The sequence below is a fragment of the Cannabis sativa genome, chromosome 4 (assembly GCF_029168945.1).
Source record: "Cannabis sativa cultivar Pink pepper isolate KNU-18-1 chromosome 4, ASM2916894v1, whole genome shotgun sequence".
Taxonomy (NCBI): Eukaryota; Viridiplantae; Streptophyta; class Magnoliopsida; order Rosales; family Cannabaceae; genus Cannabis; species Cannabis sativa.
This window is the reverse complement of record NC_083604.1, coordinates 10260857-10332945: the sequence shown is the minus strand read 5'-3', so window position 1 is coordinate 10332945 and position 72089 is coordinate 10260857. Positions and strand designations below refer to the sequence as shown.

At 33.5% G+C, this 72089-nt stretch overlaps 3 protein-coding genes across 16 annotated transcripts; 1 reads left to right on the top strand and 2 right to left on the bottom strand.

Moving 5' to 3' along the window:
- The first annotated feature begins 26565 nt into the window (after positions 1–26565).
- LOC115712188 (uncharacterized) lies at positions 26566–38859 on the top strand. Its single transcript, XM_030640437.2, has 4 exons — positions 26566–28400; positions 28497–28547; positions 28633–28705; positions 38578–38859. Exons 1-4 carry the CDS (start codon positions 27283–27285, stop codon positions 38734–38736), a joined length of 1401 nt encoding a protein of 466 aa, XP_030496297.2. The 5' UTR covers positions 26566–27282; the 3' UTR covers positions 38737–38859.
- A 2351-nt stretch (positions 38860–41210) lies between these two features.
- On the bottom strand, positions 41211–42430 carry LOC115714954 (uncharacterized). Its single transcript, XM_030643718.2, has one exon. It carries the CDS (start codon positions 42306–42308, stop codon positions 41478–41480), a length of 831 nt encoding a protein of 276 aa, XP_030499578.2. The 5' UTR covers positions 42309–42430; the 3' UTR covers positions 41211–41477.
- An 11202-nt stretch (positions 42431–53632) lies between these two features.
- Positions 53633–61237, bottom strand: LOC115712322 (U11/U12 small nuclear ribonucleoprotein 59 kDa protein). 14 transcript variants are annotated; one of them, XR_009687251.1, is made up of 16 exons: positions 60921–61237; positions 59961–60141; positions 59524–59854; positions 59323–59406; positions 59129–59194; positions 58933–59005; positions 58407–58768; positions 58280–58320; positions 57966–58061; positions 56839–56968; positions 56575–56696; positions 54678–54818; positions 54522–54586; positions 54274–54375; positions 54108–54170; positions 53633–54022 (listed from the first exon to the last, which is right to left on the bottom strand). XR_009687251.1 is itself a non-coding variant. In XM_061113259.1 (11 exons), the coding sequence occupies exons 2-10, from the start codon at positions 60110–60112 to the stop codon at positions 56794–56796; spliced, it is 1380 nt and encodes a 459-aa protein (XP_060969242.1). In that variant the 5' UTR covers positions 60113–60141; positions 60921–61237; the 3' UTR covers positions 56470–56714; positions 56769–56793. The 14 variants fall into 14 exon arrangements, 7 of the variants coding, with proteins under 7 accessions (XP_060969242.1, XP_060969244.1, XP_060969243.1 ...); XR_009687252.1 differs by having other exon boundaries at positions 54137–54170; XR_009687248.1 differs by having other exon boundaries at positions 54108–54375; positions 54678–54836.
- Between the last annotated feature and the right edge of the window lie 10852 nt (positions 61238–72089).

Below are 72089 nucleotides of genomic sequence, written 5' to 3'. Positions count from 1 at the left end.
CATGAGAAGCCACGATAAGGTATACTTACACCTTAGATAAGTTTCATGTCCTTTCTAGGGTATTGGTAAAGTTTACCAGTATCGGATGTATAGAGTATACATTGGAAGGGACTGATATTGATCTAGGTTAACATGTCATAAACTTACTGTTATATCTTTCTAAATCAATATCAATGGTTGATCTTAGGTCTATGGATCTTAGTCCTGATATAGTTAGGTTCAGCTTAGTTGTATATTTATATTCTTCAAGTTATTCGTGGATGCTAACCTATGATTCTGGCAGATATTTACATCTTGAGAACATGGTAGTTCAATTGAGTAGGAGCGCTGATCATAGATATGGAATTTATAGCTTCTATAAGTATTTAGAAGTGAAACGATGATTTTCTTCGAGCTTGGCTGAATAGAGATAAATGATTGAGATCTTATTTTAGTAATTATATTAGTTTACTGAAGTATCATTTATAGGTAGCTAAGTATTTTAAGGATAAAATACATTGAAGTGTACAACGGTAAATTTATCCCTATTTAGTGTAGATCATCTATAGAGGATTTTTGACTATTAGGATTGTAACAATGGATAATCATAATGTATCTATATCGTGGTACATATAGAGCGTTCTATATAATTGAGAGTGCTATTCAATTCCAAATCTATAGTGGCCCAAGGCGGAATTAATAAGATAGGAAATTTACTTTGTAAATTCTAGATCTACTTATTGAAAGCTTAGTTCTATAGGCCCATGGTCCCTTCAGTAGCTGAGATAATACTTTGTCATTTATGAATTTTCACTAAGCAAGGGCTTAATTGTGAAGAAAAGAGATTTCGGGGTCAATTTGCTAATTAAGAGTCTTTGTATGGTCTAATTAATAAATAATATAAATGAAAATTGTATTTGATAATTAATTATAATTATTAAACAAATAGTTTTGGCATTTATAGGAGATTGAATTGGAAAATATGGTATTATTGAAAGAATAATAAGTTGTTGAAATAAAGTGGCAAAACTGTAACTAGAGAATTGTCCTTTATGTGGTCGGCCCTAGTGTTATTTTTGCCCAATATTTTATTCTTTTTTAATCCATATAATTCAGCCCTAAGCCTTAGTTGAAATACTATAAAAGGAACATGATGCTCTCACTCATCCACTTTTTTGATAATTTAACTATTGCCTTCAATCTAGATGAGAGAGTTCCTTGCATAGTGATTTCAGCCTCCTTCATTGTTCTTCACCATATTCGAACCTTGAGTGAAAGAGTGCCATGCCCACATATAGCAAGTCAAGTTGTAAAGCCTGCTTAGTTAATTTGGAAATTATCAGTTGATTGTGATTAATTATGAAATTATTTATAGCTATTTAAATAATTTATTACTGTTATTTATGTTATTCAGTAGCTTGCATATTTTGCATTTCCGGTGTCCGGTATTTTGGAACTCGGCGTTTGGCTCAGTAGAAATCACAACTTAGTATGTTAGTAGTTTAGGGACGGGTTTTAGACATTGGGAATGTCGGGAATGGCCGGGAATTTAGAATTTCCCAAAAATACCCCTTTAGTATGATTTATGTGGTTTTAAGGTGGAGGGGCAAAATGGTCTTTTTGCCCCATTAGTATTTTGTCTTTTGTGAATTTATGAAATGGAAAATAAATGTTATTTGTTTATTTTAGTGGCTGAAATAAAATAGTTTAAGTGGCTTTATTCTTTTATTTTCTCTCATTTCACACTTAGTAAAAAATTAGAAAAACTTTGAAAAAGAGAATTTTCTCTCATTCTCTCTCTATTTTCGGCTGGTGCATGGGAATCAAAGGGCTGGGTTTTTCCATCAATTTCTAGCTAAATTCATCATCACTTTGGAACTCTTGTTTGTGGTAGGTGTTTCTTAATTTTCCTCTTTTGTTTTCTTGAGAAAAATGGTGAAAAGATGAGTAAAATGCATGCTTTTGTGGCTGTTATTATTGCTGTGTTTGGTTGTTGATTTCTGAGGCTTAAAGCATGTTTAATTGATGTTATTTGAGTTGTTTGAAGCATGCTAGTTGTGTTGTTCAAAGCTTTGAGTTTTCTATGCAAAAATGTGATTTTTTTTGGTGAAATTATTGTGAATCTGTTCTGTGATGTTGCTGTTGTTTTTAATTGTTTTTCAGAGGCTTAGATAAGCTTAATTAAGTTGAATTAAGCTAGTGAAATGCATGTTTAGGTGTTTTTGCTCAAGTTTGAGTTTAGAACTCAAAGCTTGAGCTCCAATGGCATTTTTCATGTTTGAGGTTTCTGGGTGGTTTTGATGCCTTGGATATGTTCTAGGGATGGTTTAGAACAGGTCTGGAAAGTTTGGAACCAATTGGGGTTGAATTGGTCGAGTTATGAAAAATTTGGTTTCTTGCTGCGAGGAACCGGAATTCGGTTGTGCATCCGGAATTCCGGATGAGGGTTTCGAATTTTCCGAACGGAATTCGGTTGGGCAAGCCGATCTCGGTTGGGGAAAATTCGGGGACCCTAGTTTTCCTCGTTTTTATGTTTTTAGGGGTATTGCCATGCTTTTTATCGATAGGGAAACTTTTAGTTCCTAGTTTTAGTCCGGGAAGTGATTTAGCGTGTCACTTATAGCGTTGTGATTTTTATGGTTTAGGAGCCGATGTCCGCCGCTCGGCTTCGGTTCGGTCGGGTTGGCCAAGCACACTGAAATCGGAATCCAGGTAAGATTAGTATAACAGTATGCATATGTAGATTACATGTTTAGCGTGCATGTAGGAAGCCTGCTAGATTACATTAGTTATGTATATAGGCTTCGAACCATCCAACCATGTCACGTCGGTACGGTGGAGTATGACCGGCGGCCGGAGTATGACCGGTTCGGACCGATCGGTGACATTTGGTTGGTGGTTCGATCTTATTGACCTATCCCGTCGGTACGAGCTGGAGTATGACCCAGCGGAGTATGACCTGGTTCGACCGATCGGGAGGATACTTGTCAATAGTACCGTCCCTATGAACGTTCGTAACTCGGTACCATGTTGGACATGGCGGTAGTGGCTCGGTACCATGTTGGACATGGCGGTAGCGGGACTCGGTATCGTGTTGGACACGGCGGTTAGAATTATGTATGATATTATTATGCTTTTCTTGCGAGTACGTCGACTCACGGTTTATGTTCATGTGTAGGTAAAGGCAAGGCTATAGCCGATGGACCGTGAGCGAGCTTATGAGATTGTACATGTCGGGGCGGTTAGGCACAGGAGCGTACGATCCTCGGGACGACAAGGCTGAATTTTGTAATCGGGTCGTTAGACGACTTTTATTATTATGTAATGGTTAAACAGTTAAACTTTTTTGTAAATGATTTTATAATCGGGATCCCGAGTCTTTTGTAATATGGTTTATAAGTTTAATGAAAAAGCAAAATTTTAATTAATCACGTTTTTCCATAAACCTCGTTGATTAGCAACGAGCTGCACAGTACGTTTAAAAATCACGTAATACGCCTAAGTTAGTTAGGGTGTTACAATTTGGTATCGAGAGCGCTGGGTTGTCTTAGAAGATCGTCACGACATGTACAATCATCATCAGCAGTTAGCTCGGTTCACGGTTCAGTAAGCCTTTATTGCTTTAGTAGTTTATTTTATTCAGTTATGAAAAAGAAAAGCCTGTTAGGAAGCATGTTAGTAGCCTGATTGTAGAATAGGCGCATGTTTCGTTTTTAATTTCCAAATTAAGCGGCATTAGTAAGCTCGCCTTGAATACGACCTGATATGCCAACTCTTGGTTTCACAGGCGGTTCTAATCAGATGGACGCCAGGCGGACTACCAGGAGTCAGGGCAACTCCGTAGGGTCGAACCAAGGACAGGGAGCTCAGTTTCCCCCACCTGCTAGGGGCCGAGGCAGAGGTCCCCGAGGCAGGGCTCGTGGCCGGGGTGATGAGAACCCGCCACAGCTGCCCGGGCTCCCCAACCGATCAGGGAGCCCCGAACTGGGAGTTGCGGTTTGCGGAAATGCAAGCCCGGATCGAAGAACAAGACCTCGAGATTCAGAGGTTGAGACAGCAGGGTGCTCCTGCAGTTCCTGTGCCCACAGTTCCAGTGGCACCTACCCCTGCTGCCCAGGCCGAGATAGTGGTGGCGGCCCATAGATTGGAACCATTGTATGAGCGGTTCCGGAAGCAAGCACCTCCGTATTCTGGGAGGTCCGGACGTATTGAAAGCCGAGCAATGGGCGACGGTGATCACCAAGATCTGCGAATTTCATGGGTGTCACCGTAACGATAGAGTGGTGTGCGCCACATTTCGGTTCCGGGAGGACGCCACGGTATGGTGGGACATGGTGTCTCGGATCCATGACGTCACCACCATGACACAGGAAAGGTTTCGGGAACTCTTTAATGCGAAATACTACAATGAGGCGGTCAGAAGCGCCAAGAGGAAAGAGTTCGTTCACCTGACCCAGCGGGAGAACATGAGCGTCACTGAGTATACTACTCAGTTTGATCGGTTGGCGAGGTTAGCCTCGGGAATTGTGCCGACCGACTTCAGCAAGAAGGAGAAGTATACGGACGGGTTGAACCCCAAGATCGGGCATGACACGATGATCACCACGGACGACGGCACCACCTATGCTCAAATGGTGGAGAAGGCCTTTGCGAGGCGAGGGCGCGGTGGGGTGCATGTCGGAATCGGCCCGGTACTCGGTGAGTGGCGGAGCTCCTACCCCTCTGCATCGGGCTATAGCGGGGAGTAGTGGTTCGGCCATTGATCGGAGGAAGAGAGCACCCATCGCTTCCGTGGCTCGAGTCGAACAAGAGGTTCGGGGGAACCGAACGAGAGGGAGTCGTCTGGTGGTGCGAGACCCGATTCTCCTATCCCGAGTGCAATAGGCTGCGAGAGGCACCATCGGGGCGAGTGCAAGGTCGGGGATGCTTCCATTGTGGCATGCCGGACACTACAAGAGGGAATGTCCCCGGCTCCGATCGAGAGGCACCGAGAGCTCCGGCGATACCCACTCCGGCCAGGGTGTTCGCTATCACGCAGGCTGATGTAGATGCCAGCCCATCAGTTGTCACAGGTCAGCTTTTTATTAACAACTCGCTATATTCAGTGCTGTTTGATTCTGGGGCTACGCATTCTTATGTGGCGGCCAGGGTCTTTAGTAAGTTGGGTAGACCCTTTGATAGATATGAATCAGGGTTTGGAACCACATTACACAGCGGAGAATTGGTTATCTCCAATAGGTGGATTAGGTCTATGCCGATCAGGATAGATGGTAGAGAGTTAAGCGCTGATCTGATAGAGATGAGCTTAGTCGAATTTGATATTATTTTAGGAATGGATTTCCTATCTAAATATTCGGCGAGCATTGATTGTAAAAGGAAGATGGTGGTCTTCCAACCGGAAAGTGAAGAACCGTTTGTATTTGTGGGTTCAGTTCAGGGATCTCGGATCCCGGTGATCTCGGCTATGTCAGCGAGAGAATTGTTGCACGGCGGCTGCTTAGGGTTTCTGGCCGTGGTGGTGGACACCACTCGGCCAGACACCATTCGGCCAGAGGACATCAGAGTGGTTCGGGAATTTTTGGACGTTTTTCCCGAAGAACTTCCAGGGTTACCACCTCAGCGGGAGATTGATTTCGTGATTGACTTGGCACCAGGGGTGGATCCGGTTTCCAAAGCCCCGTATAGGATGGCTCCAGCTGAACTTAAGGAATTAAAGATTCAGCTCCAAGGGTTGCTTGACATAGGGTTCATTCGGCCCAGTGTGTCACCACAGGGAGCCCGGTTTTGTTCGTCAAGAAGAAGGATGGATCTATGAGGATGTGCATCGACTACGGGGAGTTGAACAAGGCGACGATGAAGAATAAATATCCATTACCTAGGATCGATGACTTGTTCGATCAGCTTCAGGGGAAGACGGTCTTTTCTAAGATTGATCTCCGTTCGGGTTATCATCAGTTGAGAATCCGAGAGGAGGACATTCCAAAGACGGCTTTCCGCACTAGGTATGGACATTACGAGTTTCTGGTTATGTCATTCGGACTAACCAATGCTCCTGCAACATTCATGGACCTGATGAATAGAGTATTCAAGGATTTCCTCGATATCTGTGTGATTGTGTTTATCGACGACATCCTCGTGTACTCTCAATCAGAAGAGGAGCATGAGTTACATCTTCAGATGGTACTGCAACGACTTCGAGAACATAAGCTTTACGCCAAGTTCAAGAAATGTGAGTTCTGGTTGTCTCAGGTGTCCTTCCTAGGGCACATTGTGAGTAAAGATGGGATCAAGGCGGATCCCGGGAAGATTGAATCCGTCAGGGACTGGCCAAGACTGAAGACAGTGACAGAGATCAGAAGCTTCTTGGGATTAGCTGGGTACTACCGTAGGTTCGTGGAGGGGTTCTCTAAAATCTCAATGCCCCTAACCGAGCTTACAAAGAAAAATCAGAGATTTATTTGGTCAGATAAATGTGAAGCTAGCTTTCAGGAGCTGAAACAGAGATTGATTACTGCACCAGTACTAGCTTTGCCTTCGGACAAGGAGAAGTTCGTAGTTTACTGTGACGCATCCAAACAGGGTTTAGGGTGTGTGTTGATGCAAGCCGACCGGGTTATCGCTTATGCCTCTCGTCAGTTAAAGGATTATGAACAGCAATACCCGACTCATGATCTAGAATTGGCCGCAGTGGTTTTTGCACTGAAGATTTGGCGGCATTACCTTTACGGGGAGAAGTGTGAGATCTATACCGACCATAAAAGTCTCAAGTATTTCTTTACTCAGAAAGATTTGAACATGAGACAAAGGCGTTGGTTGGAATTAGTGAAGGATTATGATTGTGAGATCCTCTATCATCCCGGAAAAGCCAATGTAGTGGCTGATGCCCTGAGCAGAAAGGGTCCCAGGCAAGTAGCTAATATGATTCAGATCTCACCTCAGCTAGCTGAGGATATGGTTAGATCCAGCATTGAGTTTGTGGTAGGTCAGCTCCACAACTTGACGCTGCAATCTGATCTATTGGAAAGAATAAAAGTTGCTCAGATGAAAGATCCGGAGTTAGTGAAGATCCGAGATGAGGTATTGGCTGGTCAAGCCAAAGACTTTTCGGTGTCAGATAGTGGGATGCTTTTGTATAAAGCCAGGGTTTGTATTTCGAACAGCGTGGAACTGAGAAATGAGATCTTTGAGGAGGCTCATTCTACCCCGTATTCTCTGCATCCCGGCACCACCAAGATGTACCAAGATTTGAAACCGTACTTCTGGTGGAGCGGTATGAAGAAGAATTTGGTAGAATTCGTATCGAGATGCCTCACTTGTCAGCAGATTAAGGCTGAACATCAGAGACCAGCAGGATTGTTGCAGCCTCTAACCCTACCAGAATGGAAATGGGAGGATATTACGATGGATTTTGTGGTCGGGTTACCTAGGACCACGGGTTTGTATGATTCCATCTGGGTAGTGGTGGATCGATTTACGAAATCTGCTCATTTTCTGCCGGTCAGAACAACATTTTCAGTGGATCAGTTGGCAGAACTGTACGTCAGAGAGATAGTGAGACTTCACGGGGTACCGAAGTCTATAGTTTCGGACAAGGATCCGAAATTCACCTCCAAATTTTGGCAAAGTTTGCAACGGGCAATGGGTACAAAGCTGAAATTCAGTACAGCATTCCATCCTCAGACAGATGGTCAGTCCGAAAGGACAATTCAGATATTGGAGGATATGTTGAGAGCTTGTGTTATGGACTTTGAGGGCTCATGGAGTAAGTATCTACCGCTGATAGAATTTTCTTACAACAACAGTTATCAGAGTACGATAGGGATGGCTCCCTATGAACTGTTGTACGGTAGGAAATGCAGATCCCCTATCCACTGGGATGAGACTGGGGAGAGGAAATACCTAGGTCCGAGTCGGTTCGGCGGACCAATGAGGCGATAGAGAAGATAAAAGCTAGAATGCTTGCCTCACGGAGCGAGACGGAAGAGTTACGCGGTCCAGAAACGCAGAGATGTTGAGTTCCAAGTAGGGGAACATGTGTTTTTACGGGTATCTCCGATGAAGGGGATTAAACGTTTCGGGAAAAGAGGCAAGCTATGCCCTAGATTTACAGGACCTTTCGAGATTCTCGAGAAGATAGGTCAAGTGGCATATCGGTTAGCATTGCCTCCAGCCTTATCAGCAGTGCACAATGTATTCCGTGTCTCGATGTTGAGAAAATACGATTCAGACCCCTCTCATATACTCAGTTATGAGAGTCTGCAGCTACAGCCAGACATGACTTATGAGGAACAGCCAGTGCAGATCCTGGATAGAAAGGATAAAGTCCTTCGGAATAAGACCATAGCATTGGTCAAGGTTCTCTGGAGAAACAGTAAGGTGGAAGAAGCCACCTGGGAGCTAGAGTCGGATATGAGAGCTCAATATCCGAGTTATTCGGAGTTAGATTTCGGGGACGAAATCCTTTTAAGGGGGGGATAGTTGTAAAGCCCGCTTAGTTAATTTGGAAATTATCAGTTGATTGTGATTAATTATGAAATTATTTATAGCTATTTAAATAATTTATTACTGTTATTTATGTTATTCAGTAGCTTGCATATTTTGCATTTCCGGTGTCCGGTATTTTGGAACTCGGCGTTTGGCTCAGTAGAAATCACAACTTAGTATGTTAGTAGTTTGGGGACGGGTTTTAGACATTGGGAATGTCGGGAATGGCCGGGAATTTAGAATTTCCCAAAAATACCCCTTTAGTATGATTTATGTGGTTTTAAGGTGGAGGGGCAAAATGGTCTTTTTGCCCCATTAGTATTTTGTCTTTTGTGAATTTATGAAATGGAAAATAAATGTTATTTGTTTATTTTAGTGGCTGAAATAAAATAGTTTAAGTGGCTTTATTCTTTTATTTTCTCTCATTTCACACTTAGTAAAAAATTAGAAAAACTTTGAAAAAGAGAATTTTCTCTCATTCTCTCTCTATTTTCGGCTGGTGCATGGGAATCAAAGGGCTGGGTTTTTCCATCAATTTCTAACTAAATTCATCATCACTTTGGAACTCTTGTTTGTGGTAGGTGTTTCTTAATTTTCCTCTTTTGTTTTCTTGAGAAAAATGGTGAAAAGATGAGTAAAATGCATGCTTTTGTGGCTGTTATTATTGCTGTGTTTGGTTGTTGATTTCTGAGGCTTAAAGCATGTTTAATTGATGTTATTTGAGTTGTTTGAAGCATGCTAGTTGTGTTGTTCAAAGCTTTGAGTTTTCTATGCAAAAATGTGATTTTTTTGGTGAAATTATTGTGAATCTGTTCTGTGATGTTGCTGTTGTTTTTAATTGTTTTTCAGAGGCTTAGATAAGCTTGATTAAGTTGAATTAAGCTAGTGAAATGCATGTTTAGGTGTTTTTGCTCAAGTTTGAGTTTAGAACTCAAAGCTTGAGCTCCAATGGCATTTTTCATGTTTGAGGTTTCTGGGTGGTTTTGATGCCTTGGATATGTTCTAGGGATGGTTTAGAACAGGTCTGGAAAGTTTGGAACTAATTGGGGTTGAATTGGTCGAGTTATGAAAAATTTGGTTTGCTGCCTGCGAGGAACCGGAATTCCGGTTGTGCATCCGAGTCGGATGAGGGTTTCGAATTTTCCAGAACCGGAATTCCGGTTGGGCAACCGGTCTACCGGTTGGGGAAAATTCAGGGACCCTAGTTTTCCTCGTTTTTATGTTTTTAGGGGTATTGCCATGCTTTTTATCGATAGGGAAACTTTTAGTTCCTAGTTTTAGTCCCCGGGAAGTGATTTAGCGTGTCACTTATAGCGTTGTGATTTTTATGGTTTAGGAGCCGGTGTCCGCCGCTCGGCTTCGGATTCCGGTCGGGTTGGCCGGCACACCTGAAATCGGAATCCAGGTAAGATTAGTATAACAGTATGCATATGTAGATTACATGTTTAGCGTGCATGTAGGAAGCCTGCTAGATTACATTAGTTATGTATATAGGCTTCGAACCATCCAACCCTGTCACGTCGGTACAGCCGGAGTATGACCGGCGGCGGAGTATGGACCGGTTCGACCGATCAGTGACATTTGGTTGGTGGTTCGGTGCTATTGACCTATCCCGTCGGTACGGTGGAGTATGACCGGCGGCGGAGTATGACCGGTTCGACCGATCAGGAGGATACTTGTCAATAGTACCGTCCCTATGAACGTTCAGAACTCAGTACCATGTTGGACATGGCAGTAGTGGCTCAGTACCATGTTGGACATGGCAGTAGCGGGACTCAGTATCGTGTTGGACACGGCAGTTAGAATTATGTATGATATTATTATGCTTTTCTTACTGAGTCTGTCGACTCACAATTTATGTTCATGTGTAGGTAAAGGCAAGGCTATAGCTGATGGACCGTGAGCGAGCTTATGAGATTGTACATGTCGGGGCGGTTAGGCCTGGAGCGTACGATCCTCAGGACAGCAAGGCTAAATTTTTGTAACTGGTCGTTAGACGACTTTTATTTTTATGTAATGGTTAAACAGTTAAACTTTTTTGTAAATGATTTTATAATCGGGATCCCGAGTCTTTTGTAATATGGTTTATAAGTTTAATGAAAAAGCAAAATTTTAATTAATCACGTTTTTCCATAAACCTCGTTGATTAGCAACGAGCTGCACAGTACGTTTAAAAATCACGTAATACGCCTAAGTTAGTTAGGGTGTTACACAAGTACTCAATCATAGTAAGTAAGACGGTAGTAACCGAACCCGAAGGAGAGAAAGAGATCCAGGTTCAAATCTTGATAATGCTCTACGCTAGAAAGGAATCAAGGGCTAGAGATCTTGAACGAAAAGAGCCATTATATTCTGCTGCAACCAATGTAAGGTTTTCTTAAACTCTTATGTGTTTAGTTTCATTGTTTTAGATAATTCATATTTAGGATGTTAATTCAACATATATACTTGTTAGTAAATCTAGATCCTGGTAAAATATTCCCAACACCAATATCATCAACAAATGTCAGTAGTATAACCCAAACTCCTTAAATATTTGCTCTGGCTATTGTTCCTCCAGGGGGCACACTCACAACTCCACAATGTATGGACCTATTACCTCTAGACAAGCAATCACACATACAAGTTTCTCGAGCTTTGGGATGGCATAAACTGAATATAATGTTGCCCTTGGACAACCGAGCCAACAAATGGAAGTTTCATAATCAAACGTAAGTCATTCCAAGAACAAAAGAAGTGCAAAGGCTCGAGTCAGGGTGAAGTTCCAAAGAAGGAGAGGAGTCATGAACCAAAATATTTTGAGTATACTAGTTTGGTTGATACTCGGGAAAATATTTATAGAGCAACTTACAATATAGTCCATTACAAGAAACCTATGCCTATGTATAAAGGTGGAAGACACAAGAGGGATCACAAAAAGAAATGTGAATACCACAACGATGTTGGGGACACCACAAATGAGTGTGATTACTTGAAAGATGAAATTGAAGGATTGGTTAGCAGATGCCAAGCATGTGTATTTTCCTCATAATAATTTGTTGGTGATTGAAGCTCAAATTGCAAACAAAAGGGTGTTTAGAATTCTGGTGGACAACAAAATTTTGGTTAACATTCTTTTCAAAACCGCCCTCCATGCAATTGCGTTAGTGGAAACCAATCTAATGCCCTGCCCAATTTAATGTCAAGGTTTTAATGGAGACTCTTTACTGCCAATGGAAATCATTCAGCTTCCAATCACATTAAGTGGAGGTGTATCCAAAAGTAGCACAACATCCGCCTTCAAATACTACACATTTGTAGTAGTCGATTGTCCCATTGCCTAAAATGTTATCCTATGAAGACTAGTCTTAGTTGACTTTGGAGCTATAACTTCCATCTGGCACTTGTGCATGAAGTTCCCAACTGATAATGGAAGCATTTCAGTAGTAAAGGGTGACTAGAAAAGTACAAGGAAATGTTATAATGTTTCGGCCAAGATAGTACTCATGGTCCAAGAAGAGAATCAAGAAGATCTCAGAGCACCTGTCCAGCCAACATTGGGGGTAATCTAGGAAGAAGATGAGTTAGACCCCCATGTGGGGGTAAAAATAATAATCGAAACGATGGAGGAGGTGGAAGAAGTGTGCATCAACGAAGAAGATCGTACTAAGGTTATCAAAGTAGGAACAAATCTAGCTCCGACAAAAAAAGAAAAAAGTGTATACATAGTGAAGAAGAATCATGACGTGTTGGCGTGGAACCATTCTAAAATGAACGGGATCAGTCCCCACGTGATTTTCTATGCTCTAAACATTGATGAAAAAGCAAATCTGATTCTTCAAAAAAGAAGACCATTAGATTCAGTTTGGACTGAAGTAGTAAAAGTAGAAGTTGAAAAACTAACCTCTATCGAGTTCCACCGGGAAGCATTTTATCTGGTTTTGCTAGCCAATCTGGTGTTGGTTCCAAAGCCTAACGGAACTTGGAGGATATGTATCGACTTCACGGACTTAAACAAAGCCTATTCAAAAGATTTCTTTCCACTTTCCTAGATTGATTGAATGGTGGATGCCAGGTCTAGATACAAAATTTTAAGCTTCATGGATGCACACTCCGACTACAATCAAATGAAGATGCATGTCACCAATCAAGAGCACACCAGTTTCTAGACGGACAAAGATGCATATTGCTCCATGGTAATTCCCTTTGGGCTAGAGAATGTCGGAGCCACACATCAGTGTCTGGTAAATAAAATGTTCAAAGATGTTTTGAAGAGCATAGTGACAATCTAGAGGAGAATTTTTTCATCATCCAAAAATGTCAAATGAAGTTGAATTCCAAAAAAAATCACCTTTGAGGTTTCTTCAAGGAAATTCCTAGATTTCATTTTTAGCTCGAGAGGAATTGAAGATAATTTGGAGAAAATACGAACCCTTCAGAATATACCTTCCCCCAAAAAATACAAGGACATTCAAGGCTCAACTGAAAGAATTTCAGCACCCAGTAGAAAGCTTTCAAAGTCAATTGATAAATGCATTCTATTTGTTAATGTTCAATGAGGAAGCAACAAGTTAGAGTGGATAGCCAAGTTTGAAAATGTCTTCCAAAAATTAAAAGAATATTTAGCCAAGCCTTCAATTCAATCCAAGTCGATTAAGGGAGAACAAATGTACTTGTATTTGGCCGTGTCTAACCATGTCATTAGCGCCGCCTTAGTGTGAGAAGAAGGAAGGGTACAACTTCCATTATATTACGTAAGTAAGATATTGCTAGGTGTGGAGTCTAGATATCCAATGATTGAGAAACTTTTCTATTATTTGCTAGTCGCCTCACAAAAGATAAGATCATACATTTTTATAGGCTTAGTTTTATTATGTTCATTTTATGAAGTGTTTTGAAGGTGTGTTTCAATTGATTATATTCATTTTGTATAGAATTGTACTTATTCTCTACTTATTTTAGGTTTAAATGGTAAAATTCATAATATGGATTAAAAATAAGAAGAAACATGTTAAATGAGATAAATATGATGAAATTATCATGGACTTTGGAGTTATAAGATATAATGACTGAAAAATTCTAAGTTTTGAATGATGAAATTATCATGGACTTTCTTGCTAACTATGATTTGTTCCCTTTTTAGGAAAATATTGTGAATAGAAGTTCTAAATATCTCTTTTAGCTTTTCAAAACATCTTTAATTGTTTAATTCTGAGTAAAATTGATCGAATTGTGGCAAAAATATTATTAGTCATTGCATCAAGATGCACGCTGCCCAAAAATCAAGTACCTGGGTCGCGACACTGAAATGGATATGACGCAGCTCGCCTGATTTTGGAGGCCTAGTAGGATTTTTAAACCCTGATTTTAAAAATTCAAGGGGGCTTTTTAATTAGGACTTCTGGAAAGACAAAAATAGAGGCAGAAAGCGACCTTGAAGGTTAAAATCATTGATCTTTAAAGAGTTTATTTCTTCTATCTTTATTTTTTATATCTTTAATTAGTCTTAATCAATTCTTCACAATGACAATGAGTAGCCAAATTTATAATTATGGTGTTAATAAATATTGCGTGATTTTTCTTTATGGTTTAATGTAATTTAGTTCTTCCCCAATTTCTTATATACATCTATTTTATTTGTGCTTAATTCCTTTAATTTCTTTATTACTAATTAATTGTTTATGATTTCAATAAAAAAAATATGAAAAGTGAGTGTTGATTAACCTGTAGTAAAATAGACATAGATTTTGATATTAGACGACTACATGTATGGTCTATGTAGCATTTAGGATTTTTATGTTTAAGGTAATTATATGACTAATTTACACAAAAGTCTAGGACTTTTCCATACAATTTAGATTCTATATATCTTAAAAAGAATATAGATTTAAACAGTTAATCCACTATCACATAGAAATTAGAATAGAAATTAAAAATTGTATTAGACCATAGGAAACTGATACTGTAACACCCTAATGCTAAGGCACGCTACAGTGATTTTTCAATTACGGTGCTATCTTTGCTAATCAAAGAACTTTCTCGAAAATCATGTCAAATTAAAATTTTTATATTAAATATTAACCTTTATAACTTTACAAAATTATTTACAAGTATCAAGATCCTGAATTTAAACTTTTATACAAAATATTCAAAATATAATACTCAGATCGTACAGCGACTACAAAATAACAACCGTAGATGTCCCGAGACTGAACACTCCAGGTCGCACCGCCATGACATGTACAACCTCATCCCAGCTCAGGCTCACTCATGTTCAACTTTTGTCTTTCCTTTACCTACACATGAAAGCAGAACTGTGAGTCGACAGACTCAGTAAGAAAAGCATATAACATATCATATAATATTGACTTGTAACCAGGCGTCCATACACCTATTTACAAGGCTTAACAGATAAGTAAGAACGTTCCATACTAGGGCACAGCCACTATACCACACACACTACGTACCTCACTGTACGAGTGTTGGTAGGGTTTGTTTTGTACCCTAAGTAGCACAGAGTGATATACCACACACACCCTGTACTTTCCCGTTGTGCCGGTATCACCGTAATGTACTCCTTAACAATATACATTATACCAATGCCTTCTGTACTATAACCGTACAAGTGTTGGTAGTGTAACTAATATATAAGCATGCATTATCGTCTTATGATAGTTTATATATTATGCAGGAATTTCAGTTGACGGGTACCAACAAATAACAGTTATACATGGTAATTTTTATGCAAATAGTTGCATATTAGTTTTATTTAGAAAAAAGATATGATTCAAACAAAACTGATGAAAAGCACAGGGTTCACAATTGGTAACAACTGACCTGAAATAACAAAAAGATTAGGAGCTCCCAATCAATCCAAATTAGGTATAACCAATACATATAAGTTATATTCAGTTGCATAGTCGTTTTTTTTTTTAAGATTTCAAAATAAAATCAAGCAACAATTATGTTAATTGGAGTTAAGTTCCATGTTTTTTCAAGTTGAATTAGAGTTGCATCATCATTTCATAATAGTTTTATTCAATATTGCAGGAATTTATTTTGGACAGAGGAGAAAGAGAAAACACTTGGACAAGTGGTTAGTTTGTGTAATAAATTTAAAACATTTCGTAATAGTTGCATTTCAGTTTTTTCATAGTTTCATAACAGTAATAAAACAAAAAATGACAAAAACAGGGTTTAGAACTGGAAATACAAGACTTGAGCAGAGGAAAGGAAATAGAAGTAAGTTTCCATTCTATTGCATTACAGTTTCCTAATAGTTGTTTTTCAGTTTCCAGTACAGTTTGACAATTAATTATATTGACCTAATTTGCAGGTAAAGCTAATAAACGAGAGCATGTTCGAAGTGGCAGAACTAACAAGAGCATGGGTGATCAATCTAAAAGAGAAAACATGCAGTTGCAACTAATTCCAAATTGACGAATTACCGTGTGCTTGTGCGCTTGCTGTGATAAAAGAGATGAACTTAAATGTTTACAACTACTGTTCAAGTTATTACACGACAAGAACATGGCTTGAAACATACAACAGCTCAACATATCCGGTACACAATCACACAACATGGGATGTACCACAGAACATAAAAGATATCCTTTTTTTGCCACCAAACTAGAAAATAAGATCTGGAAGACCAAGGAAAAGAATATTTATAGTTGATTGGGATACAAAACAACAGAACAGGTGTAGCAAATGTGGTCAACACGGTCACAACCGAAAGACATGCAACAATCAAGCAATAAAATAGATACAGCAGAATTATTTGAATTGTTTAAGTCTCTATGAGAATTTACAGAGGATGAAATGTTATATTTGATAGATTGCTATTAATTGGCAAAGTTTAAATAGTTTGCTAGTAGTTGCATAATAGTTTCAGGACAGTTTTGACGCTTATTAAGGATTTATTACAAAAAGAATTTCAATATAAATTTTTTTAAAAAGTCATATATGATTTTTTATAAGTTGTATAATAAGGAGAAGGAAAAAGTTGCATTACAGTAAGGAATATATTGAGAGAAGATGTCACAAATAAAATAACAAGTATGTTGAATACTAAAAATAGTTTGTATACAGTTGCATAATAGTTTATCTATAGTTGGACAACTTTAAAAAAACAAACATAATAAAATGTAAAATCATAACAATGTTGCTGTTAAAACATAAAAAAAAAATGAACATATTATAATGGTTACTGTCAAATATCCTACAAGTTTATAGCCAGTTCCAGAATATAAAACGCATACAGTACCTACAAACATAAAAAAACTAAAAATTGTCTGAAATGAAAATTAACTAAGAACAACAAAGATTCCCTAAAAATGACCCTACTTTTTCAATTTATAAGCCTTGGAAGACTTGCTTTGCTTCTCATCCTCGCTATCAATACTTTCATCATTTTTCCTTTGACCGTACGAGAAGAAAAGGGCAGTAAGTCGAGTGTAATAAACTTCAATGTCAAAATCACCAGGAACATCTTTCTCATGGATGAAGAACTCGGCAAATGCAGCCACAAATGCTCCACAATCACTATTACCCAGAAAGGAAAACAAAATAGTTAAACAATTATTATACAACATAGAATAAACTTAAAAACAACAAGTCACTTTTCTGCTAAGATGGCAGACCAACAATCTCAACAACTCTTAGAGGAGCTTTTGGGTCAGAACCTAAATCAGGAACATGGGACCTATTCTTCCAAAATCCAAGCAGATCAAAAAACAAACGAAATTAAGACAAAAAAATGAAACAGAAATTAAGACTAAACAAACAAAAATGAAAAACCCATAAAAAGAAAAAATAAATTAAACTAAAAAAATAGATGCCCTAACAAACCAAACAAAATGCTAAAATAAAAAACCTAGAATAGTAAAATTGAAAAACACAAAACATACAAATGGAAAATACAAACAAATTCCAAAAAGTGGCAAAACCAAAAAGAAACTGAAATCAAACCTGATACCAAAGACCAACTCCATCTTGATCATTTTTTAAGCATCATCTTGAGGAATATTTTCCTGGGCAGCCACCTTCGATTTCTTCTTTGGAGGAGCTCGCCCACGTTTCGACAATGGAGGAGCAAAATCAGAGTCCTCCTCCTCAACAACAGGTCGTTTACCCTTGTTTCTATTAGCTAAAGATTTCAGCCCCATTTTAGAACTTTTTTTTTTAACAGGAGAAGGAGTTGATGAAGAACGAGTTACACCCATATTTATATATGGATTAAGAGAAAAAAAAAAAAAAAAAAGAGGGAAAACGGTTATGGGATTCGGTTAATGGGAGTTGAAAAAAATTTGAAGAACAAAAAGAAGAGGAAAAATAGAGTTGGGATCGTGGAGGGGGAAGTGTTCAGCTATGGAGGTTAATATTTAAAAAAAATAGAAAATAAAAGGAAAAATAAGAGAAAAATGAGGGAAATGATGTATAAAGTGATTGATGTAATACATTAATCACTGATGTCTCAAAAGGTAAGAATTGTGTGTGCATGTGGTAAATATGTAATAAATTTAAGCAAAAGTGTATAAAAGTTACTTTACCCGTATGTAGGTATTTATGTAATAAAGATTATATTTTGTATTTTTGATGTAAAAATTTCTTAATTATTTTAGTGGGAGTATACTACTCACGAAAATAGTATTGAATTCAAAATGAGTATTACTATAATTAGATATATTAAATTATTCTTAACTAAGACAATTAATACTTTTTATAATAATCATTAATCTAAAGAACTATAAAGATTTTGATAAATTAGCTTTATTGAAATACATAATATATATGGATTGATTTAAATATCCAACTAATTTAATTAGTGGTTACTTTGTAATTTAAAAAATTAAATCATAATGAAAAATCAAATAAGGCTTTTTAATTTTAAACATAGGAGTCAAAATATGATTATTAAATTATCATTTATTAATAGTTTCATTAAAAAATATGCGATACATAGAAATGATATTGGATATGAAATTTAAATAAGGGATAAACTCTAACCTTATTAAAATAAGAATTGGTTTCAATAAATATAGGTATATGTGATAGTTTAAAACTATATTATGCAAGGATATAATGATATAGTCGTTGACTTTCAGGTATGGATGTTTAAATTTTTATATATAAATATATATATATGTAAATTCATTATATAGGAATTTCAATTATGAGATAACTAAAATTTTGATAGTAGTATAAATAAATAAATATAAATTTAATATATATACATCGGTAATTATTTATTTGATATTTATTATTCTTAGAGAATAAAATGACTGATATCAATGGCAAATTATTACACGATCATAATATTATTAAATAGAAATTTTTCCTGCTCTTCTCTCTCCTTCGGTGCTTTACCAGAATGGCAAAAAGGGCAAAAATAGCCGGAAAAGTGAAATCAAAGGGAAGGAAATCAGGACCATCATCTTCGAAGAGGATCATCAAGACCAGATCTATGGATGCGGTTCTTAGAGTTCAAGAATTGGAGATACCAGATGACAAAGAACCAATGGAGCAGTACCAGGAGCCGTACTGCTCACCTGAAGAAACTAAATCGATTTCTGAAAGACAAAGTGAATTACAATAGGAGTTTTCTGCTTGGCTTGATGTTGCTAATTAGGGTTGTACAAAAATTTTTGTAAACCGTCCAAACCGAATAACCCGTCCAAACCAAACCGACAAAATCGATAAAAAAAAACAAACCAAAAAAACCCGACAAAATTATAAACCGCTCAATCTGTTAATTGGGCAGGTTGAAAATAGGTCCAACCCACCCAATTAAACCAAGCAACCCGATCAGATACAAATTAATGTTTTTAAAATTATATTTTTATTATATGTAATATAATTATATATGGACATATAATAAAAAAAACTTAAAAATAAATTAAAAAAACCCCTAAAATCCTAAATCGAACCCCAGACCCTTCCCTCTTCGTATCGCATTGTAACCTTAAAAAAATTGAGTTCTCTTCTCTCCTATCGCGCCTCCCTCTTCTAAGATCAACTCAACCCTTCCCTCTCCGTCAGACGACTTAACCCTTCCTCTCGTCATTTGACTCAACCATTCCCCCTCCGATGCGGTTCTCTTTCTCTGAAATATATAGCAGCATCGATTTCTTCTCAACAGTGACTGCATGGACTAGATCACGATAGCTCTCATCAATGATTCCCTCTCTTTGCTCGACTCTGAACTTCATCACCGACGTCGATCTCCACCACCCCTTGTCTCTATTTATCTCTTCTCTGTTTCAGTAAGTAGCAAGTGAAAAATAAAAGGTATTTCTCCTCTCATGAATCTCCATTGTATTGAACATATAATCTCACTTAGATTAAATTTTGGCAAATTCATCAAATGAAACAGTTAAAGTCAATTATTTCATTTACGGGTGATTGAAGTTAAGAAATAAATTAATTTTTGCATATATTATTAGTCGTTGTGGTAGATCCAATGTAACGCCCTAACAATTAGGCACGCTACCCAAAATACTTATGAAACCCTAATCCCCTAGACGGGATTACTAATCAAAATAGTGCAGAATTTAAACTTTTACATTAAACAGAATGAAAGTAAAACTTGTAATAATTTAAATTTTTAAATAGTTGGGATCCCAAAAATATTTACAACTTTATTACAAGTCTTTGTCTTTCAGCCGGCCTAAGCGGCAAAATGAAGTTTCAAAATACATCACTGGTAGACCCTTAACCCGCTTGGTCTGATATGGCTCGGACATGTACATTCTTCGCCCAGATACCGGACTCATGGCTGATCAGCTAAATCCTTACCCTTTCCTGCACAGTAGAGCACCCATGAGCCAAGTCCAGCAAGACAGTATAAAACATTACAATAATAATATGCGCATCATACTAGTTAAACAAATATGCCATTCACATATGTCTATATGACACAAACCTGCATATCGCATTGACATGCCCATTTATGTCTACGTGGTGTAGACCCATGTGTTGCGCTCACACATCTATCTAAATCTACGTGGCGTAGACCCACGTGTTGCTCTCACACGTCTAAATACATTAAGGCCTTAGAATTTTTTCATCTCGGTTATGGTTACCGAGTCCAACCTAATTATGCCTTAAGCGCATAACCCTTGAATCTCATTACATATAGCATGACATGGTATTTTCATATATATATATATATCACTAGGGTAATAACCCTAGGTAACTATACCGTTCCTATTAGGGTAATAACCCTAATCTCGGTTATTAAACAATCATACATATCACTTTCAATATTAGCGTCACTGCGCATACTCTACGTGCTAATCACTGTCTTACTTGTTGTCCCATAATTGACAGAGATTCTGAATCCCCGGGTGCTCCTGATCAGGTGGCGGTAATCCTAGTCACACAAATTCGGGATTTTCACCTAAAGGGTTAACCCCTGGTTTTCAACTCATAAAATTTAATCATGGCATTTAAATTCAGATAATCATATAAAGCTCGGCACGAGCTTTCCAACGATATATAGAACTCCCAAATCGGAGTTCGGAATCAAAAGTTATGAATTTTTTAAATTCAGCTCGAAATTGCCCAAAAATACCAGGGCGGGCCGCGGCATGCCTAAGCCATGCCCCGAAACCTGGGACGAAAGCTAGGTTCCACCAACAAGGGGCGGGCAGCGGCATGCTCAGAGCATGCCGCGGCACCTGGGTTGAAAACCCAGAAACCAGCCACGAATTTCACCAAATTCAGCAACCTAAACATTTTCAATTCATCCCAAATCTTGATCAAATCCACAAATTAACGAATAGAGTTGCTAGTAATTAATAGATACTCAATTAAACACATCTCATACACTAATTCCAACATAAAACCCCCAAAACCAGATTATATAAATATAACAAAAACCAAGTTTCAACTAAGCAATCTTCAAGCTCATGAACTTGAGCTTTAACTCACTCAACTCAAATAATTCCAGCAGAAACAACCTTAAAAACACATTGGCTCAAGCTAAAAATCACTTTCAAAATCCCAGCTAAAGCTTAATTAAAATTCTAAGCATCATACAAACAAAGATTTATACAATAAGATGCTCAAATCAACTCAAGAACACAAACATGCATTTACAAGATCAAAACCACTTTTCCATGCTTTTACAACCATAAAAATTCAGCAAGGATTCAAAGAAAATTACCTCAAATTCTCAATTCAAAAGCAAGCTCAAGATTCAACAACAACTAAGCTTCAAAACAAGCCAAGATCAAGCTTTTCTTTCAAAAATCAAGATTGAATGCAAAGAGGGTTTGAGTGAGAGAGAGAGAGAGAGAGAGAGAGAGAGAGAGAGAGAGAGAGAGGGGTCGGGTGAGATAGGGGATAACACTAGAAAATTCCATTTTATTTTCCTCAAAATTCATTTTTCAAACATAGTAATTAGAGGTCAAATGACCAAAATGCCCCTAGGGCCAATTAACATACATACACACTTCCAAGGACAATATTGTCATTTCATACCCATTTAATATCCAAACTAATTTCAGATTATCAAATATAAAATAACATGCCAACACTTAATCCCAAATTGCATTTTGGGCCTGAACCCGGTTCGGCCCGAAATACCCGGTTGTGGTTATACCGCGCCAACCTGTCAGAACACACCTGAAAAGACAACACAGGCATACTATATAATAATATAGTTCCATTAAGCACGTAATTAAATTAATTTCATCATTTTACCCTTCTCGGGCCATAATTACTAAAATACCCTGGCTCACCAACGGGGTCTTAACATATTAAAATTTGTATTAATTCACATATACTGAGCTATATAATAATATAATTCCTCAATTATTCATAATTATCTAATTAGGAATTTGCTAATCCATTTCTTAATTCCAGGGTATTACATCTAACCTATTTATAAAGTAATTTGTGAGTAATGATAACAAAGATTGAACAATAAACTTTGGATACATTGTATTAAAATGCAGCATTTGTATTGATAAGTTCTTTCGTTAATTATTTTGTTTAATTTGTTGAGGAAGTATGAATTTGATCTGTCTTTTTGAATTTTAAAGAGTTGAGATTGCATTAATTTTGGTAACTAAGCAGAATCATTAGCAATGATATAGTATTTGCTTATGTTTTTAGCTTTTCTAACAAATTTGAAATTGAAAAAAAAAAATTGAAGTTTGACTGGTTTACCCAACCAAACCGTCGGTCGAGTTACACAGTTTTTTTTTTTTGCTTATTTGAGTGGGTTGCACTTAGACTTTTGCAACCCGTTTTTTGCATTGGGTTGGAAAATATGTAGTCAAAACTGAACAAACCGACCGATGTACAACCCTATTACTAATAGGACAAGTCAGGATGTTAGTATTGGGAAGAATCCTTCTCCTCCAATACTCAGATCTAACATAGTGCATAATCTGGAAAGCAGATTTGGAAGCTCCAAATCGAAGAATGAAGAAGATATTCAGAGCTCGAAGAGCAAAGTGAAGATAGATTTTGCTGATATTGCTGAGGAGGTTAATTACTGGCAGCCTTCTCTAATCTGCTATGTAATAGGAGCCAATCCCCCTATCAGCATACTTGAAGGATTGTTAGATGCATATGGAATGATTCAGTGGTTAAAGTAGGTCTTCTTGCTAAAGGGATCTTCATCATTTGTTTCCAGAATATGGAGCAACAGGACAAAGTGATGCAGCATGGAAACATATTTTTTAACAGGAAACCTATGGTTATGAAACGATGGAATTCGATTGACGATTTTATTTTTACCAAAGAAGAAGTTATTAATGTACCAACATGGATTCAACTTAAAGGTCTGGATATTAAGTATTGGGGGAGACCTCTTTACTCAAAATCGTAGGCCAGCTGGGAGAGCCATTGCAAGTGGATACCATTACTAAGAACAGGGATCGACTATAATATCTCAGAGTCCTTATCCAGGTTAGTTTATCACAAGAATTTCCTAATTCGATATCTTTCACTGATGAATTTAACCATGATATTGACCTGGAGGTTAAGTACGAATGGATTCCTCTTGTTAGTTACCATTGCTCTAGCATTGGACATGAGACTAGTACATGTAGGAAAAAAGAAAAAGTAGAAGAACAGGGGAAACAGATCTAGGTTCCATAGCAGAAAAAGAATGTGGAAGAGAAGATAGTGGATGAAGATGGATTTCAAAAAGTGATTAAAGGAAAGAAAGTGGTGACTGAGGGAAGAATAGAAGGAACTGTTGTGAATAATATGTTTGAGTCTCTAACAAAGCAGGAGAGTGTGGATAATATTGGAGGGGGGGAGATCCCTCTGCTTTCAATGGATATACTCCTGTATTGGAATGTAAGAGGGACTAACATCCAACAGAAGCATCAAGAGATCAAGCCATTGATTCAATCCAGACGCATCCAGCTTCGTTATATATTCATTAGTTACAAGATCCCATGATATCAGGACTTAACTCTCAAGATCTCATCTGATGATCATATCTTCCTAGTATAGGAAGATAATAATTGGTGATCAAGCATTTAATGTGTCTTTATTATATCCATGAAAGTAAGACACTTTATTGACAAGCCACCTCAGCATACAGTAAGCGCCTCATGGGCCGAACTCCACCAAATGGGCCTAAGTCAATATATATTATTTGTATTTACTCTATTAGTGAGAAAAGTCTAACGAATAAGAACCCTAGCACTATAAATATAAGAAGACTCGTTCATGCAAGTGTTGGAATCTCATTCCTCAATTGTTCAGGTAAATTCTACGGTTCAAATACTCGTGTAAATTATAAGATTTTTACAATTTTATCGTAATATTGATTCGTGGATTAAAATTTATTAACACCTCAATGTAAAAACTCTAGTGTTCTTTTTTTTTATTATTCATCTATGTCTTTCGCATTTACATATATTTTGGTTCTCTAAAAATCTCAGCAAAGAACCTCAACTAAAGTCATACCCCACTAGAGCATTTTTACTATAGCCCATCGTAGACGCTCCCTAAAGATATATATTTTATATAAAACATACATTACTTATCTCCAATTATATATATGAAATTAATTAATGAATTTTATTATATAAAGAAATTAATTAATTAATTGATCACTATAAAAGAAGTTATTTGTTTATAAATGCGTAGAAAAGTCTGATGTCGGGGGTTTAGAAAAAACTTGATGACACATTCACACATACATATATATGATATGTGATATGTTGGCATGGCATGCATGATAATTAAATTGTGTATAAATAATATGTATGTAAATGGTACTCTCTGTTAGAGTAGTCGTGATTGACCTTGTTTGAAAAGTCCCTTTGTTTTTCGAAAGACCATATGTTTTGATGGGTTGGAAAAGAAAATACTCAGCTTTTCAGGAAGAGAGGCTGCCAAAAACAGCCACTCCACTTTTAGAATCACATGTTAACTAAATATACATATATTTATATAATAACTGCATCGGAACATAAAACTATATTCAGGTATAGATGATAAAAAAAAAAAAGGGAAGAAATTGATGAACTTAGAAATGTAGATATATATATATATAAGAGAGTACTAGTGTGTGTTTGTGCAGGGAGGGTGGGAAGCACATGGGTTTTGGTAGAATCGAATCGAATGTCATTAAGAAGACATAAAAGGGCATATGAAAGCCCACGTCGCTGTGTTGTTGTGTTCTCCTTCTTGGGTTGTGGGGAAACATCATCATGCATGCCAAACTCTCTTCTCTATTCATTTCTTTATAATTAATTACCCCCTAACCCCTCTTAATAAATATTTATATTTATATATATGTATATGTATAACTCTCCAATCTCTCCTTTACTTCTATATAGTTATATATCCGTATATATATATATATTTATTTATACACTCTTGACAGATAATCTCATCATGCCCGCCCACTTTCCCTTTTCTCCATTTCAGCCTTTTCTTAATTATATATAATCAACTACCATATGTGTCTACATATATTTTAATTAATTATATGTAACTTATATTAACTCATTAAACTAATCTTTACGCAAAACAAAGCAGGCCCCTGCAGTTTGTCATAACACATGTGTATATATATGTTATATATATATATGAAGTACTATAATTAATATTTTTTTATAGTGTTCTATTAAATAATTAATCACATTAAGGAGAGGAGAGGACACTGTTAATTTAATTATTACTGAAAAAATTATAATATATATCTATCCATATATAATTGTCGTTTCTTAATTTTGGACCACTAATAAAAACTCGTTACTTTTTATTTTCAAATGAATTAAAACCGTGTAGACCTTGACAAGGGGATATATATATCAAATATTCTAGTTTTAAACTATTAAATTATATACTATTCTATAAAAAGAAAAGCTTCTCTTGTCTTGTTACTTGTAATTCGATTGAGCACGTAACAGCTCTTCTAATATTTCTTTTTTATTTTTTCATAAAAAAAGGTACTATGTTATTGTCAAGGGTTCCAATTTGTGACTTCATATATTGGCAAAATTAATGTGAAATCAGTTGCTAACTTTCCGGAAATCATCATTAATTATCGTCATATATATAATTCAATATAGGTACATGTGCATGTTACATTTCAGTTTTCGGATCATGCATATGTAATACTCTGATCTCTATATATAATATATAAAGATAGCATACTATAATTAATTAGTTGTATAAACAGACATGGATATGAATCAAAAATGAAACATTTAAATCTTCTATATATAATATAGTATACTATAATTAAATAGTTGTATAAATAGAAATGGATATAAATCAAAAATGACAAATTTAAATCTTCTATATATAATATATAGAGATAGTGTACCATAATTAATTATAGCTGTATTAATAGACATGGATATGAATCAAAAAGGACAAATTTAAAGGATTAAGTTACACATTAATATGGATAATAGTATATATATAGGTGTATAAGCTATAAATATAGAACAAATTAGGGAGCAGCATGAGTCTATGGAGGGCTAAAAGGACCTTTTTGAAATATCCCAAAAAGAGAGAGCCTTTATTGTCATTTTGTCTTTTAACACATATGCCCTATACAAAAGTTGTTAGCTGGACTAGTAGTAGTAGTAGTAGTGTCTAGTAGGAGCTCCCATATTTTTTTTTCTTTTTTCTTTTCCTAAAACAAAACAGGTGGAACTTACATTTCGTCTTAATAAAGTTAAAAAAATATTACTCATGGACCTGCTTAATCAATTATTAATTAACTAAAGAAGAGAAGAGAATGTACACACACATCATATAATAATAATAATAATAATATATTTATGTTTTATATATTTAATATGACTGACTGACCACCATCTATTTTCTCTCTCTCATTCTCTCTCTTCTGCAACTTATATTTCATCTCCACAAGCTTCCAAACAAAGAGAATTAATGGAAAGTGAGATTTGCAACGTTTATTCTTCTGGTTCATGTGTAGAAGTAATATTAGTTATATTATTATTATTATGTGTTGGTTGATGCATATATAGAACAAAAATATAAACCTTATCTGTAAGAAGCCGTTAATGGGTGTCTCTGATTTTCCATCTTCTTCTTCTTCCTTTAACACTATTATTATTAATAATCCCAAACAACATTCCTATGGCCCCATTATTATTCATTACAGCCAATCCTTCCTCCTCATATTATTATTATTATTATAAAAAACCAGTTCAATATATTCAAACCTCACTTTCTTCCATAATCCATGGCTCTAGCTGCTAAGATCATCACCACCACCACCACTGAGTTTCATTATTATTATTATTATTATTATTGTTATTGTTGTTGTTGTTTCTATCAGCTGATTATCAACGAATATTCCAGCCCAGTTTCTCGGCTGTGACCATGGTTCCTGAACCAAACCTCTCAAAACAACATCACAATCTTCTTCTTCTTCAAAAGAGTAGCGATATTATTATTAGTAGTAACAATAATAATTATTATGGTAATTACGAGAAGTATAGAGATCAAGAGTGTTTTAGTCTTATGATGAACCGAGCCAACAACGAAGGATATGATAACTACTGTACTAGTACAACTGATCAATCTTGCTTAGGATCTGATCTAGTACCAGTGGCCGCCGCCGCCACAACCACAACCACCACAACAACTGATCCAAATTCATCAATGGCAGAAGATGAATCCAGAACAAACAGCCTTAATAATAACATTAACAACCAAGAAGAAGCCGGTTCCACCTCAAAACAACAACAACAACAACATCAAGATCAAGAGACAGCCATGATCAAAGTCGACCAAGACCACGCCAGCTGGCTCCAATTGAGCATAGGCGGTACTTGCAGCAGCGGCGGCGCTGAGCCAACACCCAGAAGAAGAGGTTCCGGGTCCGGGTCAGAGCCGGGTGGGTTAATGATAGAGCTGGATCTGTTACCCGGTGGTAGTAGTACTACTAGGAGACAAGAGGAGGCAGCCAACAGATCAAGTAATATTAGTAATGTTCCTTTGTTTCAATTAGGGCCTCATAATAATAATCATCAAGTCTCAAATTTTGGTACTACTAATAATTATAGTACTACATCGTTAATGTATTTTCAAAACCCAGGAACTACTACCACTACTAGTAGTAGTTCTAACTTTCCTGTTCCTCATCCTCATCAAATTCCTATTCAACATCATCTTTCTTCACAATATCAATATCATCAACAGCAAGAGGCCATCAATTGGGGGTTTAGGCCTAACTTAATTCATCATCATCATAATCAGTATCCCTCATCATCATCCTCCTCCTCTCAGTTGCATAATACTAATACCCATAACAATAGTAATATTTTGATGATTCCACAACTGGGGTCTTCTTATTTCGGTCGCCAGTTTCATCTCCAACCACCGCCGGTACTCGATACCGCCGCTGCCCCCGAACCCAGCTTAGATTTCAGAGTTGTTAACCCTCCCAAGAGGCCCCACTCTGGCATTTGGTTTATGCTCCAAGCATCACAAAATCAGTAAGTGTATAGTTAATTAGTAGTAAATGTTCTTAAAAACTTTGTTTTGTTTTAAAAAATATATATTAACTTGTGTTTGTGGTTTTGTCAATGTAGAGCTAAGGAACCATTCTTGCCTCAAATATCAAAGAGCTTCTTAAGAATACGGTAATTATGATTAACTCTATTTAGAAAATAATAATTTGTGTACACTAATTAATTAATTAATTAATTTTGGTATAATTTTCTTCAGGGATGGAAGCATGACAGTTGGATTGCTAATAAAGTATCTGGTCAATAAGCTGAGATTGGATAGCGAATCAGAGGTAACACTTTCCACCATTGTTTATTTCAGTTATAAATACAAGTACTATGTATAAGTGGTTTAATTATATATTTGTTTTTTTGTATGAAAAATAAAAAAGAAAATACATGACAACAACGACAAAACATAGATAGAAAAATTAAGCCAAAAAGAGAAAAACCATAACAATGGTAGCTAGCTCTAGTAGTGTTTTGATCATCACGTAATTTAGTTATACATGAATATAGAGTTGGTAGGTGTGTTTGAAAAATAATGAAAGAAACATCAGAACTAAAATGGGCTGCACTTACTAGTACTATTTTTTTCTTGCGATAAAATCATATTTAGGTGGTGAGTTTACTTCTAGCTATTGTCAGATTCTCTCTTCTTCTTCTTCTTCATATTCTAATACCAGGAATAAATATATCTATCTCATCACTTTCATCTTAATTAATTTAATTATATTGATGTATTTACATTTTTGTGGTGCCAATATATATGTAATAAACTACGAAAACTACCTACCACACCTTTTGCTTTAATAAAATTAAAATAAAAAAGAATGTGGAACTAATTAATAATTGCCTATAAACTTTCAAGAACATCACATTATAGATGTACTGTAATCAATTAATATTACTAGATTTTTTCAAACTTAAATTATTAGAAGAAAACAAAACAAATAATGTGCCTACAGCATGAATAAAAAATTACAAGTAATTTTATAGTGATATTTAAAAGATAATTATTTACGATGAGTAGAGACAGCTCTACTTGAAAGATTAAGAACCTGGCCCTAGCAATGTAGCTTAAATATATATATATATATAAATATTTATATGTTTATATAAAATAGAGACTATCTTACATTAAATTAATCGCACTAATCTAAATACATGTTAAACTATATTCTTGTAAAATTAGCTAGCTATGTACCTCTCTAACTAGTAGTTAGAAACTAGATATAAGTTAGAAACTACACAACAACATTCTCAAATATTTATTTTTGAGAAACGATAAAATGCACTATAGTAGATGTCCAGTATTACTTAAAACTATAACTATACTATAAAAAACTACTAATTAATCATAATAATAAAGCGTCATCTTAAGGTGTCATCACCAACTACCTAATAACAATTACCATTTACTTTAGGTGTAGCACTGCATATATATGTATGAGCATGTAAATAAAATTACCTATCTTTGTTAAATATCAAATTTAAATGATATAAAAATATAAACAAAGAAGAAAAAATATACTACTCCCTTATTGGCTGATTAAATGCATTGAGTTAGTTTTCAGGAAAGTTTAGGTTCTTATACATAGATAGAGTTTGCTTGTGAGTTTCCTTATTTGCTAAAGATGAAAAAGAGTTTGGACGTCTTCGATTAATCAATTCATCATATAGATCGTTTCCTTTTCCGAAGAATTAAGCTACATGGAAAACATGATATGCATATATACATGCATTTGTATTTACGTTTTTTTCCCTGTAAAAAATTGCGAAAATTGTAAACTTAGAAAACAAAATGGGAATCAAATGACTGAAAACTTGGCACAACCACATATAGGCTTAGTAAACATCACGTACTCTAGCACTTCGTATATTTTTTGGTGTATTAATATATACATAAAAAAGATAAACTTCTTATGTTTTCGTTCATTTCAAGCATTTTCCTTCTACTTTCTTGAATATCTAGTTTTTATATCGATGACAGATAACAATCCTTAGCGTACTCATATAGCTAGATTTATTGTTTTTTTTTTTCTTTTTGAACAAAGAGTTGTATATTTTTATTTATTATTTTAAAAATTACACCAAATATAACAGGCAACAAAGAAATTATATTGTTTTGATTATATGTATTGCCGATATTTTGAGCACGGTGACATATGTTGGGTTTTCTATAGATGAAAATTATTGCATATGTATGATATGATCATCAGTACTTTATTATACTTGCCTTCCTATACACACTTCATCATGAAATATTTACCACTATAATTTTCCCTAATAATTACGAAGAAGCTTTTTTTTTGTATGTGTGTGTATATTGTTTTATAGGTTATAGAAGAAGATATCATCAATTTAATTGATCAATCATTATGTTATTTAGACCTTTAAATTGGACCACATGCATATTTAGTATGAATATGCATGTACGCACCTTAAAAATTAAATAATAAATATAGTTATAGCCCCAACCAAAAAAGATTGAATTAATAATGATGCATGTATATATAAATATATACATATGCATATGTTCATATAGTTATATATATAGTTTTTTTCACATTTAGACATTAAATTACGAGCAGGAGCATGCATTATAATTAAGTGGGGAGAGATTGAAAACGTGATCGGTTAGAATAAATGAAATATGCTACTTCTCAGCTTTTAAGTTTTTAAACATGTATGTTAATAAAATTAAGGTGCCGTTTGGTAACACTTTTGTTTTTTAATTTTTTAATCACAAAGTGAAAGTCAAATTTTTGTTTTTAAAAAATTTATTTTTGAAAAACAAAAATGCGTTTTGTAACTACTTTTGTTTTTCAATTTTAAAAACAAAAAATAAAAGTGTGTTCTGTAAAGTTCATTTTTATTTTTATTTTTTGTTTTTATTAAAGTCGAGTCTAGGTCCGGGGTCAGATTCGAGTTCAAGTCAAAAGTCGGGTTCAGCGCCAGGGCCGTGGGGAGGGGATTTGGATCCGGGTCTGGTCGTAATCCAAAAGATTGATTAAGAAAAAAAAAACTGTTTAAAAAAATATTAAAAGTGATTTTTGTTGTTTTTAAAATTTTGATCTCTAATTATAAAATTGCAAAGTAAAAACAGTTTTATAGAACATGTTTTTGAAAAATATTTTTACTTTTCTACTTTTAAAAACAGAAAACTGATTAAAAAAGTGTTACCAAACGCCACCTAAATTTTTAAACATGTATGTTAATAAATTAAGTTTTTAAACATGCATCGTAAATAAAGATTTTTAAGTTTCTATAAACTTAAGTAGTATTGGAAAATTTAGGGTGCCTCTTATTGGTTTTCTTTTAGGATTGTAGTAACTGTCTATACAGGGTCATCAAAAATAAAATATTACATCAAAGAAACTTAACTTTTCTAAGCAAGAAAAAAAAAATTGAAATAAATTTGGGGAAGAAAATAAGCAAATTATTATATGCACAGCAGATGAAGCTAAAAGAATTTGTAAAATTTCTATAGCAAAATTATAAATGATCGTAATATATATATATATATATTTATATGTTTTTAATTAATATATGATTCAAGAAAAACTCGATCAATATTATTTTTACACATCAAATATTTTGCTTTAAATAATATTGAAATAGCGAATATATGTGCATTATCTCCCAATTGTAATAAAAATAAAATCTCATTTTTTTTATTAAATATATTGTATATAAATATTCAATAATGTACAGTGCTTTCTCGTTTATGTAAGTAACCATGAAATAAAGTGCAAGAAAACTATAAATATATATTAATTATGACACCACAAAAAATACACTTTAAGCCCTTTAATCGTAGCATATATAATTTTTTTGCAAGGCTATTGATAATAGTACTTTATTTAAGTCCAAATATATAATTATTTATAATTAAAAATAATATCTAAATACAAATTGTAACTAATCTAATTTTGTTACTGTGACTAGTTTAGTCACAAATAATTAAAACTTTTGTGAATAATAATATTTTTAACCAGTGTAAGTATATATAATAATTTTCTTTAGTCACAAAATTTGTTCCGACATATAAAAGCTAGCAATATTTTTGTATTATGAAGAGAAAAAACAATCATGAATTATGAGATACATATTGATATATTATTTAATTGAACAAAAGGGGCTGATGAACATAATTACATTCAGAGAGAAAAAAACAAGGGCTTAATTTATAAGTTAGATATTAATTATCAAATAGAATTATATTATAATTAATAAAAAACTGATCAGATTAGCTAGAAGACGAAAATGCACGTAGTAGTGTTTTTGTTAGTTGAAGTTGTCTTTACTAGGACAGAAATGGCATTCCATAATAGCATGTAATGTATACGTTGCCCTTCTCACCAACTATATCATAGAAAAATATATATATATATTCTTATATAGGATCATTTAATGAATTAATGGCGTATTTATATATACTTAGTCAAGTACATTCCAATCAATTCTTTTCAAAGTGTATATATTATATTTGATGAATCTTAATTTATGCATAATATTTTGTATATACATACATATTATTATTCATAAATTAATTTAATTTATATGTGATAGTTGGTATCTAGGTCAACTGTTATACTCATGATTATTTGGAGTCATTTATAATACGTGTATACATACTCCAGATATGTTTCCTTGCGCTTCATGCCATGAGATAAGGAGGAGATTAAGACAGTATCTATATTTTAAATCATTTTAATTACAAACATATATATTAGTTTGCAAACTATAATAAATTAAACACGACTAGAGAATAAATAAGATAACAAATAAATTTCTTATATTAATTTCCAGCTAAAACTTTACTTATCATGAATATTATTATATCATTATAGGGATGCGTGAGACACTCAACTCTTTCATCCTAGTTTTTCTACGAATTTGTCAAAATACACATTTGCCAGAAAAGTCAACCTTATTAATTCGTTATTGTTTTATAGTAAATTAATACTTGATTATCCACCGTCCAATTATAGAAATGATCATTAGATAATTAATGTTGCATAATAAACTTTCTTTTTCTTTAAATTATAGAAATTCTATATGCCGTCCTAAATGCCGACCTGATCAACTTTAACACATCGCATGCAACACCTAATTTAAACACACACACATATATAAAATATACATATAACTATGTATAGACAATGATTAACCTTATAAATGTGGGTACGAAAAGGGTCGATTGGTTGGTTCCTTATAATTATGGAAATATATAATATTCATATACTACAAAAAAAATTCTTAATTTAGCGTAAATCTAGGAGTCCTCTTTTATTATATATAGTCCTGTTGTTTTTTATTATGATTAATTTGGTGTCAAATTAGCATATGTTTCGGCTTTATTACTAATGTTTGTGTTACATACTGATTATTTTTTTTATATATACTTGATAGACATGTACACATGTACATAAAATTAATCGTGATGATTATTCATAATCATATGATTAATGATAAAAAAAAAAAAAAAAGTTAAAATTATTAATATGAAAAGGGAATTAAGAAATTTTTTTGAGCCGTGTGATATAGTTTGCAAGCGCTTTTTTTTCTTTTTTCTTTTTGAAAAAAATAAATAAAATTAATTAGTGAATTATTGACTTTAAGATGAAAAACATGTCACAGTTTTGGATTATATAGTTAATTATAGATGTTGTGTGTAGATAGCTAGTTGATGGTTGACATTCATTCATTAGCATACAAAAAAGAAAATAAAAAACAAAGGGTTGATAATTACATATCGATAAAATCATGATATCGTAGGGTCATGAAGATCACACGTGGACCCTTTCATTCTCATAACCCATATGCATGCGTTCCAATTTAATCTCTCTTATAGCTTAATAAGCTTTCTTTCTTTCGTCATGCTTTCGTTTTTTTCAACTCAAATTTCAGACAGCAACACCAGCTACCTCCTCCTAATTATTTTCCCTTTCAAATAATAATAAATAATTAAAAACTTCCAAGTTGATTTTCCACTTAAATTTTGTGAACTTTGTTATTTTAATATCTAGTTTAGATTATAAATAGGGATTTGTTAGAAAAATGTTTGGGTATATATATTTTTCTTAAAAAGACATACCTTTTATATAAATATTGTGCTTAAAAAGACCCATCAAAACCTTAAGTGGTGCACTCGAATGGAATTTAAAAGGACCCCATCATCTCCTCAACAACCAACCACGCAAAAAGAAATGACTATAAACAATGCACATTATATATACATATATAAATATATATATATTTGTTTGTTTTACGTTGCAGGAAAGCAATGCATGAGGGTGAAATCTACAACAGAATCATTAAAACTCAAGTAGTTGAATAAAATATCAAAGTTAAAAAATTACATATTCCAATACAGATAAGATTCATAATAATGAAAATTAATATATATAATTAGGTGAATGCTATGCATGCACCATACAATACACAAATCTTTATTTTATAGAAGTCCAAAAATTGACCCGTAAACAACTAGCTAGGTTGTGCCGGGTTTTTAAGTTAGCATATATATATATAGTGACACATATTAATATTTATTTAGGTTTATTTAGTAGAAAGTATTCACATAAATGGGAAAATAAAATCAGGGCAGTTGCTCGTTTTTATGGAAGAATATATATTGACCTTTCATATTAGGTTTTGAGAAGCAACGTGAAAGAGACGTGTGCATGAAGAATATAATAAAGTATACATATGGAATTTTTATAGGTTAGATCGATATCATACATTATAGGTTTTTTCATTTAATTTTTTTTTATTATTTTTCAAAAAAGAGTTTGTGTTGTGCCCATTTGTCGCCGTGCTTTTTGGATCCCATTACGTTATTTTTAAATAGGTTATTGTATTTTAGAATTTACTTTTTGTAATTTAATTAGTTTTAAGTTTTTTCTTTTTCCTAAGAAAAGATTTGGATTGTGATACCAAGCCAAGTAATTTAATATTTATATATTATAGTAATAAAGTCCAAGGGGTTATGATTTTGGCTTACGAGCAAAGTCTGAGTGGGTCCTGTAATGATTAAAATCGGGTAGGTTTAAGATGGTGGAATTGGCCGGGCAGCCCTCAAACGGTCTATTTATTTAGGTGACCGCTGACCGAAGTGTTCTTTATTTTTGTTTGGAATCTCTTGGGAGATGATGAGAGAGAGCATTTTGATGGGTAAAGTAGACGTTTACAAAGATTGAGATATATATATATAAGGATGTGATGTGATGGGGCATAATATATATCTTAGCATGGGGAAGACGTAAGGTAGTGATAGCCATATTGACAAAGCATGACTTCATCCCTACGTACATATACATACATGCACAAATTTTCATTCATTTCATATACTATATACAATTACTATTTCATATATATAAGTAGGAATGGTGTGTTCATTCGATTAGTAATATTTTATTTATAGTGCACTAATTGAAAATTTTATATTTTAAATCTAATTTAATTCATAAATCTAATTAAATTTAATTCAATCCAATGTTCAAATTCAAAAGCGAATTAAGTTAATAATATGTTTTTTTTACATAACTAACAATAAAATAAAATAAATTATTATTATTTTATAATAAATTAAAATAAATAAAATAAAATTCTAAAATTTAAAGTAAGAAAAAAAAAATATGTATAAATAAATGTTAAATTTTATTTTAGATTATATTTTGAAATATATTTATATGATATTGTGTGTTCAATTTTTAAAATATTATTTTTTACATTAAATTATTAATTGTATACATAATTCTTTTTAAAATATATATGTATAAATATGTCTGAATTGGATTTTATCAGTTAATTTTATATATTAATATAACATCCAATCTTATTAGATCGTACAGATTGAATTAAGTATTTTATGAATATAACTGTATAAGTCCTATATACAAGTTATATGAAAAAATCACTAGTACACCTCAAGGCATTTTTTGATTTTTTTTTTTATATTGTTTATGCTATAGTTATTTATTAATATTATTTATAAATTTTATAAAAAATAAAAAATTTATAATATCAAAAATAAAGTTCAGAAAATTACTTATAATTATGTGTATAAAAAAACATTACTACGTTCAAAATTTTATAAAAATTTATAAATAGTACTAATTATTTACAACTCATAATCATAAAAATAAAAAATAAAAAATAATTCTTGAATGCCAGATTAAATAGAGAATTTACTCGAACTTTTCCCTATAATAGTATGTTAGCCAAATTAGATAAATAAATTAATAATATTTAAGGTAAATATATATAGTATACCACTTAAAAGGCTCTTTATAGTAATCTCCTTATTTATTTCAATATTTGGGAAGCTTTTTACTTTTCTTTTTTAGAAATGTTATAATCTTAAAATTACATTTTTTAGAAAATTCTAAATAATTTATGATATTAAAATTAAAATTTAAATATTTTGTTATATAAATGATTATTTTTTTATACACATAATAATAATTGTTTAGCTCTTACTTTCATCATTATAAATAATTCAAAATTTTCTAAAAAATAATAAGTAATCTTATATAATTACAAATGTATACAATTATAAAAATATATATATATATATATATATATATATATTTAAAAAACTCTACTTGATACAGAAACAAATAAAAAGTGTACAAATATGACTTTTTTGAAGAGTGTACTATAAATTTTTTTAATGATTTTTAATCTCTCTTTATTCATTTATTTATTTAATTTTTTTTTTTTTTTGTAGAAATCTCTCTTTCATTTTGCTTGTTCTATTACTTGTTCTCTTAAATATGTAAATGTTATAGATATTTCTTTTAACTAATCATCACCAAACAAATTACTTGTGATAATTTTTGATGACAATATAGATTCTCTGTTATAAAAATTATTATATTTATTTACAAGTTGCAATTAATAAAATTTCACAACTGTTATGTATAGTGATAAAATTTGTGACCATTAAAAATTAGTTTTGTTATGATTTTAGTGACTAATAGTTTTAGTTAAAGGAATTTTTTGTGTTTGTGAGAGACTAAAAGTTGAAAATTTTGCATTGCATATTTGGAGTGTTCATAAAATACTAGTCTAATTTAATTTGTATGATTAATTCAATTTAGAAAGTGCAGATATTTGTACTTGTGTGGATTAAATTAGATTTAAAAATCTAAAATTTGCACTTATACGGATTGAATGTTGATTGACATGTAAAAGTAAGTGATTCAATTAAATTCTTACATATTTATGTATATTTTAAAAAAAATTATATATACAATTAATATTTTAATATAAAAAATAGTAATTTAAAACTTTAATACATATGACATAAATATATTGCAAAATTTAATAGATGATAAAATATTTATTCCATTCTTATTTATATATAAATTAAAACAAAATTAAACATTTACTTATCCAAACAATTTTTTTTAACCTCCATTGAATTTGTTATTTTTTTGTTATATTTATTTTAATTTGTTATTAGATACATAAAACAACAATATATTTTTTTTTGTTTTATTTTGTTTTTTGATTTTTTGTTTTTTTTTTTTTTTTTTTTTTTTTTAATATTAGGAAAAGAGAATTCGAACTTTGGACTTTGTTAGGCCTTGGAATAATAGGATATTAAATAAAACGTCGTTAAGTGTAATTGTAATGGGGTAGTGGTATGATATATAGGAAAGAATAGTAAAAGAATTGATGTGAAGAATTTGGTTTTAGTTTGTAACTTTTAGGAAAGATCCAGACTCTCGGAATCATGGGTATTAATGAAAGGCATTCTGTTTTTTTATCAAAAACTATTGTTCTTTCTCTATTTTCTGCAATTGACTAATTTGTCGGACTTCTATATTTTTTACTATTATTATTATTTTGCTATTTTATTGTTAGTTATTTAAAAGAATTAATAAATATTAAATAATTCAATATTAAAAAATAATCCATAAGTATCCAATTTTTTTGTAAATTAGATTAAATCCCTTGAATTTTAGTACATGTAAATGTGTCATTTAGTGGAAATTAAAGTTCTAGTTATTATAATATTTTAGATGCACTAGGTTTGCTTGTTTGTCAACTATCTGTGTTTTTACTTATTGCCATTGAGGATGTATTATGTGTATTTAAAGATGTAATGGTGATTAATGGTTGTTTTGCACGTGTGAAAATGAAACAGATAGAGATCAGATGTAGAGGGCAACAGGTTCTACCCATGTTGACGTTGCAGCAAGTAAGAGATAACATATGGGGTCCAACTGTGACTACTTTGCTTCCAGACTCTTCTTCTTCTACAACTGATCATCTCATGGTGCTTCACTACGCTAGGACTCCTTAATTTTATATCCATTTTTCTCATTTATTTATATAATATTTGTCTCCCTTGTATTATCACCATTTTTATAATTTATATTAAAAGGGAAAAGAAAAAAAAAAACTTTTTTTCATTCTTACTTCTAAATGCTCTGTTTTTATTTTACTATGCTCCAACGGTTTACTTGGGAATTTCTGCTAGCTGTTACGAAATATGAAAATATATAACATTGACTTGACTTGATCATCAATATCAGATTGGTGTCTTCAGTCTTTGATATTTACCAGTCATACTCATATGGTCTAATGATTCACAAAAGCCCAACCCATTTCTGGTTTTAAGCCCATGGATTTTAATGAAAAGATCCTGCTAAACCTGGACTCATTGACTCATTTATTTTGACAAATTTACAAAAATATTGGAATTTGGGTTAACTTTTACAAAAATACTGTCATATGGAAATCTTTTCGAAAATACTGAATTTTTATAAAACACCAATAAACACAAAGCATAACAACTCAAAACAATAGTAGAACACCAGTACAACACTAGTAAAACACCAGTGAAAACTTAACACAGTATACTGCAGTATGAAACTTATAAGAAAACACAGTAAAAAAGTAAAAAATACCGTCTGGCAGTATTTTTATAAAAAAATGACAAAAATTAGTATACCATGTAAATTTCCCTTTATTTTCAATCTAGGAGTACTAATGGGCCTCTACTTCCTTGTAACTAAAATGTTATTACATTAATTTATCAAAAAGAAAAATTACGTTAATTAAAATCAATTAATCAAATTTACCTCTAATTTTATATTTATTTGAAACATACCTCTTTTTATATGTATTGTACCCAAAATACCCTAACATAAAAGAGTCACATGGAGAGTATCTTGAAGTGACAGGAGCAAAATTAGTACAATATTTAAAAAAAGAAATAAAAATAATAGACTTTAAAAAAGAGGGTAAAAATAAAAGAGGACAATATAAAAAAAGTATAGAGTGTAATTTCCTCTTTTATTTCCTGTCCAGTTTAACAACATATTTTAAGAAAGAGCATTGTTATGGTGCCTAGCACCTTCTCGACATGTCGCGTTGCGATTGGCTAGCAATACTCTTTAAAAGCTATTATATTAAATTATATGGGACCCAATACTTAGTTGGACCAATAGCGATATTGATACATAACAGAGTACTAGATACCATTGGTACCCTTTAGCATTTCTCTTTAAGAAATGTGTAATCCAGTTTCTTCACAAAGATTTTGAGAAATATAGAGATAGAAGAAAACAAAAAATGAGAGAACAAAAATCCATTGTTTTTTGCAAATGTAAAAAAATAATGAAAGAGACAATTATATATAAAAATGACTTATCCAATTTAATTATAGATAGGCTAATTAGGATTTTTTTTCCCCAAACTTTGACATATACTAAATCATGCCCCCTAAACTTTTTTGGTCGTTAAATTCTTCTTGAACTATTGAAATTGTTAGATTTAAAGACTTTTGTCCAATTTTAGTAAAAAAAATTCTAAGATAAAAGTTCAGGGACATGATTTAGTACTTATCAAACTTCGAGTAGCATGATTTGGTAAATATCAAAATCTAGAGAACATAGTTTAGTACATAAACAATCAATGAAACAGTAAAATTAAATAAAATTAGACGAAATTCCTTAAATCTAACAATCTCAATAGTTCAGGGGGAATTTTTAACGGCAAAAAAAGTTCAGGGACATGATTTGATACATGTCAAACTTCGAGAGGAAAAAATCCTAATTGCCATATACACATATATTTTTCATTTTTTGCTTCAACAATATACACATGTTTTTTATACTACGGAATACAAGTATTTTTATTCATCATGTCATGTCTACTACTGTGTGTAAAGTTTCAACGTGTAAAACAAAATAACAGAAAACCATTTTGTAAGATTCAAAGGCAACTTGGTAACGAACAAAGCCAATAATTAAGGGAAAGAGTTGATTAGAGGTTCTCAAATTAGTGTTTCAATTATATGAAGCATAAAAGAACTAGCAATGGTGTGGTCAAAACTAGTTGGTTATGCAGGCAGGGGAGGCATTCATCTCAAGGCTCAGTTTCTAAAAAACATCCTTCTCATTTCAAAGGCAGCACAATATCAAAGTCCAAGCCAAATTTTAGTTGATTACGACACTGGAACCCCACAATGTTCTAAACACAACACTTGCTGATTGTAGATTGCAAACTACACTGCCATAAAATTTGATCATCAATTATCAAATATCATTTCACGTTTGTATACATGATACAGATTCAAGACTAACAAATGTCTTGGTATGGTGCAAAGACTTTGCTTTTAGCATAGAGATTTATTATATATAGCAATTGCTGTATTGGATTTGATGAGTTATCTGATCAGCCAGTTCTGTGGATACATTAATTGAGCTCTTGGTTTATTGAAAAGAGAAACTAACTAGCAAAGCAATGTCAAAATTAATAGAAGTAAAATCATTCGAGAGAAGAGTACTTTAATTCAAATCAAACATAGTGATTAGTTTTATTGTAAGAGAAGTAAGTAAAGAGAAAACAGAAAAAAAAACTTCTCAGACCAGAATTTTTTTTTTCTTTTAGTAACATTTTTCACAGCTAAGGCCGATAACTTATAGTGGTCAAGTTCTTTTTTTTTTTAATCCTATGATGATGGTGATGATGATCGAGTTAAACTTAACTATTTTAGTAAATAAATATTTATAATTGACCAAAAAAAGGGATTGAAACTCATGAAAATCCCTTACCAAGCTTCTGAATTGCAGAGTACATTTTCCGCCTGGAACCAACGGCGTTGATTCCCATATCCTTAAGATCCTCCAAAGTCAACATGGGCAAAACGTCGTCGTCTACCTCGTGTATCTCGAACACCGGCGCATACCTACTCAAACCCAACTCTATCAACCAAGACCTCACTCCACCACAACTAGCCTCCGGCAAACTATCATTCCACGTATCCACGCCCGCGTTATCCAACGACTGAACTGGGCTCTGCTCCCTCATTGGACTATCCAATTCAGGATCGAAATCCCTAAACCCTTCTTCCCCCAATTCCTCCCTACTATCCGCCCCATCGTCCAGTTGCTTAGAATTCGAATTCGAAACCCAATTCGATCGGACCCTTTTAACCGCCGTTGCTCGCTTTGACTTCACTCTTCGGATCCCCAATTCGAAATTAAGAGCGTCTCCGTTCTGATTCCTATCTTCCGCCTCCGCAATTTCTTGGGAATCACCGCCGTTGACGAGGTTTGTTAAAGACCGGGCCTTTACTGACTTAGACGTAGCCGCAACAGCGGAAGAGTCTCTGGAGAACCTCCATGGGTGCTTGGCCCTCCGAACGTGAGAGTCGTAGGAGAGTGTGGCAGCTGGTTGGTCGCCAATCTCACCCAATCGGACACTGGGGCGGCGTTGTCGTTTAGGGGCCAAAGATGGCCCTGGGTTGTCGAAGGAGGATGGAGGTGCCGTGAGCTGTGGGGGTGGTGTAGCGGTGGTGGGTGGTGGAATTGTGGCGGTTGAGGCGGCGGTGATTGGGGGTTGGAATGGGTTGAAGTCATCGGCCATAAGAGAGTAGAGTGGAGTGGAGAGAGAGTGGCGCAGGATAAGGAGAGTGAGATGGAGTGATCTGGTGCTTCTTCATCCTTATCCTTTATCCCATCTATGCCGTTTGATCAACTTTAATCTTTTTTATTTTCTAAACTGCGCCGCACGTGCAATATGTTCTTTCGGGTTTTTGCCTAAGGTTGTTTTTTTTTTTTTTTTTTTGGAAAGAATTACATTTGTATGGTTAAATAATTTTTTTTTTTTTGATAAATACTATTTTTAACTTTGAGTTTTACAAAAGTTAATAATTGGACTCTCTGTTTTGTTAAATGATAAAATAGATCTTATATTTTCTAAAATAGTAAAAATAGAACCTTGAGTTCAATTTTCAAAAAAATTATTTTTTAATATAACTAACTTTAAGACAATTTCTAACACGAACAGATACAGAAAATGTAACAAGTTTTGTCATAACATCTTTAGATCAGATTATTATTAAGTTTTATTTTGACAAAAAATTAGTTCAAGATCCTATTTGTACAATTTTAAAAAATACAGGGTTCACTTTATCAATTAACAAAATAGAAGGTCAAATTATTAACTTTTACAAAACACAATATCTAAAATAGTAATTACTCTTTTTTTTTTAAATTATACAATTATTTTTATTTTTTAAACTTTAATTATACGTACTTTTATAAAAACAATAAAAGACAACATACATATAACATAAGAAAAAAATAACATACAAACGACAATAAAAAAAAAAAAAACGTTATTTTTCGTCAACAAATCTCAAAAAATCATAAACAAATAGGATGAATACAAAGAAATATAAATCACAATAAATTGAATAGAATTAACAATGATAAATACCAAATTTTATCATGGTTTACCTCCTTTCGGCAATAATAGACTAATTCCCTTGTAGTTTTATGATCTCAATACTCAAAGATAGTTTTCAAGAATTCTATTCTCAAGTGAGTATTTTTCAAAGATTGTTTTAAAAGTGATTGAATGACCTATTTATAGGTTTACATGAACGTGTGGCTTATGGTTAACTTAAATACACATCTCACTTAACTATGATTAAGCTAAATTTAAATTTAAATAATAATAAACTAATATTCAAAATAAATATTTTAATAGATTATTAATTTTGGAGATGCTTCTAGAATATCCCGTAAGTAGCCTTGGTAACACATGAGTGGACCATAAGTGTAGTTACCCCTTGTCGCATTCACGAGTGTATTGAGTTAATGAGTACAAAACACCAAGGTTGGCCCTGTCACTTGTCATGGACAGTCGACCCTATGAATTTTCACGGAGGGCCGCTCGTCATAGAGGGTCAGCCCCATGACTCATCACGGTAGTGTCTATGGACATGGAGGGTTGGCCCTGCCCGTGGTGACATAGGGTTAGCCTTGCCTATGGTGATGCTCCCGGAGTGTCTTCATGAAGTTTATGAAAATATTGTCTCGAGCACCTTTCCTGATATCTTGAATAAAATTTGTGCATAGTTGTGTAAAGTTTTTTAGGGATGGTATTTGTCCTCCAAGTTTTTCATAGTAATGTTATAACATTATGATGAGCTTGTGATGAGTGCACATTTGTACACTCATTTTTTGTTACTTATTAGATGAATTATTATTTATTTTTTAAGTTTTGTATAAATTTCATGTACTTTCTGTAGTTGTGCAGTTTTGAGATTTAAATACGATAATATTATGAATTTAGTGCACGAAAATGGTAATCGAGATATATGTCAAAGTCGAGAAGCAAAACATGATCGAAAACTAGATATTTGTGTTCCAGCCGACATGTCGCCTGGCGTAGCTTTTCAGTTTAAATTTGAATTTTAAAACATCATATTGTTTTTCTTTTTCAACTTATAAAAAGAATGATGTAATTTGACTTCTGACGAGAGAGAGAGAGAGAGAGAGAGAGAGAGAGAGAGAGAGAGAGAGAGAGAGAGAGAGAGAGAGAGAGAGAGAGAGAGAGAGAGAGAGAGAGAGAGAGAGAGAGAGAGAGAGAGCAATTTTTAGATCAAAAAACACATTGAAGAGCAATAAATAAGAGATTCCAATCAATCATCATTAAAGTCATTTTCTTTTTCTTTTTTTTTATTCTTTTGCTTAATTGTTTAATTATGAATATGATTATTGTTATTATTATGTTTGTCATTATGAACTAAACACTTTTTTCTAAAGTGTTGATGAAACTATTTTAGACTATTAATTAAAGTTTTTAGATTATTCCCATATATGTTAGTGATATTTGTTTGTGCAGTTTTGTGCTGAATTACTATCTTAGTAATGCTTAATACCATTAATTAGTAATAAGATTTTAGGTTTTACACTTTAGAGTTGTAATCTAAAATCATAATTAGAATTGTGTGACGTAGAAAAAGTGTGAGATCGAGAGATCTCATTAACTATATGAGTTTTATTTAAAGAGAATAATATTGTCTTACTATTGTTTGATTGATTGATATTGAATAGAAATATTTTGTTAGTTAATTAGTTAATTCTATCATCGCTCGAGAGAGGTTAATAGATTACATTAGGGTTCTTGAAACTACAAATTATAGAATAAATTGGGATAATTGACAAACTGAGATTCATAGTTTGAAATAGAGAAATAAATGTTCTAGGTTTTTATTATCTAATTGAAACAGTTATTTGTCTCTTTACCTTTAAGTTAGTTTAATCGTTCTTAATTATTATTTACTTTAAATTGTCTAATTAAAGCATAAAACCTAAAAAATATATGTTATCTGTATTTTAGGATAGCTAATATATGGGCCATTACGGAGGCCCATCAAGGAAGGCAATCCCATTCACTGGATCCATAAGAGTCAAGTGCTTCGCCCATCCATCAAGGATGAGTAAAATTGGACGCACGGTCAGACATCAAGTCCCAGATTAATAATCAGCACTTAGCAGGGGGAAAGGTGTGAACAAAAGGAGGATGCCATCAGTGGTCAGCTGAGAACAGAATACGAAAGGGCGTCTGGCATCAAAGAGTGCAATTCTATATTTATAGTGGAGTAATAATGGACGTAATAAATCGAATTATTCTATTGATGAGATCGAAAATAATCAAGTGTTTATTGGAGCTTTGAAATATAGGTCCATGGTCCTCAAGTCACCTCTATACAACACTGTACAAAGGGAAGATTTTATTTGATGAACGAATTTTGAGTGAGAATTAATTTCTATGGAAAATAAATTCTTAAGAGCAAAGATTAATTATGACAATTATGAATTGTGTAATTGTTGACCTCAAATTTGACCAACCGATAGCGGAGTCGTATTTAATACTGATACTTGTCAAACGTGTTACACAATAAGAATAATAAAGTAAAATAGACACCAGATTTATAGAGGTTCAGCTCCCTGAGTTAACGGGTAATGACCTACTCCTCTTTTAGTTGTATTGGTATAGAGATAATACCACTCAAATCACAATAGTAGTGGAATCTGGAGTGGCTCTCTTAATATTACAATGTGAGTACCAAAGTTGGCAAATCTCTAGTGAGAAGGATGCTTGGGCGTGCGTGAGAAAGGAGAAGAGAGAAGTGAGTTTTAAACTCAGAGTTTTAGAGTTAGAACTGAGAGCTTAAGGAGCTAGAGACTTAGTGACTTAGAGAATTAGGGTTAGACTAATGTTCTTTATATAATAGAGCTTACATGAAGATTAACCACTAATATCTCTTAAAAATAAGAAGATAAAGCCTTATTTACATAATTAAATAATAAAAAATAAATAGGTAATTATCTCTCAAAAATAGGAAAGTTGCTGATATTTTCTCCATATTTTTGTGGGTTGTCAAGGTTCAAACTGCCACTTAGCTTGCTGTCCACGGATGAAGGCTGCGCACCAAAGGCTTGCCAGGAAGAGGTTGTCTGGCCATGTGACTGTCAGGGTCTGCAAGTTGCACATCAAGTGCCTGCCAGCCTGGAAGTTGCACATCAAGTGCCTACCAGCCTGCAAGCTGCACATCAAGTGCCTGCCAACCTGCAAGCTGCACAACAAGTGTCTGCCAGCCTTGGCAAGTGTTGGCCAGCCTTTGTACACTTTTTTCTTGTAAAGATTAGGTTTCCTTGGTTGAACGGGCCCTTTCTTAGTCTGATAATCACCTTTTGGTCGGCCAGCCATACCAGCTCCTCCCTGGCCAGCCTATGTACTCCCTTTGGCCAGCCTGACATGGTTGTGCAGCTTTTAAACGGCTTGCTTAGCTCCTCTCGCTTGTTGCTTTGGTGGTTTTGCCATGGCTTGTAAAGAGACTTTGTCTTGCTGTTGACAATGTTATATTCCACGTGTCTTCAATATAGGCTTATGTGGACATGTCACGTTAGGTGGACAAAATTTGAGATGATAATAATTAATATTATTTAATCATTTAGTTTTATTAAATGAAACTATATAACTAGTTAAATATAATATTATTATTAAATAATATTAAAGAGAGAAATATTATTTTAAAGAAAATAATATTTATTTTAATTCTTGTGAAATAAGAAATGAATGAGAATTAATTAATTATTATTTATTAGTAGAATAAATAATAAATTTTATTTGTGGAAAAATTGAGAAATCAATTTGGACGTTAAAATATGGCACACACGTGTAGGGTGACATATAAAGACCCATGATTAATTTAGTTTAATTATTTTATTAGTTAAAATAATTTAAATTAAATTAAGTTAATTATCTTTTAATTATTGATTAAATGAATTAAAAAATAATAATAATTAAAATAAAAAAGATAATTGTTTAATTATTGGATATTTTTATTTTAAATAAAGGATTAAAATGGTTTATTTATAACACTTTATATAGGATATATAGTATCATGAATAAAATAAGCAATTAACCTGAAACAAACTGAAAAGAGTTTAACAAAGTTAGAGAAAAATAGAAATTGATTCTCTCTCTCTCTCTCTCTCTCTCTCTCTCTCTCTCTCTCTCTCTCTCTCTCTCTCTCTCTCTCTCTCTCTCTCTCTCTCTCTCTCTCTCTCTCTCTCTCTCTCTCTCTCTCTCTCTCTCTCTCTCTCTCTCTCTCTCTCTCTCTCTCTCTCTCTTGTCTCACATGCATACACCATAATAGGTGTGTGTGAGATTAAACAACCCTAACTCATTACAGTATCTCATGAGTTGAGTGCACACTGTAATTATTGTGATATTTTCAACACGCAAGTATACGTATTGTTATCAAGTTATAGACTCACAAAGAGTGGGGTTGATCCCACAAGAATTGTAGTTAAGTACTTTAAAATTAAATTTTTGCTTCTATTTGGCTATATCTAAATTAAGAGAAAATTTAAAATTAAAAAACAAATAAGAAATAGTAAAAATAGGAAGCAAGTAATTAATATGTAAATTGACAATGATTAAAAGTTAGAGTTTTTCAATTTTAATTATATCTATTGATTATGGTTTAACATGATTCAATTCCTATTACCAAACTATATGCAATAGCATGTTTATTTATGTAATTTATAGTCTTCTTAGATATATAAAGCTCAATTACATGCAAATTTTCTACTCTCGTGATAAATTAAACATGTTAAAGGCATTAAACACAGAAATCTTATAAGCTATCCAAACCAGATAGGTACTCTCGTCCTCTATCGAAATTTGATTCTATTTCACTATAGCATAATTGACACCCACTTTTCACATTTCGCATCAAAATCATAAATATTTAATTGGTGATCAAACAATTAAAAGTAATTAAGTACGAATGAAATAGAATACATAAAAATTAGGGTAAAACTAAATCACGTTAAAACCATAAATCAATGTCAAACAATATTCATATAAATCCTAATAAAATGTTTAGCTACTCATGTTCATCGTAGCAAAATCACACATATTAATTCAGAATAGAAGAAAAAATAGAGAAGAAAAGAATATTGAAAACTCCGTTAAAAAAACCTTCGAGATTGAATTTGCTCTCTAATTTTTGTACTCCTCAACTGCCTCTAATTAAGAGTTTCTGAGTTTTTTTAGCTCTAAAAATCTACTAAAAATACTAATAATAATGTTTTATATAGGCTAACAAAGATACCTAAAAGATACTAAAAAGATTTAAAATTTAAACTTAAACAAGATAAAAATCGCAGCTCTATCTTTTTTTTTCTCTATCTTTTTATTTATTTTTTTAGAAATTTCCTACTACGATGACTGATAGTATTTATGTCATAACTATCTTGATATTACTCAGAATTGGACGATTCAAGATGTTCTGAAAAGCTGAAAGAGAGATCTAAAACTTTGATGTTTTGACTTTTTCCCAAATCTGATCAGATCATAGTAGAATTCAGACTTGAAGTTTCAGTTTTATTTTTTTGGATAATTTTCTCTATTTTATAGATCATCTTTTTTTTTTTAGATTTGACCAATTTATACATTCCAAGTGTCGAAACCTGAAATTATAGAAAACAAGAATAATTATATTCTAAAAAGTGACAATAAAGAAGAAAATTAACTCTAAAAATAACATAAATAATAGGCTAAAAAAATCCTAACAAATTCCCTCAAACTAAATGCTTACTCGCCCTCGAGTAAGACTAACAACTAAAAATAACACAACTTAAATGAAATAAGTCAATCAAGAGAAACATGAGCAACTTTCAAGTAAGATAAATAGCATGGTTATGAACAAAAATTTCACCTATAATAATCCAGAATTTCAGTTCAATCACACTCTTGATTCACCTTAATTAACACTTAACTAACAATTGAAACACTTTATCCATGCAAATTACATCCATCAATCCACTAACTCAATATATTCCATAAGCTTGTAATACTCACTATTCTCCACTAATATAAATAGATGTACAACTAAGAATCAAAATTTCCTTCGAAGCTTGTAATGTTAGGCTTAGGTATGGGTAGATGGAATGGTCATTTGGGCTCAGCTATACCATAAGCTTCTCCAATCAATTCACCCGATAACTTTCACAAATGATCCCGGTATCCATTTTTTTCTAATTACATGAAAGAATTTTTTTCAACAATATTGCAACTACTTTATTTTTATTTTTTCTTTCCTTTTTTCTTTCAATTTTTTTCTTCAAATTTGACACTTATTGTCAGATTTTTTTTCTTTTTCAAGTTGTTGCCAATCAATTTTTTTTCACATTCTCTTAATTTTTGCACTTATTCCCACACACATATAACAAATTTCCCATACATATTCTCCAAAATAAAAGATTCACTTATGGTATAATTAGGGTCAAATTTTGGATGTTAATGGGTTTATCTTGTTTAGGCTCAAAATAGGTAGAAACAAAGAAATAAAGTTAAGGCTCAAAAAGGGTAACTAAGATAAAAATTACAAGGATGGCTTGAAAGGAACAATCGATCAAAAAAATGCATAAATCACTTTCCTTGCATAATTTATTATTTGAAATTATTACATAGAAAATATAAATTGACACTTTATTTACAAAAATACCTCCATAAGGTAAAGACAATATTTATACCTTTTATGTGATTTTAATTACCAAAATACCACTTACACTATCACTTACACAATCAGACGATGGTTGCAGGGTTGTTGCTGCGTGGTTGCGCGGTGGTTGCATCAGATGAAGGTTTCAATCAGACTATGGTTGTAGGGTTGTTGGTCGAAGGTTGCATCAGACGAAGATTTTAATCAGACGAAAGTTTTAGGGTGGTTGGTCGAAGGTTGCATCAGACGAAGGTTTCAATCATACGAAATAAATGTTAGCAAAATATTTATGCAACTGTTGTGAAACATTAAAAATCAGAACAGTAGTGTTTCCACGTACGTAACTTTATCTACATGTCTGCTTATGATTTAATATGAACAAATTCACCATTAGAAATTTGAAAAACAACAAAAATACACCAGAATAAGTATTTTACTATGGTATTGATGTATTCTTTTTGAATTATACTTGATTTGGATTGTTTGGGAACTCCAGTTCAACTTTTTGAGATCTGCCTTTCATGGATCTAAAAATTGAAGTCAGGACATTAGTTTTATGCAAATTAAACTGAATTTCCAGATCAATTTTAATTTCGTAGTGGTTTTTCTACCCTTTTTTTATGAATTCGAAATAGTCAATGTTTTGATTAATTACCAAAATAGCCAATGGTGAAGTCGCCGGAATTAATGGTGGTTCTCTTTCTGGTTGAATTTTTGTTTCGGTTGCGTTGGGTTGCTGAGTAGTTGCGCGATGGTTGCGTGATAGTTGTCCAGAAAGCATGGATCCTGGGTTGAAGGTGTGTGTAAGTGATATTTGTGTAATTTTTTTATTTGGGTTGTATATTTGTTTATTTGGCCAGCTGGAAGTATTTTTGTAATATTGTTACTTTTTTTGGTTAAAATTGAAAAAAGCCCTTATTATTTTGCCTCATATAGCAAGCAAGCAAGTTCTAGAATTTTCCAAACAACTTTCCACGTATCAAATTTAGCATACATAAACCAATTTAATTGCTCGAATTTACCTTTTATAATTCCATGTTCTTTTAAAGCACAAAATTAAAATTAGTCAAGGATGTAATATCACCAAGCACACAAATTTTTTTAAAAAAATGAAATTTAATTTGTTCATCCAAATAAGAAAATTAAAGAAAACAAGCATAATTCTATTCTAAAAATGGACAATGAAAAAGAAAATTAACTCTAAAAATAACATAAATAATAGGCTAAAAATATCCTAACAGTAATACTTAAATGTGTTCGTCCAAATAAGATATAATAGCATACTCTATTCTAGAGTGTTGAGGCTGGCTTGGAAAATCAAGGTGTGGATTCTTCAACAGAAGTTCTTGGATTGGATTATCGTTGATTGTACTAAAAGATAGAAGGATGCCCTAATAGGCTTCAAGAGGTATTGTTTTCTTTTCAGCAGTTTAGATTTAATCTAAATACATTATATTAAGACCCTTAGGCTTATGGTTCATTTTAGATAAAAAAAAACTATTTTTATCAAATTTCGCTTCTGCTTTTATAACTTTGATATGGACTATAAAAATTAACAATTGGTATTAAGAGCAATCTTCATAATTATATAGATTAAATACTGTGTTGGGTAATTCTGTATTTATACATATATGTTGATATATTGTGAATGAATGAAATTATTATTTTTATGCATGAATGTGAATCGTTAATTATATAGTAAAATTAGATTAGGAATTTTACAATTTTACTAGAAAAATTGTATACCATGATTTGTGGTATAGGTTTTGATGTAATTTTATTTTTAAATTTATTTGTAAATTTTTGTTAAATAATATATCATAAAAATTCACAATACCTCCATTAATGAGTGAGCTCGAGTTTAAGGACTGATAAGAAATTCTGCAACTCATGATTTGGCAAAACATACTCTTTAGTTAGACAATGAGCTATCTTAGTTCGAGAAAGTACCGCCGTCGATTATGAATTGCTGCATTGTTAATCATATGTGATTTTGATCACCTCGTAAAAAAAATCAAGTAATTATTGTGCTAAACATAATTTGTTGCAATGTGATTTAGACCAATAGCTTGTTGCAATGTTATTTATAAGATTGCAACAAAGTTTTTGAGCTCTAGAATCAGTAACATCCATCCTGAAATAATTTTCCACTCACAAGGGGGATTTATTAAAGGAAGATTCGTAGGGCATAATATAATGATTTGCCAAGATTTAGTAAGACACTACTGCAGACAAACCAAGTTGTATAATCAAGCTTGATCTCCAAAAAGCTTATGACACCATTGAGTGGGAATTTCTGGAGGAGGTTCTAATTGGTCTCAAATTCCCTAGCAGTTTCATACAGCTAACAATGAACTGCATCTCTACTCCGAAGTTCTCTCTTATGTTCAATGGAACCTTACATGGCTTCTTTGAATCTAGGAGAGGTCTAAGGCAAGGGGACCCCATGTCCCCTCTATTGTTTGTATTGGGTATGGAATACTTCTCTAGGCTAATGGGGAAGATTGGGGAGAAGGAAGACTTTCACTTTCATGACAGGTGCTCGGGCCTCAAATTAAATCATCTGGCTTTTGTTGATGATGTCTTACTATTCAGTCATGGAGATTTCAAAAGTGTGTTATACATGTTACAGGCTCTAAAGCTCTTCTCATTAACCTCAGGCTTACAACCTAATACCACTAAAACTACTATATATTGCATTAATATGCAGCAGGGGTGTGTGGATAAGATCCTGCAACTGTCAGGGTTTATGAGACATGAGCTCCCATTCACATACTAGGGGGTTCCAATTTGTGCTAAAAAGATTTCCAGGAAAGAAATTGAGGTATTGGTTGAAAGAATGACATCAAGAATTAGAACCTGGAGTTCAAGGAACCTATCATTTGCTGAAAGAACAACTCTAATCAACTCAGTATTCATTGCTTTACAAGCATAATGGAGCCAAATTGTGATCATGCCAAAAAGAATTTTGAAGTCAATTGAAGCCATTTGTAGAGCTTTCTTATGGAAAGGGCAAGCTGTGTTTTATGGAGCAGGTGCTGTTGCTAGGGACAATGTATGTCAACCTAAGTCTACAGGGGGATTTGGTATCAAAAAGCTTGAAACTTGGAACAGCCATGTCCAAGTACATTTGGGCTATCTCGAACAACCAAGAAAGCCTATGGCTAAGATGGGTGAACAGTGTATACATCAAAGGCCAACCCTGGTGGAGTTACAGTGCTTCTATACACACCAGTTGGTATTGGAAGAAGCTTGTCTCCCTCAAAAACCAGATTTTTTTCCTTAACTGACATTGCTGAATTTCAAAGGAACAAATATACAATTGCAGCAGGGTACAAGATGTTTAGCACTCATCAACCAAAAATGGCTTGGAGCAAAGAGGTGTGGTCTCGATTGAATACACCAAAACATACTATGATTCTATGGCTTGTAATGCTTTAATAGGTTGAAGACAAAAGATCTGTTGATTAAAATTGGAATTCAACTGCAAGAGAAGTGTAGCCTATGTGGTGAGCACAATGAGAATATTCAACATTTATTCTTTAAGTGCAGAATAACCAATCATTGCTTGGTGGAGATCAAGTCGTGGCTAGGGTGGAAAGCTCAAGCTGCAATTGTACAACAGCTTGTTCAATGGATTGGGAAGGCAAAGGTTTCAAAGTTCAGGAAATTAGTCTATTGTGCAGCGGTTGCTGCTATGGTATACACTGTCTGAAAAATGAAGAATGCTCTGATATGGCAGGGCGATCAGGTGAACAGCAATCAGTTGGTTGAAGAGATTAAATGGAGTCTAAGGACTCGGGTACAGGCTTTCTTACCAAAGAAAATAACAAATGTAAATAAAGAGTGATTTTTTGCTTTATAGATAAACAAAGAATACAGAGAAGGAATTGGAGAATTGTATAGTTTGAGGCCCTTGATTATAGGTGCTCTTAGTTTGTAAATTCGTTTGTGCAATACAACTCATTGATTTATCAAAAAGAAAAAAAACATAATTTGTTTTTTTTTTAGTACCAAATTTAGCACAATATTTGCCACTTGCATTGCAGATCGGCTAAGACAAACTATTATTAAAAGACAAGGGAAATGGATTATGGACAAGGAAAGACAACCTTTTCTAACAAATGTTGTTTAAGACGGGTCAACTCTTTGTATGGCTTTATCCCTTTTCACGTCATGCTTCCTTCATCTCTCCATCCAATTTTCGAAGAAATAGCTCCATTTCTTCAATCCCAGTAAAACTTAAACTTGCTGATGCCTCTACCTTCTGTCAAAATGAAAGATTACTAGGTAAGTGGTTGACTTTTACATGATCACATGATGTTCGTAATAAGAAAATGAAAATTTTTAACCGGTAATTTTTCGTCAATGGGCTTCCTACTGATTTCCGTGGTGACCTTAAGTTCATTCTTCAACTACAAAATGAGACATTATTGTAATGTATTCCCGAGCCCATGGCAGTAAAGCAGTGATACCAACCTCTCCCATACTCAATTAACGAAAGGTAATACAACTAACTTTAAGGCTAGCATTTTCCTTTTCGACGGTTGCAATGTCATCAGCATCTTCAGCTTCCTTTCTCATCAGCTCATCTTGTACTTTGATTGATTCAAGGGAGGACTGGTTAATGAAGAAAACATTTCATCGCAGAAAAGGCACGTTCAGAGAACAAAATAGACTGAAATAACTTGGACGTTAAAAAATGACAAAAATAGAGTGGAATAACTAAGACATTCAACTATCCTGTGTGTAGCATTCAAACTCACCTTTTCTTTTTCCATTTTTAGTAATTTGATCACCTTCCGAAAAGATTCATTCAGCTTTCTTTCCTCTGAAATTAATGGTGAAAAGTTAAACACAAGACATCAGATGACACTATTATATACTTGCCAATCATGTATACTGAAAGGTTAGATTTGTACCTTCTAATTCTAATTTCTGTTGTAAATAAGAATGATGATTGCGTTCCCTTTCAAGTTCCAATTGCAATTGTCTAATCTCAACAGCGGTCTGTGCTGCAGCAGCTGACGACTATTATTCTCTTCTAGCAAATCTGCAAACTCCTAGAAGCATTCATACATCTGTTGTCAAGTTTATTCATCATTGAAAAAAGAGTTATTTGCGTCCTTAAGTGGTCAAGTATTTACAACTAACCCCCAATTCTAAAATTTTAGTAGTAAAACCTCCTAAATCCAGCTTCTGTTAAGCAGATAGCCTTTTCCGTTCATTTTTGGGTGTTAAGTGACAGGTTGGAATGTCTACGTGTATACAATGCACACGTCGCACAATTTAATTAGTTCACGTAATAAATATTTAAAATTAAAATATAAAAATTAATTATTTTAAAAATAAAAAATAAAAAAAAAATATTTTTATTTAAAAATCAAAAAATTAAAAATTAAAAAATTTATATTTATATTTTTTTTTCTTTTTCTTTTTCTTTTTTTTTTCTTTTCTTTCTTCACACCTCCTTCTTCTTCTCTCTCTAACTTCTTCATCTTTGAAACCCTAGCCCCCAAAATCAGCCCCATCAAACCCTAACCGACTCCCCATTCCAGCTCCACGCACAGCCAACCAATCTCAGCCCTAGCTCCCTAATTCTTCAAAGAAAAAGAACAAATCCAAATTCGATTTTGGAAAATCTACTCTCACAAATATACCAATTTACTATACTCTTTGCACCATTTCTCGAATTCGAGAGTTATATCTTGCAAGACAATACGTAAAAAGAAAGCGACATCAGATTTTTGCTTACAGGAAATATATAGAAAACGTCAAGGAAGCATGAATTTTACTCTCAACTTTCCGAGAAACCAAACATGCCGCAATCACACAATTCGAATCATTTAGGTGTCGGGTTTTGGTATGATTTCTCAGAGAAGGAAACTTACGAAGGGATTTGTTGGTGCATGTAGAGAAGGAATCCGGAGACATCGTTAATGGCATGGAAGATCATTGAGCTGTCGATAGAATCGGCGTTGGTCTCAATCTCCATACAGTTCGTCTCCGGTTCCGAGCAACCCTGCCCCTCCTCCATGGCTTTAGGTTTCATTTCGCTTTGGTAAAAAAGACGACAAATATCGTCATTTAAATTTAAATTTGGGTGTTAGCACGTAGTTTAGGCGGGGAAAATCAACAATGTTGGAGAGACCTGAGTGAGATTTTTTAGGGAGCTGGGGATGAGATTGGTTGGCTGTGCGTGGAGCTAGAATGGAGAGTCGGCTGGGGTTTGCTGGGGCTGATTTTGGGGACTAGGATTTCAAAGATGAAGAAGTTAGAGAGAGAAGAAGAAGGAGGCATGAAGAAAGAAAAGAGAAAGAAAAGAAAAAAAATATATATATATATATAAAAATAAATTTTTTGATTTTTAAATAAAAATATTTTATTTATTTTTTATTTTTAAAATAATTAATTTTTTATATTTTAATTTTAAATATTTATTACGTGGACTAATTAAATTGTGCCACGTGTACACGTAGACATTCCAACTTGTCACTTTAACACCCAAAAATGGACGGAAAGGGCGAACTGCTAACAGAAGCTGGGCTTAGGGGTTTTACCACCAAAATTTTAGAATTGGGGGTTAGTTGCAAATACCTGACCACTTAAGGAGGTTATGCCGCAAATAACTCTTAAAAAAAACAAAAAATAAAAAAATAAGAGCAGAAAACCTAAGATAGACAGTCAAGATATTATGAACACCTAGGACAGCTGTTTTTGTTAAGACAAGCATGCATTAAAACAGCAGCAGAAATCAGTTTGAAACTTCAAATTTGAATATTTTGATCCCACTTTACTCAAAATGACAACAGAACGAACCTCATTTGTAAATACATTGTTCACTCCATCCTGTTTAGAGACAACATCATTATGCAATTGATTTCCAGAATCTGTTTTTTGCTTGACTTGTGAATTTATGTTTGCCGATTGGGTGAATTCTCCTGCAAAAGTACCACGTTCTGACGTTCACATAGAGACTACCTCAATTTTTTTCAAGACAGCTTAGACATTACCTCATCAATCATAACAATTCACTTCTTATGCCTCTATGAATGAAATAAAAAGGGCAAGGCAGAGAACTACCGTCAAAAAACTTGCTCCATTTGATGAGACCTTGTGACTTTCATTTCTAGACACATTTAAAGCTGCAGTTGTTGATTCAAAATTATGTTTCAATGATCCATTTTCTTTACTCAATCTGTATATTTTGATCCTGTAAAATGCAAAGGGAATGTCAAACCAATGCCAAGCGGCACAAAACAGCTAATAAACCACCATTACATCTCACATGTACCTCCTTTTGCAAGCATCATATGGAAATTTCTTTAACATTTACGTTCAGTAGCTAGGGCCTTCTGGTTTGGAGAGGCATGATCTATAGAAATTGACGAATGTCAAGGGGACAATCTCATGGAAAAGCTAGGAAGCTTTCTAGTGACTTTTAGGAGAGATTGGAAGATACTTTTTGATCTATGCAGCTTCCTTGTTCGAGACCCTTTGGGAGTACACAAACTTAATGCTTCACAATGTCACGAATTGGTTTGTTGATATCAACTCTGGTGTAGTCTAGATTCAAGGAGTTTACTATAGCAAGAGAACAAAGTAATTTACAGGTGCAGAATTATTCTCTTGTCCCCATACTTTGCTAATAGTGGACGTTTCCTTCAAAGAAAACATGGAGTTGGTGGTTCTTGATATTGGCAACAATAATGATGCTATTTGGACTTCTAAAACTTGCAAAGTCAATTGATTCCGGCTCAGGGATTTTTTTTAAAAAAAAAAAAACTTGTCAGGTGAGTGCCAACTCTGCACTGGAAGCGGAAGGTGAGGAAATAGTGATAGCCCTTGAATGGGCAAAGGAGCAAAACTGGGATTTTATCTCTTTGTTTTCTGATTGCCAGATGGCAATACAGCTGCTAATAATGATAAGGTTAAACTTGTAATATTGCCTTTGTGGATAAACTAGCTTCAGTAGCTAGGATCAGTGATCTTGGAGTGCATGGTGCTGTTGGGGAGTGTCTGACCTCAATTTGTTTCAATTTATAGAACTTTTGTTCCATTAATAATAAATAAAAAAAAAAGAAGAAGAAGAAGAAGAAAAGAAAGAAAGAACGAACTAACTTGTGCAAAAGTTTAAAGTCATACTAGATCGATCTTCAAATAAACAAACAAAGGGAATTGACTTGGTGCAGCACTGCAAACAAGCTTACATGAGTCGGTTAGTATCATTTTGACCTCTCATCAAATACGAAGCCCAAATCTCATTCGCAGGAGGTGGCGGTTGAACCCAGTGCCCTGGTATGCGGCTGCACAAATTCTACTGAAGTTAAAATGTGACATTGTCTTAGGTGGTGCAGCAATTGGCAATTAGTTAACTATTAAAGAAGTAATAATAAAGAATACAAGTGGAACAAACAAATAGAATTTAGTATGAGTGGTATAGTTTGACTGCAAATGAGTTAGAACATTGAACTGCCACTTTACTGGTTGAGCAAAATATTGAAACAAAAATTGGCATCCTTACCTTCCTCCTGGTCTTATGTAGGCATCCCAAGTTCTTCTCACCTGCATAAAATTTATATAGTACTCATTAAGATACAGACCTGATCAAAGAAATACTAAAAGCCTACCAACAAAGAAGTTTGTATCACCTCAATAAGGGTGCCTATATCAATATTGCTCCCATGATAATAGTGATAGAATTCAATTGGCAAGTTAGCAACAGAATCATAGACTTGTGTTTCTAGTGATTGCTTCCCGGGTTCTTTCTCCATGTTCACACTAGATTTCTGATCCTTTTTAACCAGAGGTTCCTGATCATTATCTTCATTAGGGCTTATTTCTTTTGATTCGGGCCCAAGATTATGGGTTGCTTTCCTAGATTCTTCAGCAGTTGCAATGGCACCCTTTGCAGCCTCTGTATCAGCTGCTGCAATTGCCTGACGTTCCTCTTCCTCGACTGCAGCTTGCACCCTCTCCAGAAACTTGTCATCCTCCTCAGGAAGAAAATGACCTGCATAATAATGTTGTATGGTAAAGACATTCTCAATTCATTGGAGGAATTTGTTAAGGCCTGGCCAAAGCAAGCTTAGTTCCGACCATGCAATATCATCATACATTAAAAGAACGAAAACACAAAAACAGGGAGAATATAGAAAGAAAAGTGAACCACAAAACCTTGTTTTTTCAACTTTTGAATCCTAATTGAGCGTAACTCTTGCAGTTTCTCCACAATCAATACCAGCTCAAGCTGAAATATGAAATTAGCTGTCAAATTTAGTTAAGTGAACACGGAGCATGATGTTTGAAATAAGAAGCTTTCATATCTAGCTCAACATCTGTAGATTTAGAAAACAAGTCCATAAATTCTAACCTCAGATTCTAGCCTCTTTCTCTCCTCTTTTGCTTTCAGCTTTGCAATCTCTTTCATCTTCTCCACCTGGGAATCAACATGCCAAAGTTAGTAGCAAACAAACTTGCAGAACATAGACAAATGCCTAACAAGATGAACTTGTGATTGTATGTTACCAATTAACAATACATGTGCAGAACAATATAGTCCAATACCTTGCGTTTTGCAGTATCATTGGCAATTTCCCTAGCCCTCCACTCATCAGCTTCTTGATCAGCTTGGTCAAACCTTTCACGCTCCTATGATCGTTACAGAGAGTAAATGGATATGAAATCAACTTAAGCAACAAAAAGATACCTATTTCCATAAGAAAGATGTCAAATCGGAAAAGAATAAAGCAAGTTCACTAAAACCACCTTCGCATGCATTTCTGCAATGAGCTTCCTCTTTCTCTTCCTCCAACGTTTATTTCGTTTCGACTTCTTCATTTTATTAGATAACCTAATAGCAGCACATTTTTCTTCCCATGGATACAGTTCATCATTAATCGCCCTAAATGGTTCAAGTTGAGCTCTTAGTCTACACATCAGAGCATTTGTCGTTTCCACTGAAAGTGAAACTTGGGATTCCGTACCAACCCTTCTATCTTTCAATATATTGAAAATCCCGCTAAGTGAATCATCATTATCTACTTCTACAGACCCTTTAACATCTTTAACCACCATCAACATTTCAAGTTCTTTACACCTACCAATACAAATACCAAACAATAAAGCAAAAACAACTAAATGGTAACAAACAACAACATAATATATAATGTCACAAAGTAATGTATAATGAATCGAAAACATACATCGATTTCGCAAGACTGACAGTGTCATGTAAATCTTTAAGGCTATGAAGCACGTTTCTGGTTTCCCAAAAGGCAATCGAGCTTGGTTGATTAGGCGGTACCATAGGGATCCAAGGTGGCCGCAGGGTAGGTTGAAAGGGAGTTGGATCCATGACTACAGCAAAATAGAAGGGAAATTTACCTAATAAGAGAAAAATTAAAAATGAGATTCAGATTTGTCAGTAACTAAAGTTGAAATTAGTTGTATAATTAGAGAATAAATCCGCGCTTCGCGCAGTGTTGCATAACAATTATAATATTTTTATATTGCTAAATGTTTGTATCAAATAAGTGATATAATATAAAAAGTATTGTATTATCTTACGAGCACTATTATTTAGAATTCATAGAAATTATGAATTTTTTTGAAAAAAGTTTTGTAATTGGGGTGGAAGAGAGAAGAACATATGATTTAGAAGGTGATCAGCTCTGAAACAAAGAAATGGACAAAAATGTTGTGATTTTTGTATAGTGCTGATCTGAAATTTAAAATAAAACATTCAGACTTTGTTGAATTGTTATTTTGTCTATGCTTCGGTCCAATCAAATTCAGTGCACCCTCATTGTTTTTTTGTCCTGCCTTCACTTCTTTACTGCAACTCTATTTTATATTTTCTTACATATATCTATAATACAAAAAACTAAAGATAACACTTAATTTTGACACTAATTCATTCCAATTTAATGTATGATGTCAAATGTTAGCAAGTTCACTCCAACACACAATTTAATATCTGAAAAACACAATAACATATATTTACAATCAAATATGTATCCTGACTTTTCAACTCATCAAATTAACTATTATGTATACAACTTTTGACCAAGTTAATTAGAGGGACACAAATGAACTAATTAAGTCACTGGTTTTTGGGTTACTTTTAACTATGAAAAATGAAAAACGAGAGAAAGTTAAAAGACCTGAGTTGCTGCCGTTTGCGAGGGAGAAGATGTGTCGTCGTTGGGTAGGCAGGAGCTGTGTCGTCGTTGGGGAGGGAGGAGCTGTGTCGCTTCCGTCGTTGGTGAAGATGCCGTCCCCTACTTAGGGAGGAGATGGCCGTCGTCGTCAGCGAGTAGGGGAGAAGATGTCGTCGTCTCCGTCGTCTTCTAATCGCTGGGCAGCGAATCACCGTCGTCGTCCACTCTCTGAGCAGTGGGCAGGCGGCTTCAAAGGGGATGAGGTGAGAGAGAGAATACGAGAGAGAGGTGAGATTTAGGTTTTTTTTTAAAAAGAAATGTTTTTCTTATATATATTATATACTTTTAATGAAGATGATTTTATTTAAAAACTTTCCCCAAGTACAATTGTTTTAAATGAAAAGGAGCATCATGCTCACTACAAATATAATCTTACTTCAAATAAGCAATGAGCGGCCTTATTAGCAGATTGTTTAACAAAAATTGTAGAAACATTGTTTAAGAATGATAACAATCCTTGACAATCACGAACAAGCAATCTAAATTTAGACAACATTGCAATTGAACTTTTAATAGCTTGAACAGCAATAGAGGAATTCAAAAAATTTAATATATTTTTTTTTTGAATAAAAATTTCAGTATTCATTAAACTGAGTAATCAGCCAAAGCAATGGCAACTAACTCAGGAGACAGAAAACCCTCCTGGATAGTACGACCTGTGGAGAAACAAGAAGCTCGCGCCATATAATGAGCGGCTCTGTTTGCAGATCGTTTAACAAAACACACAGAAACAAAAGACAAACGAGTAAGCAAGAGCTTACAATCAGAAACAATAAGTCCAAATTGAAAAGGCGTAAAAAGAGAACTTAAAATAGCTTGAACACAAACTAAACTATATGTCTCAAGAACAACATCACCCCCAAGAAAATTTATCAATCCAACTAAGAGCCTCCTTGATGCCAATGATTTCAACCATCTCGGGTTGCACCCGACCTTCAAAAGATTTATTGAATGCAGCCACAATTTTGATTGGCCAGCGTGATATTTATTTTTTGTTTTTTTTTTTATTTTAGTTTTTAAAATATAATATATTGGGTAATTCTACAATAGACACCCCAAAATTAAATACATCAATGCACCCCTTAAATTCTTAATAATTATTGGATGTAATATTAAGTGTACACATTATTTAGTGGGGTGTTGCACAAAGAATATAATTCCCAAATCTCACACACCTTCCACTCTTCTATTTTATAAAAAAAAAAAAAAAAATCTCACTCCCTTAACCACCAAATCTCTATTTTGTCGTTACCTAACCCACTTTTTTCTCCTACACTTTCTATTTCACTTTCTTACTGCATAAACTTGATTTCAAGGCTCATTTTTTAAAGTTGGTCAAGTTTTAAATTTCAAATGATCACTTACTCTCAGCAACATTATTATTGAATTATGCATCAACAAATTATCTTTCATTAGGTGAACTCCCAATCTTCTTATTTAATTGTTTAAGTGATTTCCTTTTCCATTATTGTTTGGCAGTACAATATTGATTAAGAATTTTCTATTTTTAATGAATATTGAATGCAGCTATTTTTGGTGGAGTAGCATTAGGTATTGTTGATAAATATTATCTCTCAAAGTTAAACACATTTGGGATATTTATTGTATCAGGTTAGAATTACTATGTTATCCTCTGTATTCACAATGTTATTCTCTGTATTATAAAAAAAAAATTGAAAACTTCTTTATAAGCTCATCGTATATACCTTCTTGAAGGTCATAAAATTCTTTCTGGAAAACATAAAAGATAGAATAATTTAAAAAGATAGATAAATTTAAAATATTATGTATGAAAATGTTATTGCACATCTTCTTCATGATTCTTTCAGTTTCACATTCGCTCTTTACAATTTGCAAGGATGCAGCTGGAGTTGCTGGTATCTTTTTATTTATTTAATTATTGTTGGGTTAGGATTTTAATTATGAAAATGGCTGGACTTTTGTTTTGGAATCTTATTGTGTTATATATGGAAGACCCATGTTATTAATTAAAATATTGGGATTACCCATTAAATCTTTGCTTACTTTTTGTTTCTACATGCTAGACTAATTTCTGGAATACTTTTCTAATGGCTCAATTAGTGCGTTGATTATCTTAGTTTGTCTAATAAAGTGCTAAGTCGTTTAATCAATTTTGTATTTGAGATTGACCAACATCAGTTATTGGGTTTGGGATTTTTGTTTTTTTTTTGTAAGAAACTCAAATTTTTTGATAAAATAAATGAGCTAAGGATTAAATTATCAAGAATTAGATAGTAACTGGAAAGTAATACCAATTACATGATATGCATAATTAAACTTGATATTTTTGTGGGTGAAGCTTAGTTTCTTTGCGGAATTGTCAGACCAAAATACTAGATTGGCATCCATTGACTAAGTCATTTCCCAGAACTTATTGCTTGTATATGCAGACCTCTGAATTTTTGGTTTACAAAATCATTTTTAAAGAGTCTTTGAAGCCAAAATTTAAGGCCTTGGAATCTGAATAAGCTTATAATTATTTCTAATGCTAAAAATGCAAGGCATTGAACTTTTAAAATGCATGAATGCATTGATAATTTTACTTTTCCAATTCATTCTCACTAATTTATGGATTTCAGTGATAATTTTACATTGGTAGCAGTGATTGCATATATCAGTTTTTGTAGTTTGACTGCTGCTGAGATGAATTGTGCACTAAAAAGTTAAATTTTTGTGAGTATGTTTCAGTGTAAATCATAAAATGAAGGGTTGTTTTATTGAATAAGTGAAAATATGTAGCATTTGTGTCCTGTAAAGAAAGGGAATCCAGAGATCATTGTAGTCTAAATTATATGTAAATTCTTACGGTTTCATGGTAATAATACCAATCCTTTGAGTTGGAAGCTTCATTATAATGACTAAATGAATACTATAAAGTGTCAAGTTCATTTACATAACCTATTTTATTTTTTATGAAACATTTTTGTTGGTTTTTTTAGATGGAGAAATATCTAATACAACACTTGGATGAAGAATTGAGGCGCTTACAAAGTGTGACCCAGCAGATGGAAGAGTGTATTCATTCAAAGAATCACGAGGTTGATAGATTGCTGGAAGTAATTTTGAGGGCAGACGAGGGTAGAAAAAATTCAACGAATCAAATTTTGTCTGGTTTAGCAACAGCAATTGATAAAATAAATAGTTTTGAAGGTCAATGTTCAAAGGGGCATGTGCATACCAGTTTGGCGGAGATTAACATGGAAAAAGATGCTAAACAATTTCAGATGAATCAATCTAATGCTGGTGAAGTGAATGTTGGGTTTTATGCCCTAAATAAAACTCTATTTCAATGTAATCTATTTTATTCAACATCAGTAAAGAAACAGAAGTATTTTTCATTCATTTGTGTATGTTTTGGTTCACTTAATCAATTGCTTGTCTATTTGATTTATAAATTCATCTTAAACCTTTTTCACATACTTGATCCTGTTTATTGTGTTGTCATCACTTTGAAAAGTAAACATGACTATGTGAATAAAGTTTCCTAGATTTATCAGACACAGGGTTTTACTGATATGATAATCTACAACAAGAGTTTACTTGCATTTGGAGAAATGCTATGTTCTTTCCAGAACATTGGTTAAAGTAAAGCTCAGGTTGGATGCATGAAGTATGCATCGGAAGGGACCGATATTGAACTTTGACTTAGATTTATTAAACTTACCGTAATATCTATTCAAGTCAATATCGCATAGTTGATCCTAGATCAAATGTTCTTAATCCTGTTATGATTAGGCTCAATCTTGAAAGGCTATTCGTGTTCTTTGATTTGTTAGTTAAGCCTACTTTTAGGTCAGGATGATACGTACATTTCGGGAACACGGTAGTGCAATTGAGTGGGAGCGCTAACATAAACATGGAATCTATAGCTTCTATCTGGCGAATAGTAAGCAAAGGATGATCTCCTTCGAGCTTGACCAAACGAAAATAAATGGTGGAGTACTCATTTCACATAAGCTGAAATATCATTTATACGGGGTCAAGTGTTTTAAGGATAAAATACACAATAGGGTGTAACGGTAATCTAATCCCTTTACAGTGTAGATCATTCATATAGAGGATCATTCATCAAATTAGGATTATAACAATGGATAACTAATGATGTGTCTATATATGGTGGAACATATAGAGCTTTCTATATACTGAGAGTGCAATTCTAAGTTCTATGCGTGGATTCAACGAAGAATTAATAAGTTAGTGAATTTTAGTAATAAATTCTTGATCTACTTATTAGAAGCTCGGTTATATAGACCCACGGTCCCCCCACTAGTTGAGATAATATTTCTTGTAAGACTCATGTAATTGGTTTTGATTAATCAATTATAATTCTCAAGTTAGACTATGTCTATTTGTGAATTTTTCACTAAGTAAGGGCAAAATTGTAAAGAAAGAGTTATTAGGGGCATATTTGTTAATTATGATACTTTGTATGGTTCAATTATTAAATATGATAAATGACAATATTATTTAATAATTATTAAATAATTAGAATTGGCATTTAAATGGTTGAATTAGAAAATTGGTGTTTTTGAGAAAATCAGATACAAAAGTGATAAAACTGCAAAATTGCAAAAAGTGAGGCCCAAATCCAATAAGCCATGGCCAGCCACTTTTTTAGGTATTATCCTCTGATATTTTCATTATTTTAATGTCAAATAATTCAAAACTAACCCTAGTGGAAGGCTATAAATAGATAGTGAAGGCTTTAGGAAAATTACACTTTTCATTCAGAAAAACCTGAGCCTCTCTCTCTACCTTTGGCCGCCACTCTCTCTCTCTCTCTTCTTTCTTAATATTTTGAAACCCTTAGTGATTAGAGTAGTGCCCACACACAGCAAGCAATACCTCAATCATAGTGAGGAAGATCGTGAAGAAAGATTTTCAGCAAAAGGAGTTTCAGCATCAAAGATTCAGAGAAAGAGATCCAGGTTCAGATCTTGATAATACTCTGCGACAGAAAGGATACAAGGGTTAGAGATCTGAACGGAAGGAGTCATTTAATTCCGCTGCACCCAATGTAAGGTTTCCTAAACTTTATATGTGTTTATTTCATCGTTTTAGAAAGTTCATATTTAGGATGTTAATCAACATACTTGTGAGTAGATCTAAGATCCTGGTAAAATAATTTCCAACAACTGGCCTCAGAGCCATGGTAATTGATTTGCTTGCAAGAAATTTGGACTTTAAAACGATTCTTTGATGTTTTGGATGGTATCATGTCGTATTGAGTGTTATTTGATGATTGATTGATGTTTGTGACATTTCGTGAAAAATAATTTAATATCTGTTTCTGGAATTATTTTTATTGGATAGTATGGAAAAAATTAAGCAAGTTATTTTTTTTACAGAACTCAATTTCGATTTAATTTGAATTAGTTATGATTTTTTGAAGTTTCGAAAAAATCGGGGTTAACAGCACACCTCCTGCACGCGCGGATTTCATGCAAATCCCCTTGCCGTCGAGGTTGCTCGCCCAAATCACCCCTATGCACGCGCGGACGGGTATGCACAGCATCCCGTCCGTACAGCTCGCAATTTTTTCGTTTTTCTTCGATTTTTCATGCTTTTTCATGGATTTAACTTCCGATTTTTTGTGTAGTTCTATATTTATACATTTACTATTCCTAATTCAATTCTAATTATCATAATTAAATTAATTAATATTTTTTAAATTTAATTCATGATATTAGTGTAATTTGAATTTGAAAAATAGTAAATATCTATCTTTTTTGCTTAATTATCTATCTTATTTTTAAATTTGATTATATCTTATCTTATTTTTAAATTTAAGGTCAGTTATTAAATTTTTAAATTAAATTTTTTTTTAAATAATTTGACCTTATTTAAATTTAAAATAAGATAACTATAATCATGTAATTTTAAATAGATGTAAGATATTTTGCTAACTTTTAAATTTTGTTATTTTATTTATTTAAATTACATTTAAAATCTGAAAAAGATATTCATTTACTTTTTAAATTTTTTATTTAATTTTTATTTATAAAATAACATTAAATTTTTAAAAAGTAGTTAGCAAATTTTGAAATGATATTTAGGTTGGTTGAAACCTAATTTTTCAAAATTGTAGGTTTAATTTTAAATATTTTTTTAATTTCGAATTTTAAATTTTTTTAAATTTTTCGAAAATAATTTTTTATTTAATTAATTATTTTTTGAAATTATTTATTTAAAATTAAATAAATCCTACATCCAACTATCCAGCTAACCTTGTTGCAGGAGTATATGTTTTAGCTTGTTTGTAAGTTTTCAAAACTTATTATTGCTTGATTGCAAAAAGCCATGGCTAACTTGTTGACAGATCCAATGATCTGATTTTAACTCATGGCTCCCTTGGTCAAGTAAATAATTTGTAACAGGTATATTTACAATATTCTTTCATCTGTGTATGACCTAGCAACATGATAGGACCCATCAAAAGTGCGCCTGTGTGAGCCTATGTGTTTAATTTCATTATAGATGCATATAGGTTGTTGTTGCTAAATAAAATGTCATAGTTCTTGATAGATTTTATTTAGGCCCATTTAGTTTTTGGGCCTATTCAATTAATAACAGTTGTTCATTTTAAGGTTAAATTCCTCTCTTTTGGGCCTTGTGTGAGAGTTGGGAGCCATAGAAGTGGGTACGACATACTGAACCCAGCACCCATGTTACGAAAATTATGTTTATTACGCAAGTGTACGCTATGAAGTAGTATCTCACGCAAGTGAGGTCGAACCACAGGGAATTGGATTAAGTACTACCAAGTTATACTTATGATTCTATTTGGTAAAATAGTAAGTTTGCAATTTGAAAGTAAATAACTCAGAAAATTAAAGAGAAAATGAACGAAGATTAATCAAGATGAGAGATTAGGGAGGTGAATCCTGTTGATAAGCTACCTATGTTAATACCTAATTGCTATCCTTATCTCAACGTGAATGACAGATTATAAATTAACCTAACTCTTTTCAGATCTTTTAGGTTCTAAATAATATGTTCTTTAATTAACTTCTTAATTAAATCAACACAAAATCAGCATTAAGCAATAATCTTTTCGTCACTGAGGCTATGTAAATACTTTCGTTTTACATCAGAACCTAGACTATCCAAATTTTAGCATTCTCAATTCTCACTTTTCAGATTTCGAATTGAGATCATTAAACATGTAAAAGGTGATCAAGCTTGCACATGGAATTAAACACAAATCTAGATAGTATTCACACATAAGATGAAGGAATGGCAATTATTTATTAACTAGGCATAAACTTAAACAACATTCATCATCCTCCCTTATTGGGAAATTTAGTTCATAATAACTCTAAAAACATCCATGATTAATTCAGAAATAAAAACAAACATAAAGAAGAATTAAAAGGGTAAAAGAAAGAAACTAGAAGGTGGTATCGTTCCGGGTCTTCAAGATAGCTTCCTCTCCACTTGCCTCCACTATTAGGTCTGTTTTTGCTTACCTCTGACCTTCAATGTCGTATTCCTTATATAGGGATGAGTGGTGTGCCTCCAATTGAGAGAAAAATAGAAATTAGGTCAAATCTGCGATTTTCGTACCTAGTCGCGACTAGCATTTAAGCTGGTCGCGACTACAGGCAAAACTCGAAAAACCGAGTTTCTGCCAATTCTTCGAAGTCGCGACCAAGGTCGCGACCAGGAAAAAGGGTCGCGACCTGGCTCTCTGGAGGTCGCCACTACTGATGCGTCTGGAGCCGAATTTTTCCAATTTTTTCCAAGTTTGTCCCAGTTTTTCGCCATTTGACTGAATTCGAACTTTAACACCCCGGGAACCTGAAACCATGAAAATCAAGCGTAAAACTGCTCCAAAAGACACCAATAGACGAGATATTGCTAACTTTAAAAACCTGAAACATAGGCTAATTATAACCTAACAAAATCCCCCAAACTAGATTCTTACTCGCCCCCGAGTAAGATAAAAAAAACTAACTACACTATCAGATAATTACTACGCTGCTGACTCATGCTCTGTTTTCTTCCTTGCATAAACTAGAATTTTGATCCTACTAACTCTAACAATTAACTCGGATGCTCAATTAATAACACTATGTACAATTGCAGCAATCTACTCAAATGTAAAACATTGTTATAAGAGTTTTACTCTCTCCATTAATTCCACAATCCGATAACTCATAAGCTTGCATGCTTACCTTTTTCCACTAATGTTAACAGTGTTCTTCGGAATCATTAGGTCTTTTCAAGGCTTAGGTAGTATGGCTCAGATATTCAGGGATAGGCAAAAGACAATTCTGGCTCAAGATATCATAAGCACACAAACAGAACCCACAAGCTTCTTACTTTTTCTTTTTCAATACCCCATAGTGTTCCCATATTTACCAAGATTGAGAGAAGATAAATTTATTATTTTCCAACATCACTGAAATCATATACTTTACTTTTTTTTTTTTGAACACATATTTTTACTTTTTTTCATCGTGTTTTTTTTCAGTGACATTGAATTACACAATTTTTTCTTCTCAATCTTACAAATTTTTCTCCCTCTCACTATTTCCTCACACTAAATATTTCTCTCTCCCAAACTAATTATTTAGCTTATGATATCATGCATATAATGGTGAAGAAAAATCAATAGTATGGTTAAAATTTTTCGGATCAATGGGTGAAAAACATAACGGGTTTAGGCTCAAAAGGGTAACTAGGGATACACATTATTACGGTAGGCTTGAAAGGCTCAAACTATCCAACAAATGCCTAAGTCATATTCCAATTGAACACTATCAAGGATTTCGCCTCAAAAGAATAAACATGCAAGTTCTAAGCTATCCTGTCAATCTTACCACAAACCATAATTAAACAATTATAACAATTTTCACAAATTGAGTATTTGCAGAAAAACACAGGTTTCTAAGCATCCAAACTAATCCAAAGAGTTAACAAAATCAAGCACACAGATATTTTACAGTTTCAGATCACATCACACTAATCAGCAGTGTACAACTATCGTCAAGCTTATTGCCATTCCTTAACTAAAACAAAAACTAAAACAGAAAATTAAAATGCAGAAATTAAAGTGCAGAATTTAAAATTTTTAAGTCTCTCCCCCCAAACTAAATATTACGTTGTCCCCAATGTATACAGTAATATGCAGAGAGAAGAAACTTACCTGAGACCCTTTCAGAAAGGGTTGGGTGGTGGCGGCTGGTCATAGGGATAGAACCGAGGAGGTTGTGCGAAATAGTTCGGGTCATCAATCCCAATATTCATTCTGTTGATAAGAGAGTTGAGTTGCTGAACTTGTCCCTCATCATAAATACTCCTTTGCACCATGTATTGTTGCATGTGGTTGTTCTGCTGAATTATATAACTCAGCTGTGCATGAGTGTATTGTGTTGTAGGATCGATGGGCCCAGGCAATTGTAGTGGTTGCTCCTCTTCTTCTTCAACACTAGGCTCACGTTGCCGCCTACGCCCTTGCGGTGCATCAGGTGGTGGCTGGCCATAGGGGTGTGGCTCTTTCAGCCTGTTGACAAAGGCGATGTCCATCTTGCGAAGTGGCAACACCGTGTTGTCATACTCTAACTGGGGAACTTCATATGCCCCGCAGAGTTCTGTGATAACTCCTGCCAAACCAAAACCACCTCCCGTGGCTCCTTGCACGATCTGCTCAATGCTTTGCCTTATGACTTGTCCAATATTAATGTTGTACCCCTTCATTATGGCGTACACATATTTCAGGCGATCCATTTGGACATCGGAAAAATGCTTGTTGGGCACTAACCGAGCACTCACAAAGTACAGCCATGTTTTTGCCACCGGGTTCAGCTCACACCGGTATAGAATATTGGGCGACCCCTCGGTGCCATCATTGTCATGGAACCTCAACCCAGGAAATCTCACTGGCTCTGCCACATCCACCATATCAAACTGCTCTTCCTCCTCAATAATTCGGAGGCGTTGTTCCTCCCTAGTGTAATCTGGGACAGAGAACATCACATTGAATGCATCAGCAGTGGCGGGAACTTTCTTTCCACGCACCTTCACTTCCCCATTCCGGCGGTCGGGCCAATTCGCAAGGAATTCACAGGCCATAGTAACATTAGCCCGACCCCGAGTATCTACAAAGCTTCCCCACTTCATTCTCTCAATTTGAGCTCTGATTGCTTCAAACCGAGGTTGGCGCCTCAAGGGATTTTCCGGGAATTCAATACCCCGATCTTCAATATAAGCCCTATTCTTTAACCTCACGAAGCGATTGTGGGCCTCGATATTTCCAAAGCGGGTTCTATCAAAACCCGTTGGTGGAGGGTTTGAAGACGAACCTTCCTCAACATTCCTAGTCCTCTTTGGTGCCATTTTTTCCTTTTTTTTCGATTTTTTTTTTCTGAAACTTTTTTTTTTCTTTCTTTTTTAAAAAAAAATTGGGCAGCACTTCCCCTTAAATTTTTTCTATCCCAAAAATAAAATTCACTCAAACAATATTCCCAAACACTCAATACCACAATACAATAATAACAAACCCAATATCATCAATATTTTTGCACAACACACATTTATACCACTCAAAATCTAAAAAAAACTTAATCAAATTTTTTTAAGAATGAAGAAAGTGATACTTACAAACCCGAAAAAAAACTTTACTCCACCTCCATTGTTGAATGTTCTTGAAAGCTTGAGGTTGAAGTTGAAAACAATGGTGATTTTTGGATTTGGGCTATTTTGGGTTATTTTTGGTATGGGTTTTGATGATATGTGTAGATTGTTGAGTGAAATTGGGTTTTTGAATAGATTGGGTTTAAGAAATTTGAGAAAAGATGAAAAGATTGAAGATTGGAGATGAAAAATTGAATTTTTGAGATGGAAAGAGGTTTGGGTCGGCTGAGAGGATTTGAAATTTGAAATTTGTTGGTGTAGGGTTGAATGAGGGGGAAAGTGTGAATTTATAGAAATTTTTGTGAGCAAGTCGCGACTTGGCCTAAGGCTAGTCGCGACTAGCTTACGATCAAATTTCCTGCCTCTCTGGAAAATCAGGAAGTCGCGACTGAGGTCGCGACTTGGAAAATAGGTCGCTACTAGGCCAAAGGCTAGTCGCGAGTACTGGGTTCC

Excerpts from the sequence above, each read along its gene's own strand:
- LOC115714954 (XM_030643718.2), bottom strand. The coding sequence starts at position 42,308 with ATGGCCGATGACTTCAACCCATTCCAACCCCCAATCACCGCCGCCTCA.
- LOC115712188 (XM_030640437.2), top strand. The coding sequence starts at position 27,283 with ATGGTTCCTGAACCAAACCTCTCAAAACAACATCACAATCTTCTTCTT. Across the intron at positions 28,401-28,496 it reads CTCCAAGCATCACAAAATCA|AGCTAAGGAACCATTCTTGC; the intron begins GTAAGTGTATAG and ends TTGTCAATGTAG. Across the intron at positions 28,548-28,632 it reads AAGAGCTTCTTAAGAATACG|GGATGGAAGCATGACAGTTG; the intron begins GTAATTATGATT and ends AATTTTCTTCAG.
- LOC115712322 (XM_061113259.1), bottom strand. The coding sequence starts at position 60,112 with ATGGATCCAACTCCCTTTCAACCTACCCTGCGGCCACCTTGGATCCCT. Across the intron at positions 59,855-59,960 it reads GTCAGTCTTGCGAAATCGAT|GTGTAAAGAACTTGAAATGT; the intron begins GTATGTTTTCGA and ends TTGTATTGGTAG. Across the intron at positions 56,969-57,965 it reads AATGATACTAACCGACTCAT|GATCAAAATATACAGATTGA; the intron begins GTAAGCTTGTTT and ends TGCATTTTACAG.